Source organism: Bos indicus x Bos taurus, chromosome 8 (assembly GCF_003369695.1).
Source record: "Bos indicus x Bos taurus breed Angus x Brahman F1 hybrid chromosome 8, Bos_hybrid_MaternalHap_v2.0, whole genome shotgun sequence".
In the NCBI taxonomy this organism is placed as follows: Eukaryota; Metazoa; Chordata; class Mammalia; order Artiodactyla; family Bovidae; genus Bos; species Bos indicus x Bos taurus.
In genome coordinates, this window is record NC_040083.1 from 102,276,399 (window position 1) to 102,326,944 (window position 50,546).

The following is a 50,546-nucleotide window of genomic DNA, read 5'->3' on the forward strand; positions in this document are numbered from 1 at the left end:
ATGTCCATGTGTAGTCTTCTCTTGTGTTGCTGGAAGAGGGTGTTGCTATGACCAGTGCGTTCTCTTGGCAGAACTCTATTAGCCTTTGCCCTGCTTCATTCTCTACTCCAAGGCAAAATTTGCATAAAAGCAAAAATAAATAAATGGGACCTAATTAAACTTAAAAGCTCTTGCACAACTAAGGAAACTATAAATAGGGTGAAAAGACATCCTTCAGAATGGGAGAAAACAATAGCAAACAAAGCAACGGACAAAGAATTAATCTCAAATATGTACAAGCAGCTCATGCAGCTCAATGCCAGAAAAATAAACAACCCAATCCAAAAAATGGGCCAAAGAACTAAACAGACATTTTTCCAAAGAAGACACACAGATGGCTAACAAACACATAAAAAGATGCTCCACATCACTGAGACAATACGTTTCTGTTGTTTTAAGCCACCTAGTTTGTGGTCATCTGTTTCATCAGCCCCACGAAGTGAAAATGCATACCTTTGTATTCTGCCCAGTAATGAGCTCTACCCTATGGAATAGGCCCTTGTGTATGATATCACTGCAGAATTCATACAAGCTTTGTCATCAGTTCAGTTCAGTCCAGTCATTCAGTCGTGTCCAACTCTTTGTGACCCCATGGACTGCAGCACGCCAGGCCTCCATGTCTGTCACCAACTCCCGGATCTTACTCAAACTCATGTCCATTGAGTCAGTCATGCCATCCAACCATCTCATCCTCTGTCGTCCTCTTCTCCTCCCGCCTTCAATGTTTCCCAGCATCAGGGTCTTTTCAAATGAGTCAGCTCTTCACATCAGGTGGCCAAAGTATTGGAGTTTCAGCTTCAGCATCAGTCCTTCCAATGTACACCCAGGGCTGATCTCCTTTAGGATGGACTTGTTAGATCTCCTTGCAGTCCAAGGGACTCTCAAGAGTCTTCTCCAACACCACAGTTCAAAAGCATCAATTCTTTGGTGCTCAGCTTTCTTTATAGTTCAACTCTCACATCCATACATGACCACTGGAAAAGCCATAGCCTTGTCTAGACGGACCTTTGTTGGCAAAGTAATGTCTCTGCTTTTCAATATGCTATCTAGGTTGGTCATAACTTTTCTTTCAAGGAGTAAGTGTCTTTTAATTTCATGGCTGCAGTCACCATCTGCAGTGATTTTGGAGCCCTGAAAAATTAAATCTGCCACTGTTTCCCCTGTTTATCTATTTGCCATGAAGTGATGGGACTGGACGCCATAGTGAAAAAGTTGGCTTAAAGCTCAACATTCAGAAAACAAAGATCATGGCATCCGGTCCCAGCACTTGTCATCAGAACCCTACAAACTTATTTTTGTCTCCTTTTTTATTGTGAAACTTTTTAAACTAATTTTAGATGTATTTGTTTTGTAATCCTGGTTCTGCCCCGAAGAGCTGGATAACAATGAATGACTTAGATAACCTTAGCACCTTAAATTTCTATACTATTTAAGTTAGTGACCAACAAATGTTAGTTTTCCTTCCTGTAAACCTAATCTAAAAGGTGTAACTTTTAAAAGGGCTCTTTACTGATAAAATGGTTATATCCACTTTTTTGTTCCAGATGAATTCCTTTTTTTCTCCCCGTAAGGAGAGTTGACTCATTGGTAAAGACTCTGATGCTGGGAGGCATTGGGGGCAGGAGGAGAAGGGGACGACAGAGAATGAGATGGCTGGATGGCATCACCGACTCAATGGACATGAGTTTGAGTGAACTCTGGGAGTTGGTGATGGACAGGGAGGCCTGGCGTGCTGCGATTCACGGGGTCACAAAGAGTCGGACACGACTGAGCAACTGAAGTGAACTGAAAGCAATATCGTTTTTTCTGTTTTTTTTTTTAATATTTGAAGAGAACCATGCCATTATAATTCTATCAGCAGTTATAATAAAGTTTCTTCAGAACTTTTAAATTTGTGTCTATCCAATAGTGGTTATGGAAGGATCTGAAGAAACCCCAGATTTGTGTGCCTAGCTCCTGTCTTCTGGAAAACTACCACAAAAAGGCATTCAATTATTCCCTTCTGGAATTTAATTTTGTGCATGTTATGAAGTAATTATTTTTTTAAATAAACAGCCAGTTATCCCATCATTACTTACTGAATAGTCCATTATTTGTTTTGAGGTACTATTTTTTAATCACATATGGAAGTATTATATATACGTATCTCTCTTTGTTTTCTATTCTACAGATACAGTTGTTTCATCTGTGATATAACAATTATTTTGTTTCCTACAGACTACCATTTGAATTACTTGAACAGCAAGTCCTATTTTGTTGTTGCTAATTTTTAACAGGCACTTAGTTATTCCAATATAATTTAGTGTGCTAAATTTCATTTTTAAATCCCATTGAGTGACAAGGATGCTGACAAGTGTGGGAAAGAATGGTATTTTCAACAAAGATGTGTATATATACATTTTTTGTATATATCTCCACCTTGTAGTTCTACTAGTTGGATTTTCTAGTTATCAAATATATTATCTCAAATTATGTCAGCTTTTTCCCCCTTTCTTTCAATTATTACTGGCTCATACCTTTTTTCTCTTATTGAATTATTTTCTCTTATTTACCTGTGAAAGTGAAAGTCACTCAGTCGTGTCCAACTCTTTGTGACCCCCGTGGACTGTCCATGGAATTCTCTAGGCCAGAATACTGGAGTGGGTAGCCTTTCACTTCTCCAGGGGATCTTCCCAACCCAGGGATCGAACCCAGGTCTCCTGAATTGCAGGCAGATTCTTTACCAACTGAGCTAACAGAAAAGCCCCACTGACCTGTAGAACAATGCTAAGAATGGTGACATCAAACATCATTTGTCTCATTCCTGCTACTGAAAAGAATCTTCTAGATATTTGTAGCATTTGGTAGGTTTCTGATAAATATCCTTTTTCAATTTTAGGAAATTTCCTTCTGTTCTTAACTTTAAAACAACATCAGTAAAAAAAGAAAAATCAGTGCCTACAGAACATTGCCAAATGATTTTATAGCATCTGGTATGATATTATCTTTCTTTATTAATGCATATTTTTTACCTTTGAACTAGTTTGGAAGTCCTATGATAAATGTAAGTATTGATTTTTACTATACTACTAGATTTCACTTGTTAATGACTAAATTAGAAATTTTAAATTCCCTTTTATTTGTATTTATATTCCTTTTCTTACTCCTAGATATTGTGTTTTCTCCTCCCTCCCATTATCCTACTTGCTAGAGCTTATATTTTGGTTTATCAAATGCACTTTTTGTACTTATCTTATTAATGTATTATTTCATCTCTATTAATGCACTCCTTTTCTTTGGGCTTATATTGTTATTTGGTTTCCTATTTTTTTTTTTTTTTGGTTTCCTATCTTTTTAAGTTGAATACTTATGTTCCAGTTTTATCATTTTCTAATAACAGAATTTTTCTGTTTGGATTTATTCTTTTTTACAAAGTTGCTAGGCAAAGGGGGCCACAGGAGGCTAATGCCCTCAAAACTGTGTCTGGAATTATTTTTTAGCACAAAAATTACTTAGAAAATTATTTCTAATTTTTAATTTTGTGGTACTATTTTAAGTTGTTGTTCTTTTCTTTTATCTTATTGTGGTAAAAAAAACATATAAACAAAAAGGGAAGGTTTGTATATTTCTCTTAGGGAGAATTTATTTAAATTTTCTTTGTAGCCATATATATAGTCCATTAAAAATATTCCATGAATACTGGAAAATAATGCATATTATCTCTGAGGGAAAGCATTCTTGTCTATGGCTATTAATTAACCTTGTCAAAATTTAGAATTCAAACCCTCTATAAAGGTGTTACTTCTACATTTAAAAATAAAATGAGAACCACTAAAAAGATCATATATAAACAATTTTTATCATCCCTCTAAGACTCCTGTGTATCTGAAAATACTTTTACTGTAAATAAATATATACATTTGTAATAAATTATCTCTAAAATGAATTTCCTAAATGTCTTCTAAAACTTAGCTTCAAATTTAGAGATGACTACTTCCATTATAAGTTTTTATATCAACAATAACATGTTTTTCAGATAAATTACAAAAACAGTGTTTCAGACTTCCCTGGTGGTCTAGTGGTTAAGAATTCATCCACCAACGCAGGGGACACAGGTTCAATCCCTGGTCCAGGAAGATCCCATGTGCCTTGGGGCAACTAAGACTGTGTATGCACTCTAGAGCCCATGTACCCCAATGACTGAGCCCATTTGCTGCAATTACTGAAGCCCGTCCACCCTAAAGCCCACGCTCTGCAACAGGAGAAGCCACTGCATTGAGAAGTCCATACACTGCAGCTAAAGAGCAGCCGTCACTTGCCACAACTAGGGAAAGCCAGTGTGCAGCAATAAAGACCCAGCGCAGTCAAAAATAAATTTGATGTGTTTCTCCAGTGTTTCTTCTCAGGAAAAACATTATAATACTGAGTATATGAGCATTTTGCCTAAGGTTTTTCCTGCATAACAATTCTTAGAGAGTTTTACTACTGTGAGGGCTCAAGGGTAAGGAATGACCTATGGCTGTAGGCTTTTCCATATTCATTACTTTTATAAAGTTTCTCCGTTGTATATGTTTGCTTATGTTTAGTAAGGGCTGAGCTTAAGCTGAAGGATTTCCTCCATTCATTACACTGGTAGGGCTTCTCTTCTATATGAGTTCTCTGATGTCGAATTAGTGATGTTCTATAGCAAAATAGTTTTTGACATCCATTACACTGATAGGATTTCTCACCAGAATGTAGTTTTAGATGTTCAGTAAGGTACGTACTTCGGCTGAAAGTTCTTCCACATTCCTTACAAACATAAGGTTTCTTTCCAGTGTGAGTTCTCTGGTGTTCAGTAAGATGTGCACTCCGATTAAAGGCCTTTCCACATTCATTACACTCATAGGGTTTTTCTCCTGTGTGAATTCTCTGATGCCAGATTAGTGATGAGCTGTGGTTAAAAAAAAAAAAAAAACCTTCCTACATTCCTTACACTGGTAGGATTTATCCACAGAGTGAATTTCTTGATGTTCAATAAGATGTGTACTCCAGCTGAAGGTTTCTCCACATTTGACACATGCATATGGTTTCTTTTCAGTGTGAATTCTTCGATGTTGAGTAAGGGCAGAAATATGGCTGAAAGTTTTCCCACCTTATTACAAGGATAGGGTTTTCTTCCAATATGTATTCTCTTGTGATTTTTAAGGGATGATCTATGACTAAAGGCTTTTTCACATTCATTACACTCATAAGGTTTCTCCCTAGTATGGACTTTTTGATGTTGAATAAGATTAGTACTCGGACTAAAAGCTTTTCCACGTTCATTACATTCGTAAGGTTTCTCTCCAGCATGAATTTTCTGATGTTGAATGAAGGCTGGGTTGTGGCTGAAGGTTTTTCCACATTCATTACATTTGTACAGTTTTTCTCCTGGGTGAATTCTCTGATGTCAGATTAGTGATGAGCTGTGGCAAAAAACTTTCCTACACTCCTTAAACTGGTAGAATTTCTCCCCAGAATGAGTTCCTTGATGTTCAATAAGATGTGTGCCCTGGCTGAAGGCTTTTCCACATTTGACACATGCATATGGTTTCTTTACAGTGTGAATTCTTTGATGTTGAGTAAGGGTAGAAATATGGCTGAAAGCTTTCCCACACTTGGTACAAGGATAGGGTTTTTCTCCAGTATGTCTCTCATAATTTTTAAGATTTACCACATAAATTACATGTATGTTTCTCTCATACAAATTTTCTCAGATTCCATTAGTACTAAGCTATGGCTTTACATTTAAGTTGTTTCCAGAATAAGTAAGGTTTGAGGTACAAATGCATCTTTTCTTATAGCTAAAATTATTTTTCATTTATAAGTTACCTTTAAAAAATACCAATAGAAGCAGAATTGTGTTTTAAGCTCTAAGCATTTGTGTCATAATTGTGACATCTTTATCTTCTAGAAATGCTGAGTTGTTTAAAAAGATTTGAGCTGAGATTTAATATTTCCCTCAAACCATTATACTCATGATCTTCCTCTTGAATAGCTTTTCCTTATAATTTAATTTTACTTGTGTTTATCCAACTGGTTATTGAATTCCAATTCTTCTAATGTGTAGAACCATCATTTGAAGAATTTTCTAACATCATGCTGTGATACTATTTGTTTTCCTGAAGCTTTGTGCTTTGGAATTAAGGCTCTGACTTTAGAGATAATATGCAGGATTAAGTAGAAGACATTATTTCTTCCCTCTGGAATGTAAAGCGGAAAACAAAGCTCACTCATCAGTTGCAGAAAAATATATATTAAAAGTAAACCAGTGCTGTTAAAACAAAAATAATACAGTATTAGTTAGTTAGTTCAGTCGCTCAGTCGTGTCTGACTCTTTGCGACCCCATGAATCGCAGAACACCAGGCCTCCCTGTCCATCACCAACTCCCGGAGTTCACTCAGACTCACGTCCATCGAGTCAGTGATGCCATCCAGCCATCTCATCCTCTGTCGTCCCCTTCTCCTCCTGGCCCCAATCCTTCCCAGCATCAGAGTCTTTTCCAATGAGTCAACTCTTCGCATGAGGTGGCCAAAGTACTGGGGTTTCAGCTTTAGCATCATTCCTTCCAAAGAAATCCCAGGGCTGATCTCCTTCAGAATGGACTGGTTGGATCTCCTTGCAGTCCAAGGCACTCTCAAGAGTCTTCTCCAACATCACAGTTCAAAAGCATCAATTCTTCGGCACTCAGCCTTCTTCACAGTCCAACTCTCACATCCATACATGACCACAGGAAAAACCATAGCCTTGACTAGATGGACCTTTGTTGGCAAAGTAATGTCTCTGCTTTTCAATATGCTATCTAGGTTGGTCATAACTTTCCTTCCAAGGAGTAAGCGTCTTTTAATTTCATGGCTGCAGTCACCATCTGCAGTGATTTAATACAGTATATGTTCAGATTAATATGGTAGTTTAAAGGAGAGATTAATATAGATAAGTGTGGTAAAAGAAATGACAGCACTGAGACAAAAGTCATAGTATAATCAAAGATAAAGATATAAGGACTTCCCTGGTGGTCCAGTAGTTAAAAACTCACCTTCCAGTGCCAGGGACACAGGTTCAATCCCTGGTCAGGGAACTAAGATCCCACATTCTGCAAGGCAACTAAGCCCATGTGCCACAACTACTGAGCCAGTGAGCCTCAACTAGAGAGCCTGCCTGCTGCAAACTACAGAGCTTCCATGCTCTGGAGCCCATGCACCACTAGAGAGAAGCCCACACACAACAAAGAGCCCATGCACCTTTGATCCTAAATGCCACAAATGAAGATCTTGCATGCCACAAGTAAGACCTGATGCAGCCAAAAATAATATTTTTTTAAAGATAAAGATGTAAAAAGTACATGACATGACAAAGAGTCAATGATACTAATTCAAGTATATGTCTTCAGAAAGCAGAGGTAAAAATAAGAAAGGAAAAATAAAACAGGATCATATAACAACTTCTGACAAACAGAAATACAATGTAGTAGAACATAGAAAAATGAAGTACCCTGTCATAGTAGCAATATGATAAAATGTGTTATGTTTTGGATGAAGTGCTTGTTAATTTCATCTAAAATGGATAACAGAATAAGGCTATCAAATTCAGCAAAGAAAGTATTATATAAATGACATGGGCCTGGATCAGGGTAATACATAAGAATTTAGTATGTGTTATAAAACACAAAAAGAAAAAGAAACAAAAATGTACTGACATTGATTAAGAAGAATTTCTTGAAAATGAGGTTCATAAGTATATTTGATTTCTATCCAAGAAAGCTGGAATTAATGGTGGTGGTACTAATAAAGGAGCTAATAGTGCCAGGTAATAGTGGTACAAATGATAGAAATACTGAAGAAGGAAAAAGGCTACTGAGAGGAAGTTGGTGATTTCACGTTTTACCATAAAGTGGTAAAACTTGACCATAAAGAATTAAAGTGAAGTGGGACATTCAAACAGAGATATACTCTAAGCAGGGAAGCTATGGGGAATTCAAATGAGATACGTGAGTGGAAAAAGATGTATCAGGGAATTAATGACATGGGAGGACTATTTTTGAGGATATCAGAATGCATGAATTCTTTGGGATAAGAAATAAACAACTAAAATATAAACCTTAAAAGGACATGCATTTCTGCTAGGGAGGAAGTGAAACTAACAAAAAAAGCACCTGGAAAGAGATTAAAACAGAAAGTAATCTAGTGATGTCACACAAGCAAAGACAAAATATCAAATGCAGCAGAAAGCCTGAGCATGGAAAGGACGAAGAACAGGTTTCCATCAAGAAAGAATTCAGGGTTCAGGGGTCCCTTAAAAATAATTTCAGTAGAAAAACAGACAAAGTGCAAGTCGCTCAGTCATGTCCGACTCTTTGCAACCCCATGGACTATACAGTCCATGAAATTCTCCAGGCCAGAATACTGAAGTGGGCAGCCTATCCCTTCTCCAGGGAATCTTCCCAACTCAGGAATCGAACTGGAGTCTCCTGCATTGCAGGCAGATTCTTTACCAACTGAGCTAAAAACAGATAATCAGAGTCTAAATTTGAAGATTAAAGCAGAATAGAATTGAGGCTGTTAGGCAGGAGTATGAAAAGTTTGATAATGAAAGGAGAGAATAAGATTAAAAGGTAAATAAAAAAGTATTGTTACATACGATGTTCTTATAAAAGAAAAAAATTTTGAATGTCTAAAATTAGAACAAGGAGAGACTAAATTATGAAATAATCATTAAATCAAGGTCCTAAAACAAATAGAAAAAAACTGAGTCTAGGGAACAAACAGAGAGACTCATTAATGAAAGAGGACTATCCCTTCCTCTGAGATCACTAAGATATGTGAGAAATGAAGTTGAATGCTGCTCCTACTAGGCAAACTGTTTTATACACAGATAAGAGAAGGCTCCGTCCATGGGATTCTCCAGGCAAGACTACTGGGGTGGGCTGTCATTTCCTTCTCCAGTCCGTGGGGTTGCAGAGTCAGATGTGACTGAGGATACTTAGCACGCACGCAAGAGGAGGCTCTGCACAGTGGACACGAACCAGCATTTCCAAGTCTACCACCTCCTACCAACACTAAAATTAGAACCTCGTACCACCATTGCAATGGACAGATGAACTATTATTTACAAAGATTTCTAGCTACTTGATTGTAACTTAGTTACCTGATTCTTTCTTGGCTAAGTATTTTGTTACATTTCTCCATTTTTTCCCTCTGTTATCTATTAATACGGTTCTTTCTACTTAGCTTCCCTCATAGCTCAGTTGGTAAAGAATCCGCCTGTGATGCAGGAGACCCCAGTTCAACTCCTGGGTCAGGAAGATCCATCGGAGAAGGGAAAGGCTACACACTCCAGTATTCTGGCCTGGAGAATTCCATGGACTAAGTCCATGGGGTCGCAAAGAGTCAGATGTGACTAAGCAACTTTTACTTTCACTTTCCTACTTAGAAGATAATATTTGATTTAAAAAGCTGATGCTAATAATCTTGGTGAAGGATATGGGCTTGGGTGTTTATGATGGATCTCAAAATTGTGTCTTAAGTTGTCTTCAGGAACTCTGAAATATAGGAATGTTGTTGCCGTTAAGGCAACATAATTAAGTTATCTGTGTACAGTATTTTGAAGAAAGAAGAAATTGACTGTTTATTAATAAAGGAAATACCTTGTCTCCATGCACAAATAAAATTTAAGATCTCTGGTCCCTAAACTCAAAGACCAGCTCAGATAAGTACCTGTAAATACCATAATCCCATACACTGACATTTGAGGGAAAAGCCGTGGTGTGTGTGTGTGTGTTAAGTTGCTTCTGTCATCACTTTGCAATCCCATGGACTGTAGCTTGCCAGGCTCCTCTCCATGGGATTTTCCAGGCAAGAATATTAGAATGGTTTGCTATTTCCTTCTCCAAAAGTCATGGTAATCTATAGTAACTACAAAGCTATACTTAACCAATGAGACAAAACTCCTAAAACTGTTATCACTTCCTTATATAGTATCTGACAATGGCCTGATTCTTTTCATTACCACAAGATAAAGTTCCACTGGCACACCTTTCAATGCCACTGGTTCCTAGAACACCAAACAAATACCTGCTTACAAAGGGCTCATGCATGCAACTACTTATGAAAGAAAGAGTAAAGTGAACGACTCAAAATGACAAAGTAAAGGGCTAGGGCTAGGAAGTTGTTCAAAAAGAGTTCAGGGTTCTAAAGTTCTAAATTCAAGAGTGACCAAAAATACTTATTTGGTACCTACTATGTATCTGGTGAGAGTATACAGAAGCAATGCAGAAGTTTTCCTATTAAAAACACTGAAAGTAATAAATCTATCTACTATAAATATAGAAACATAAACTATACACAAGAGATAACAGAAAGTGTATAGGTATCATAAGTAATCATGCATAAATGGACATGATTACAACCCTATTGATGGCAGCAGTACATGTAGAGAAATATGGATCAATCAAAAACAAAGTGATGGTAACAGAACACAGAAAAAAACAGATGTTAGAGAGATGCAAAAAATGGTAGTCTGTTCCTATTCATACATAACCTGGAGGAGAAGAGATCAGCATCAAATATTAGCTAGATCTGTTTATCTCAGTAAGCAGGTGGAGTTTATTGTGGGGCTAGAACTAATAAGATAACAATATCTAAGACCTTCACAAATTTGCATCACACAATTAACTCCCTTTAGGATAATTTCACACTTGCCAAGTTGTATTAGTTTTTGCATCCACAGATTTAACAACCATATATCAAGTAGCATTTACTATAGAAAAAAGATCTGCATATAAGTGGACCTGTGCAGTCCAAATCTGCATTGTCCAAGCTGAGATATATATATATATATATATATATATATATATATGTATATATATCTCAGCCTTTTTTTTTTTTTACTACTAAGCTACTCCTATCCCAATATGATACTACACTAATTACTGTTGTTTTTTACATAAGTTTATCATGTAGATAAATTCTCTGTGAGTGTTCTTTACAGAAAATTTTGGGCAATTTTTTGTATTTTAAGTTTCAGATGAAGTTGAAAATAAATGTGATCACTCCATTCTTAAAAATCCTGTTAGGGGAGTGGGGTTGGAGGTTAAGAATTACACAACTATCCATGATGGAATAAAAGAAACTGGATTCACCCTCTTAGCTTAAAGAACTTAGAAACTGGACAAAAACATATAAAACAGTGGTTTTAAGACACTGAATAACAGTACAGAACCATGATACTTGAAAAATAGATCCAGTGAGCTCTACGATTGCCCCAGTCTGCATCCTGGAGGAAGACTTCAGGATAAATTCTCAGGGAAGAATATTTCAAAGAGAGCCCAGGGGTTCACTGACTTGAGGAGAAAGAGATCAGATAATAGGAAGGCCAAAGAGTTTACAATATTCAAACCAGATTACTCAACAGGAATGAGCTACACAACAACATATAAAAATAACATATGAAAAAGCAGAGTTTATGTCAGGAATGTAAGTTGGATTAATGTTTAAAAGTCAGGAAATAAAACTACTAAAAGCATAAAAGGAAAAACCATATGCCATAGATGTAGAAAAAAGCATTTGATAAAATTCAATATGCTTTCACGATAAGAAAGCAAAAAGAAACCTCTTAGACTAGGGATAAAAAGGATTTTTTCAAATTAATAAGGGATATCTTATTAACAGTGGCAGGTGGATTCAGTAGTTGTGGCGCATGGGCTTAGATGCTGTGCAGCATGTGGGATCTTCCCAGATCAGGGGTCAAACTTGTGTCTCCTGCATTAGCAGGCAGACTCTTTACCAGGGAGCCACCAGGGAAGCCCTTAAAAATAATAATAATAATTTTATTTATTATAAACTTTGTTTTAAATAACCCTACGTATTTTAAAGAAAATCCCATGGATGGAGGAGCTTGGTGGGCTGCAGTCCATGGGGTCACTACAAGTCGGACAGGACTGAGTGACTTCACTTTCACTTTTCACTTTCATGCATTGGAGAAAGAAATGGCAACCTACTCCAGTGTTCTTGCCTGGAGAATCCCAGGGACAGCGGAGCCTGGTGGACTGCCGTCTATAGGGTCGCACAGAGTCGGACACGACTGAAGCGACTTAGCAGCAGCACCAGCAGCAGCAGCAACAGGTTAGAATAGTCTTCTATATTTGCCATTTCTGATGTTCTTTAATGCTTCCTTGAAGAACCAAGTTTCCATCTGGTATTATTTCCCTTCAGTCTAAAGAAATTTATGGTATTTGGGGATAAATTCTCTTAATTCATTTATCTAAAATGTCATTATTTCACCTCCATTTTCTAAAGGATATATTTGCTGGCTATTGAATTCGAGGTTGAGGTTGAAGGTTTTTGTTTGTTTTTCTGCAGCATTTTAAGGATACTGATCCACTGTTGTCTTCTGGCCTCCACAGTTTTTGATGATAAGTCACCAATCATTAAAACTGTTTTTATCACATAAAATGTGTCATTTTCTTCTCTGGCTTTCAAGATTTTATTTCTATCTTCAAGTGTGTTTAGGATGTTTCTAATCATGGTTTTCTTCATTTTTATCCTATTAGGAGTTTGCCAAGATTCTCAAATCAGTATATCATTTACCAAGCTTGGGGAAATAACCATTATATCTTCAAATATTTAGTATGTCCCATTCTCTCCTCACTCTCCTTTTGGGAGTTCATCTACATAGATGTAAGACTTTTTTTTTTTGGTCCCACAGGTCGCAGGTTAATGTCTTGTCATCATTTTTCTCTCACTTGTTTGATCATTTCTACGGATCTATTTCAAGGCAGTGACTCTTTTCCCTGTAATTTACATTTGGTACATTTATCTTGTGAATTTTAAATTTCAGACATTGTGTTTTAAGTTCTAGAATTTTATTTTGGTTTTTCTTTCATTTCCATTTCTTCCTTGAGTTAAAAAATCTTTATTCATTTGGAGCATATTTTATTTCATTAAGCATAGTTATAATATCTATAATAATATCCTCATTTGCTATTCCAATTTCTGGGTTGGTTGTTTTCTTGAAATGGGGTCACATTTTCCTAATCTGAATTTTCTTGTATCCTAGATATTGTGAGTGATAAATCATGACAATTCAGGATTTTGTATATTTCTTGGAGGAGTGTTAATGCTTTTATCAAGTAATTAACATTGTTGAACTCAAACTTTAAACTCTTTCTCTGCAGTAGCAGCGCAAAAGAAAGCTCAGTTCAAAAGACAAAAAGATAGTTGTGCCACCATGCATGGTTCATGGTCAGCCGGAGACTAGGGCAGTTTATTCACATAATCTGAGGTCCTCCCTCTTCGTGCCTCTTTTCTGGGATTCTCTCCTCATTTTCCAGTAGCTGAGGTTGCTATAAACTCAGTCTTGTGGTTTTTCATGTTAAAAAAAAAAAAAAAAAAAAAAGCCAACTGTGTGTTTTCTCTCAAGTTATCTTCCTCTGCCACATCAAATTCTATCTAATGAGCGTGTCATACTTTAATCAATTAATTGGCAATTGACTGCTTTATCCAACTTCTCTGTATTCTGTGATCACTATATTACACCTTAACTGTGTATCATAGAAGAGATTCCTGGAAGTATGAGTGCAGTGTACACTGTCAGATTTACATTTAAATAGGTTGTACTAACTTGACTACGAAAAGCAGTGTATGAGAGATCTTTTTTTTTTTTTTGCAAACCATTTGTCTCAGCCAAAAAAAAAAAGATTTTTTTTTCAAATGTCTAACTGGGAAAATGAAATCCTTTAAAAATAAAAATGAAAATTACCTCTTTACTATGCTCCTCCTCATCAGAGAGGATGCCCATACCCTTTTTCTCGGAGTATGTATTTCTGTCTTGCTTCTGACTTAAATAAATAAACTGCTTGTTTGTGTGCTCTCCCATTAGAAAGACAGAGAGAGAGAGAGAGAGAGAGATCTTGCTTTCTACCTCTCTTGCAAACCTGATTATTTAAAATTTTTGATTTAATGGAAAATTTTCTTACTTTTTCCTCTTCTGTATGTTCAGCATCTTTCTCTTTCCACACCTTCAGATTCTAAAACATGTATGTCTGGAAAGCTCTTTCATCATATATATATGACTTGCTTCTGCACTCTTCAAGACTGTGTCACCACTAAGTGAGATTGAGCTTACTCCATCACCACTACCATCAAATTTAAAACTGCATTCTCTTACAATTGCATTCCCCTTCTCTGTTTTGTCCTTTGCCATACCACTCGTCACCCTCTGTCATATTCTATATTTTGCTTACAGTTTGAACTGTATGGGTCCAATTATACATGCATATTTTTCAATAAATATATACAGTACTACACAATCCATGGTTGGTTGAGTTCTTGGATATGGCCCTTGGATATAGGGCCAACTATAGGACTTAAGCATTCTCAGATTTTGGTAACTGGCTGGTCCTGGAACCAATCCCCTGTGGGGCAACTATATTTAGATTTACTGCCTGTCTCCCACTCTAGAATTAAGCTGAGGACAAGATTTCTTTCCTTCTTTTTTTGTTGACTGCTATGTCCCTAAGATTTATAATAGTGCCCAGCAAATAATATACACGTGATCAAAAGTTCATGAAGAAATAAATGTTTTAAAACTGTTAATATAATAACTAACTCCACAGATATATGCCCTTCCTCTTCTTTATATTGAAGAAATATTTCAGGAACATTTAAAAATATTTTAAAATTTTACTTAAACAATTATTCAGATTAGTGATTCTCAAAGTGTGGTCCCCGACCAACATCATCTTCTGTAAACTTATTTAAAATGCAAATTCTCAGGCCAGATCACAAACTTACTGAGTCAGAAATTTTGTGGGTGGGGCCTGTTTCTAAAGTCTTTCTAGTAACAAGCCTTCCAGGCCATTGTGATGCACGCCCAACCAACCGTATCATTGATTTGGACTCACATCTGTATGTCTATTTTCTTTCACTGTTTGCCTCTAGTTGTTTTCAAATATTATTTCCTCATTCATTGATGCTAAATTTTAATTCATTTTTTACTGCACAGGACGAATTTCAGCATTCATTTTTAATGTTCAGGCACACTATACTCTTGGCCATCCCAGGTGTGGCACTATTGTGGGTTCTCCAAGAGATGTAAGAAAGTTAATCTGGTCATACATGCAACTGCTTTATTCTTCTAAAAAGTGAGATTTATTACAGCTCTAGACAGTGATGAATTCATTCTGTGTATAGTGCCAGATTTTCATTTGGTAATAAATTACTGATGGAAATGACTTTCAGATTTCATTGTCTTCACCTGAGAGTACGTAAGTTACTTGGTAATGAGTGCATAATATTCATGAGTTGATCTTTCAATACATGCATGTGTACATGTACACACACAAACACAAGTTCTATTTTAAATATTTATACCTTTCAATTCTCAAAAAAATGAGGTCAGTAGGCAGCTGCTGGGACCGGAAATATTTGCAAAGATAGCATTTAACCACATATTATTAAGGATCTATAATTATGCTAGAACAGTACTTATTTATTTGAAATATTTATTGAGAAGTATTGACCATGACTAGAGTCTTTCTTACCAACTCATGTTTATTCTGAGGAACAAATCAGGTAATGTAGTGAATGTGCTATGAAAAATGTAAAAGATGACATATATATCAAACATTATTCTTATCTTATATTACAAAACCATTTTTTGTCCTTATGTTACTGTTTTTAGTGTAACAACTTACATTTTAGAACAGTTCGGCTGTATTTTTAAATCTATAACTCATGAGGAAAATAGCAAAACAGGTTTCCTGTGCAAACCCAAATGCATTAACAGTACCTTCTAGAATGCATGCTTGAGAATACTCTGAGGCCAAGTCTAGATTCACTCAGAAAGAGTGCACTGATCTATTCACAAGGTCTGCTATTGGGCAAGAACAGGAAGTAGAGCCATTTGTTGCAGTACATTTGAAATCCCAGATTGAGGTATTTGTATAAAAGCACTTTGAATATGAGATAAAGTGGAGTGATTGTTCAGAAAACCCCTTTTATTCAGCTACAATCACAGTTCATCTTCAGTCTTTAAAATTATAGTAAATAAAAGAAACAGCTCCAAGTAATAGTTGTAATTTATTATTTTAATGAAAGAATATGTTTGATAAGAAAAGCCTTTGTGAATTCAATATCAAATTTAATACCATATGCTCATTTATGAATAAGCCTAGAAACTTTTACTTAGTCAAATCACATCACAGAGTGGGTTCAGTGAAAATTTTCATTAGTGTTGATTTATACATATTAAAAGGATTTTAATTGTGAAAATAATATATGTACATGATTTTAAAATTTAAGCAGTATACAATAAAGAGGAGGTCTCTCTCCTATCCCAGACCTCATTCCTGTAGGCCTGTGCCCAAAGGCAACCCCTAAGTTTCTTCTGTATTTTTTCAAACCAATCTATTTACATAAAAAAACATGTATATACACATACACACATACATACATACACACAAATACATGTATACAAACATATTAATATATACATACACAGAGACAGACATGCAAACACACACACACCCTTTTGTACATAGATGGGAACAAACTATATACATAGTTGAGCAACCTGCTTATTTCACACAACAATGTTATCTTTGATAGTATTACCTTTTGGCACCTGCATGTCCTCAACTGATTTCTTTCATTTTCTCTTAATTTTGCATTAACATTTTTATATAAATAATAATCCTCTTATAAAGTTTTCTGATAATACAAAGACCTGTGTGATAGCATCAAAGATGAAGCTTATACCAACAGTCACAGACGTTTATACATGGCACTAAACAGATATGCAAACTTAATTCTCATACATGGTGCTTAAAGACACAACACTCAAGCCACTCAGGAATTGTCAGAATATGTAATCTGGTTCTCTAGTGTACTGGTTATTTATTAACAATTTTAAAAGCTTTATATTTCAGTCTGAATATATAGATCATTTATAACAATATTTTATACAAAAGGTTTAGTATCAAATTTAAACTCTCCATCCATTTCTTCTATGTGAAGATTCATTTTCAAATTCTCTCATCCATAACAAGGTGTGACTTCTTATTAAAGGCTTTCTAATATCCTTTAAGTTCAGAATACTTATAAGTTTAAATAAAACCTTTTGTTCAGATTTCCCACTCTAATTTCACTCATGAGATTTCCCTTCTGAATGAGTTTTCATATGTTTGGTAAGGGATGCATTTTGTTTGAAGGCTTTTCCACATTCATTACATTCATAAGGTTTCTCTCCAGTGTGGGATCTCTGATGTATTACAAGTTGTGACTTTGCATTGAAGGCTTTTCCACATTCATTACATTCATAGGGTTTCTCTCCTGTATGAGTTCTCTGATGTACAATGAGGTGTGACTTTTGGCTAAAAGCTTTCCCACATTCATTACATTCATAGGGTTTCTCCCCAGTATGAACTCTCTGATGTTGAGTAAGACCTTCAATTTGTTTGAAGGCCTTCCCACACTGATTGCATTCAAACGGACTTTCACCTGTATGAGTTCTCATATGGTAAGTAAGAGATGAGCTATGTCCAAAGGCTTTTCCACATTCATTACATTTATAGGGTTTCTCTTTAGTATGAGTTCTTTGATGTATAATGAGGTGTGACTTCTTGCTGAAAGCTTTCCCACATTCATTACATTCAAAGGGTTTCTCACCTGTATGAATTCTCATATGTTTAGTAAGGGATGAACTATACTTAAAGGCTTTTCCACATTCGTTACATTCATATGGTATTTCACCTGTATGTGTTCTCACATGTTCAGTAAGAGATGAGTTATACCTAAAAGACTTTCCACATTCCTTACATTCATAGGGCTTCTCACCTGTATGAGATCTCACATGTTGCATAAGGTTTGAGCTATGTCTGAAGGTTTTCCCACAGTCAGTACATTCATAGGGCTTTTCCCCAGTATGAACTCTCAGATGGTCAGTGAGAGCATGTTTATGACCATGGGCTTTGCCACACTGAACACACTCATATGGTTTTTCTCCAGTATGAGTTCTCTGGTGTACAACAAGGTGTGATTTTTGGCTAAAGGCTATCCCACATTCATTACATTCATATGGTTTTTCCCCTGTATGGATTCTCTGATGGTCAACAAGTCCTTGTTTATGGCTGAGAACCTTCCCACATTCATTACATTCATAGGGTTTCACTTTATTCTGGGTTTTTTCATGCTTAGTAAGAGATGAGCAATGGCTGGATGATTTCTCATGTTCTTCTCCAGTTTGAATTTTGTCCTGTTCAGTATATTTCTTGTCAGTTTGAGTTTTGTCAGGCCCATTAGATGAGCTATAGGTAGATGATTTCTCACATTTTTTTCCAATTTGATTTTTGTCTTTCTTTGTATCAGATAAGCTATGATTGAATGATTTCCTATGCTCTTTAGCTACATCAGATTTCTTTTCTGCACAGTTTCTGAGGTCAGCAGGTAAGTCTAAATTCTTTCCATGTGAATCAAATTTAAGAAGCTTTTTTTTTGAAGGAATATATTTTGTACTCACATTTTTTTTCTGCAATGAACTACGTTCGTGGCTCTTTTTCTTAGTCAGAGTTGTTTTCTTGAATGCAACTCCCCTAAGGATTTTGTTTTGAGATTTCTGGTGGTTCTTTAGCTGGTCATCATCTTGATGGACTTCTTCTAAAGTGAAATTCAATGAGACACTCTTGTGAATCTTTGCACTCTCATATTTTTGAATATAACTTATAGAGAAATGCCCTGTTGTGGGGTTGAATCTTTACTTGAGCCTATACCCTGATCCTGAGAAAGATTGAGGGCAGGAGGAGAAGGGGATGACAGAGAATGAGATGGCTGGATAGCATCACCGAATCAACGGACATGAGTTTGAGCAAACTCCAAGAGATCGTGAAGGACAGAGAAGTCTGGCATGCTGCAATCCACGGGGTCACAAAGAGTCAGACATGACTTAGCAACTGAACAACAACAACAAAGTTTCCCAAAGTGAATGAAATATCGAGTGCAAATATTCCTGTCATTTTGGACTTGAGAGGGAAAGTGCTGTAGTAAAGACAGAAAAAGAAAACTGACAATGGTGATTAGAAAAAACTTTGACTGTTTATAAATACGACCTTGCAACCTGGGATAAAAGATGAAATAAACACAAAAAGCAGCAAATAAAAAAGAGATGAAGCTAAAAGAGCTTGTAATTTTAGCTGACACTTTTTGAAGTCTCTCCTCTGCCCAAACTTCCCAGCATTAATAACTTCAAATTCATGCATAGTGCTTGTCTCCAACAGCCTATACTATATTCATCCAAATCTCCTTAGTCACAGTCAGGGACATCTGGCTCAAGCCAAGATGTCCAATTAGAGTATACCTTGTAAAAATTTGGACTCTAGTCAGTTTCCACTGGGTGATAAATTTTAAAATGATACTAGACAAGTATTATAAAGCCATATCCTTCCCATGTAAACTGAAAGTTCATCAGCACAAAGAATAAAGCATATATCCACAGAAAAGCACAGATGTAAGATCATGTGTTCTCAAAGAGATTGTTTACACAATCCCAATTCCTAATGGCTTTCCAGTACTGGCTCTAGTCCCTGGCTCAAGTACCATCCCTTAGGTTACAAAGGCCTTATAATAAATTCCTCCATTTACTTAGGATAGCACAAGTAAAATTTTGTTATTGCTCCCCAAAGAGCCAAAATAAGAGAAAATAAGTAAGCTCATCAAACAGTACTGAATATAGGTGTCTGAGGGATTAAGTAGAAAAGGATGTTCTACTGCTCCCACCTATGATTAATATAATAATGGCATTCCTGTACTAAAACACATCTGACTCTTATGTTAAAGTGTGTCTGACTCTTTGCAACGCTATGGACTGTAGCCCACCAGGCTCCTCTGTCCATGGGATTCTCCAGACAAGAGTACTGGACTGGGTTGCCATTCCCTCCTCCAGGGGTTCTTCCCGACCCAGGGACTGAACCTGTGTCATCTGCATTTCCTGCATTGCAGGCAGATTCTTTACCACTAAGCCACTGGGGAAGCTCCTTCTCTGAGTTACTTGATGCCTTTACCATATTATAAAATTCACAGTGATGAGACTGGCAAATAAACTTTATGACATTGGATTTGTAGTGTACACAAACACTTGTTTTCCAATAGTTTGCTATGGAGCACACCTTCCTGTCAGGTCACTCTAATTGCCAATTATAAATTTTAAGCTAATTCCCAACTCTAAGCAATTGCTCACGTTCTTTCCTCCATACACTATACAATTATACATTTTGAGCTATCTTCTCAACCCAGGCTTCTGTTCTCTGAGACCAAACTCAAACTGACAGATGTAAGCAGCAGTAATATGTTTTTAGTATATGATCCAACTTCTGGTTGAAAGCAACTGATTGGACAACAGTAAACATCAACCCTAGCTATCCAACAATTTTCCTAAGAACTTAGAGTTGAAGCTTGAAGACTTCTGTTAGCTAGATATGGACACTACATATGTAAAAACCAAACAACTTAGGATCTAGGACCACCATTTTGGGGGTGGCCTTTATCAACTATGGACATGGAAAAAACAGAAAAAGCTTCAGGATAGGAATTAAAGAGACTCAAAGGGAGAAACACATATAAGAGTCCCCATGATTTCAGGGAGAAAAAAGATAAAAAGTAAATAGTCATTTTAGTAGTGAAAGAACATTACATGGATAAAGTAAAAACTGGGTTCAAATAGAAAGGAGTTATGGTGTTTGAATATATGGCTGGGAAATATCATTGCTTTTATGGAGAATTTTTAAGAGATTCATTCCCATAGAGTAGATCAATTTTTATAAGTATACATAAAGTAGTGGTATAGATATAGTAGGAAGAACTGGAGTTGCCAGCTGCTTTTTCATTTAGGAAATTTTAAGTGATGCAAGCATCCTGAGAGAAAGAGTATAACAAGAACTTTTCTGTAGCATGACAAAGGCTGTATCTTCCAATGCCCAAAGATGCTGGGAGAGATGGAGGCAAATCGCCTTCTGGGAAGAAAGGGATCAAAACTCAGACCTTTCCTCTTGAGGTATAACATTATAAGAACCTCTTACAATGATGATTTGGCTGGTCCCAACTGACAGTTGAAAAAGATACACATCACCACAAGAGAAATTTACCACGGGGGAGGAGAGGAGACTCTTAACTAGTTAACTGGCATAATGGTAGGATAATACTAGGGGAGTCTGGTCTGGCAGAGCACATAATTAAGGCTATAAGCCTGTCCTGAATTTGAGACGGTAATTAAGACACAAATTTTAAGCTAAAATTACCGTAACTTCAGAAACCGAAGCATGGAACTCACTAGAACCAACAATCATTGGAGGGAACAGAAAACAGTCCTTCCTTGAAGAACCTCCAAGGATAATAGTAAGAAGTTGAACCAAGAATAGAGTCACTACAGCAATGACAAAAGAGCACATGTTAAATGACTTAGGAATATTTTTTAGTTGTAACACCAAGCATCAGCGAGAAAAGTAAAGATAGTCAAAACTGGAGCCATGAATGGAGGAATCAAAAACTATGAATTCTCTTCATTCGTCATTTGACAGACTGGTCCCTCCAGCCTTGAGAAATTCACAGAGTCTTGAAAATTCAGAGTTAGAAGAAACTTAAAAAGATATTATGGATATTCTGCTAATTTGGGGGCTATTCTGTTCAGTTCAGTTGCTCAGTCGTGTCTGACTCTTTGTGACCCCATGAAATGCGGCACGCCAGGCTTCCCTGTCCATCACCAACTCCCAGAACTTGCTCAAACTCATGTCTATTGAATCAGTGATGCCATCCAACCGTCTCATCCTCTGTCTTCCCCTTCTCCTCCTGCCTTCAATCTTTCCCAGCATCAGGTCTTTTCTAATGAGTCAGTTCTTCCCATCAGGTGGCCAAAGTACTGGAGTTTCAGCTTCAGCATCAGTCCTTCCAATGAATATTCAGGATTGATTTCCTTTAGGATGGACTGGTTGGATCTCCCTGCAGTCCAAGGGACTCTCAAGAATCTTCTCTAACACTACATTCAAAAGCATCAATTCTTCGATGCTCAGCTTTCTTTATGGTCCAACTCTCACATTCATACATGACTACTGGAAAAAGCATACCTTTAACTATACAGACCTTTGTCGGTAAAGTGATGTCTCTGCTTTTTAATATACTGCCTAGGTTTGTCATAGCTTTTCTTCCCAGGAGCAAGCGTTGTTTAATTTCATGGCGGCAGTCACCATCTGCAGTGATTTTGGAGCCCAAGAAAATAAAATCTGTCACTGTTTCCATTGTTTCCCCATCTATTTGCCATGAAGTGATAGGACCAGATGTCATGATATTTACTAACTGAGCTATCAGGGAAGCCTGAAGTACTCTGCATAGAAGTTAAATAAGCAGGGTGACAATATACAGCCTTGACGGACTCCTTTCCCAATTTGGAACCAGGCCACTGTTCCATGTCTGGTTCTAACTGTTGCTTCCTGATCTGCATACAGATTTCTCAGGAGGCAGGTCAGGTGGTCTGGTATTCCCATCTCTTTCAGAATTTTCCAGTTTGTTGTGATCCATGCAGTCAAAGACTTTGGTGTAGTCAATAAAGCAAAAGTAGATGTTTTTCTGGAATTCTCTTGCTTTTTCCATGATCCAACAAATGTTGGCAATTTGATCTCTGTTCCTCTGCCTTTTCTAAATCCAGCTTGAACATCTGGAAGTTCTCATTTCATGTACTGTTGAAGCCTCTCTTGGATAATTTTCAGCATTACTTTGCTAGAGTGTGAGATGAGTGCAATTGTGCAGTAGTTTGAACATTCTTTAGAATTGCCTTTCTTTGGGAATGGAGAAGGCCTTTCTTGCCCTTCCTTTTTTGGGAGACTGTAGTGGTATACAATAACTGTATGTTTTAACGTTTGGTGGCAACATCTAAGATGAATTATTTTTCTAAAGGGGGGAAGTTAGGAAGTCTACCTAAGAATTGGAGCAATTTAGGAATGGGATAATATGAATCTGATTTGAGTGATGTCAGTCAGAATTGAGAAAAAAAAAAAAAAACAGGAACTAAGGAAAGAATAGTAAAAGAGAGCACAGAGAGCAAAGGTTCATGGGAATTCCATGGTAGACAAGCCTAAAATTTGACACTGATAAAAACAGGGAAGGTGAGAGGAAGCTCTAATTTAGAAAGAAAGATAAAGCTTTCCACTTCTGATCATCTGAGAAAGAGCTATCCTGTAAGGAGGTAAAATATAAGACAAGGAATTAGAGCTTTGTCTGGACAAGATTCAGAAAGCTAAGATCATGGCATCTGGTCCCATCACTCCATGGCAAATAGATGGGGAAACAGTGGAAACAGTGAGAGACTTTATTTCTTTGGGTTCCAAAATCACTGCAGATGGTGACTGCAGCAATGAAATTAAGAGACACTTGCTCCTTGGAAGAAAAGTTAGACCAACCTAGACAGCTTATTAAAAAGCAGAGATATTACTTTGCCGACAAAGGTCTGTCTAGTCAAAGCTATGGTTTTTCCAGTAGTCATGTATGGATGTGAGAGTTGAACTATAAAGAAAGCTGTGTGCTGAAGAATTGATGCTTTTGAACTGTGGTGTTGGACAAGACTCTTGAGAGTCCCTTAGACTGCAAGGAGATCCAACCAGTCCATCCTAAAGGAAATCAGTCCTGAATATTCATTGGAAGGACTGATGTTGAAGCTTAAACTCCAAAACTTTGGCCATCTAATGGGAAGAACTGACTCATTTGAAAAGACCCTGATGAGCTTGGAAAGACTGAAGGCAGAATGAGAAGGGGATGACAGAGGATGAGATGGTTGGATGGCATCACTGACTCGACAGACATGAGTTTGAGTAAGATACGGGAGTTGGTGATGGACAGGGAAGCCTGGTATACTGCAGTCCATGGGGTCTCAAAGAGTTGGAAATGACTGAGCAACTGAATTGAACTTAACTGAACTGCAAGGGTTAGGGAGGAAATGGAAATAATGATGGTGGTATAGACCATGGGTCTAGAGCATTTCACAGAGAAAGTGGGGAAATGGAAAGTAATGAGGGGCAGGAGCATCAGGCCAAGAGATTTGGAAAGAAGACAGATCTAAGAATGTCTAAATACCTAAGGAGAGAAAATTGATACTATGGGGTCTCAGAGTGTGGGTGAACAAAGGTGGAAAAGCTGAGGATATTAGGAAAAGGGGGATAATTTTTAAAAGCATTGCTTTAGAGAGGTAAAGTCTCCCCTCACAGCTCAGTCAGTAAAGAATCTGCCTGCAATGCAGAAGACCTGGTTTTGATTTCTGGGTCAGGAAGATCCCCTGGAGAAGGAAATGGCAACCTACTCCAGTATTCTTGTCTGGAGAATCCCATGGACAGAGGAGGCTTGCAGGCTGCAGTCCATGGGATTGCAAGAGTAAGCAGGAATGGGATTAGCTAAAAAAACAGTTAAAAGGGTTCACTGCTCTTTCTCAAAACTGAGCAATGGAAAGTCTAGATTAGGAAAGATGGCTATATATGGATGGGTCAGTTAGGCATCTGATTGTCTGGTGCCCAAGGTTTAGAGCCCTGTTTTTCACCATTTTTCCTAACATAACCCAAGTAGTGTAGCAGACTGCATTATTGTTCCTTGTAGATTACTCCTCCCAGCCCCACTGCATGACCATTTAATCCTCCCATTCCTATCCAGTTGAATTTGGGAGTGGAAAGGTGACCTGCTCTGACTAAAGAACCAATAAAATGTTAAGAAGAAAGAGATATCTACCACATGCAGTGATTTTTTAACTCATCATATGGTTCCATTCCTTCTTCTTTCCCTCTGTAATGAGATCAGAATTTGCCAAATAGGGACTGCGCTTTCAGTGTAGGTCACAAGATAATGTGGGAAAGGACTGCAGCTTGAGCAAGAAACAAAACTTTCTTTTTGTAGGCCACTAAGATTTGGGGAGGTGGGGGGGTGCTCTTTCTTTAATGGGGCATAACTTAGCCTAAGTTGACTGATACAAGTGGTATAAGCAAATTCCCGTAAACCACACTGGCTCACAACTATAGTGAATCTCATATGAGGACTTCCCATGTGGGCAGGGTCACAGAAGGAAGACATATTAGAATCTCCAAGGTTAGAGAATCTTTGAACTCCTATTCCCCCGGGAGATTTTGATATTTTCCTACTGCTACTTCCCGGTTAATAAAGAAGGGTCTTTAAGACCCTTAAAACCTTTAAGAAGAATTTCAGAACAAATTTTCTTTGAAGAATTCCAAACCCAGGCACCTGTGGTTAATTAATATATGACAAAGGAGGCAAGAATGTACAATGGAGAAAAGAGAGTCTTTTCAATAAGTGGTACAGGGGAAACTGGACAGATACATGTAAAAGAATGAATTTAGAACATCTTTAACACCACATACAAAAATAAACTCAAAATGGGAAGAAGACCACATACTATAAAACTCCTAGAGGAAAACACAGGCAGAACACTCTTTGACATACTGCAGTGATCTCTTTATGGACTTTCTCCTAGAGTAAAGATTGAAATAAAACCAAAAATATAAACAACTGGGACCAAATTAAAAGTTTTTGCACAGCAAAGGAAACCATAAATAAAACAAAAAAAACAACCTATGGAATAGGATACAATTTTTGCAAATGATGCGACTGACAAGGGCTTAATCTACAAAATATTCAGACAGCTCATATAGCTTGATATCAAAAAAACCAAACAACTCAATCAAGAAAATGGACAGAAGATCTAAATAGACATTTCTCCAAAGAATACATACAGGTGGCATATGAAAAGATCCTTAACATCACTAATTATTAGAGAAATTCAAATCAAAACCACAATGAGGTACCACCTCACACCAGTGAGAATGGCCATCATCAAAAAAAAATCTACAAATAACAAATACTACAGAGGATGTTGAGAAAAAGGAACCCTCCAACACTGTTAGTGGGAATGTAAATTGGTACAGCCATTATGGAAAACTATATGGAAGTTTCTTAAGAAACTAAAAATAGAGCTACCATGTGATCCCGCAGTCCCACTCCTGGGCATACATCTAGAGAAAGACGTAATGAGCAAAGATACATGCACCTCAATGTTCCCTGCAGCACTGTTTACAACAGCCAAGACAGGGAAGCACCTAAATTTCCATCAACAGATGAATAGACTAAGAAGACGTGGTATATTTATACAACAGAATTTTCACCCAATAAAAAGAATGAAATAATGCCATTTGTGGCAACATGGATGGAACTAGAGACGATCCCACTAAGTGAAGTAAACCAGACAGAGAAAGACAAGCATCACCTGATACTGCTTATATGTGGAATCCAAAAAAAAAAAAAAAAGATACAAATGAACTATACAAAACATAAACAGACCTAACAGACCAAAGAGAGAAAGGGGGGGGGGTGGATAATTTAGGAATTTGGGATTAACATAAATATACTGCTATATATAATACAGAAAACCAACCAGGACCTACTATGTAGCACAGGGAACTTTACTCAGTAATTTGTAATAACCTATAAGGGAAAAGAATCTTTAAAAAAAAAGATAGATAGATAGATAGATGATAACTGAATTGCTTTGCTGTATGCCTGAAACTAACATGGTAAATCAACTATACTTCAGTAGAAAGAAAAGATATATATATTTTTAAAAGTAAATAATAAAAGTGTGGGAGAAAGAAAGAAATCCAAAGTTATCATCAAGAAACTAGGAACTTACTTCCATTGGCTCCTATTTCTTTGGTTCTTGCTATTTCACTCGAGCCACCTTGTCTGCATCTTTTCCCCTTCCCTAGCCATGGCTCTTCTCCTTTTTCCAACTTGGATATCATGTCTGGTTTGAGAGCCTGATACCCTACTCATGAGAAAAGACAGAAATTGAGTGTTAGAACAACAAATATCCCAGAAATCAATCCCTAACATCTGAGTTTCAGAGCTTGTAAAGGATAAAAGAATACGTTGCTTCAGAAATTTCACAGTGCAATACCCACAAACCCCATCTGAGTAGATCCTCCATTTTCAAGGCAGGATCACACGTATTCTGCTTAGTACCCAAAGGGATTACAACTCTTTGATTCATAAAAATCGAGGATAAACTTATCAAGGGCATCAGAGAGAAGGCATCACAGTAAGTATAGTTTGAATTACAAAGGAACTGTCCTTACCCATTGAGGCTAGGTTGCTGTAATTCTCCAGCATCACATCCTTGTACAGGCTTTTCTGAGCAGGATCTAGTTGCTCCCATTCCTTCCTGGTAAAGGCCATAGTCACATCATTGAATGTTACCGATCCCTGTAAAACAGCACATTCCTAGTTCAGTCTAATGTTATCCACATCAGTGAGAGATCTGAACAAGATAATAATTACTTGTTCCTACCTTGTCCATTCACTGTTTGTCATAAAGTTATTTTTTCACTCATTTTTGTTTTTGAGAGGCAAAAACCACATTAAGAAATGTCCCTATAATGGAATGAATGTATCCCTCCAATTCATGATTGAAACCTTGCCCTCCAAATGTGATGATATTAGGAGAGAGGGCCTTTGGGAGAAAATTAGAATTAGATGAGGTTATGAGAGAGGGTTTTCATGAGTGGGAATAGTGCCCTTATAAGAGTTATGAGAGAATGTGCTTCCTCTCTCTGCTCTTTCTGCCAAGTAAGGATCTAATGAGAAGTCTGAAACCGGAAGAGGGCCGTCACCAGATCCCAAAGTGCTCTCAGACATGTAGCCTCCAGCACTGTCAGAAATCAACTTCTGCTGTTTATACGCCATTCAGTCGAAGGTACTTTGAAAAAACACCATGTGATTATGAGACAGAAAGACAATTACAACAAACAAACATGTTAGAATCAGTCTTCATCTTTATAACTAAACACTATGGATATAGAGTTCTGAGGTAGAAGAATTGAGACCCTTGGTTTTTATGAGCAGTCAAAAAATCAATTATGTTTGGAAGCAAAAGTAAGATATTTAGGTATGTAAGGATTTGGAAAGTATATTACCTATGTACTTTATTTTTTTGTGTGTGTGTGTGTAATAAAGTTTTATTAAAGTATAAAGGAGATAGAGAAAGCTTCTGACATAGGCATCAGAAGGGGGCAGAAAGAGTACCCACCTATGTACTTTAAAAATAAAGAGAAGAAGGGAGGGGGAATGTGGTAGGAAAAGGAGAGAGAGAAGAGGAATAATTTTTAAAAGAAGGAAAATTGGATCAGAATAATTTTGAGACTGGGAAAGGCCTAATAATATACAAGAGAGAACTATGAATAATAAAACCAGTAAAGTGTTTAGTTACATCCAAGTCATTTGATAAACTTTTGCCGGGAGCCGGTGAGGCATTCCACTCGTGACAAAGGTCATGAGGAAGGAGGCTCGGCATACGCAAAGGCGGGATCGAGCCTCAGGAGTCCCCCCGGATATTCTCGAGCATCTACCCCCCCAAAAACCAGAGTCTGCCTACTTTATTGCTTTGTGCTCTCACCTCTGACTTTACTGGGGGCTGTCCCCCACCACCATCTCGCTCTCTCTGTCAAAGAGTTAACTTACAGCTCCAATTAATAAAGTTCCTGGGCAATCAGGAGTGTTTAAATCCAAACCCCTCAGATGGCTCTCTAACTCGCCTGACAAGTTTACCCGGACTCCTGCAGCTATGCATACGATTGTTTACAGTCTCCCAGCCTCAAGAGGCACGGGAAGCTTAAGATATTCAAATAGCTTAGAGCCTCTCAGAGAGTTAGAAACTGTCAGAATAAACTAGTAAAGGATTTCATTGATGAGCCAATGCTTGTTGCCGTTTCCACATCCCCTGAATTGTATCCTTGAATGTGTATTAATTAATATAGTTGGTATGTAGAAACAATAAGTAGTGGCCTTGGTGTTAGTAACTTTAGACCCTTAAGGTAATAAATTTTTTCCTTTGTTGTAAACCCATTACACATCCGCCCTACAGGAATGCAATTTTATCTTTGGAAGATGGCGCCAAACCTTAAAATAATTACTCTTAGAGAAAATAAGTCTTTGTTGATAAGTCTTTGTCAAGAGTCATAAAATGTTAATAGGCCTTCTGGCCAGAAGATGATATAAATCACCTAAACCATTTGTATACCATAAATTTGCAGGAAAGAAACTCTGGTTTTTGATAAGGATCAAAAACTGCTGACTTTGCATCCCCTATTATCCTCTATGTGTAACTTAGGGTATAAAAGCCCCTGTTAAAAATAAAGCTACGGGCCTTGCTCACCAACACTTGGTCTCCCCATGTCATTCTTCCCTTTAACTTCCAGCTGAGTCTCCATCTGGAGCGTAGAACCCACCATGCTTACTAATTATGCCTGGGCTTCTAAGATCCGACCGGGGAGGCCTCAGTGTCTCCTCTCCTTCGGGAGAACGGAAGGACGCCTGCGGCCTACGTAAGTGGTGCAAACTTCTTGTCTTGAAGTTTTATTGGTCTCCCGCGTAAACCAAGCTACTCAGCTTCTTTTCTCCACTGAATTTTCCTACTGAGCTATCCTCATTCTATTACTCTTTATATCTTTGATAAATAAATAAATAGTCGCCGACGCCGTCTCCCCTTCGAATACCCTGGATCAGCCAGGGCTGGACCCCCGCAAACTTTCTTGTGCAATTGTTATAAAAATATCCTTGGACTTCCCTGGTGGTCCTGTGGTAAAGAATCTGCCTGCCAATGCAGGGGACAGAGGATTGATCCCTGATCCAGGAAGATTCATGCCACAGGACAACTAAGCCCATGTGCTCCAACTACCAAGCCCACGCTCTGGAGTCAGAGAGCCACAACTACTGAAACTCACATGCCCTAGAGCCCATGTTGCTCAAAAAGAAAAGCCACCTCAGTGAGAAGCCCATGCACCGAAACGAGAGAGTAGCCCCTAATCACTGCAACTAGAGAAAGCCTTCAAGCAGCCATGAAGACCCAGTGCAGCCAAAATAAATATATTAACTTTTAAAAAATTTAATCCCTAAAATCAAGAGGTATGATGTAAGAAAAATAAGCATGCATACGATTGGTTGTGGGTGGGGAGAAGGAATTAAATAAAGCATGTTAAAGTTCTCCTCTTATTAGGTAGCTACTGTAGAATTTTGAAGCTAATAAATATGTATTCAAACATGTCTGTTTAACATTTAAAGATCATCCCCACTGCCATAAACCACCAATCAATTATCTGTGTCACCAATCTCTGAGCTCACAAACTTGCAGTCACTGATTCCTATAACTCCTGTCACTAATTGTTACTGGCTTCCCAATCACTGAGCCAGCATGGTCCTTCCTAATTCCAAAAGGACTGATCCCAGCAAACCTTCCAGTTACTAACAGCAACAGATCTCCACAGTTACTTGCCCTCATAAACACTCTGATCACATATTGCCACAGGTTCCTCAACTATTGATGCCAGTGGGACATATCGATCTCCACCTAAGATATGACCCCCAAATACTATCAATCCCCAATCACTGACACCAACAGAACCCTCACACAGCCTTTACAGAAACCCTAACCACTGCCAATAAACTCCACTACACACACCCTTTCAGCTATTTCCTTCACCTGCTTGCTTTTTTAAATTTAATGTTTATTTATGTGTCTGCATCAGGTCTTGGTTGCAGCATGTGGGATCTAGTTCCCTGACCAGGATTGAACCCGGGGCCTCTGCATTGGAAGCATGGAGTTACAGCCACTGGACCACCAGGGAAGTCCCATCGCCTGCTTGCTTCAACCAAAACCTACTTGTCGCCTGAGGATTCTGCTCCCTTACAGTGTTCCCCAATAGAAGTTGTTTCCCCACCTCCCCCCAATCTTAGAGCCTTAAGATGAAGTAAATTACACTTTCAACTGTTTTTCATTCATCCTTCAAAACCGTATCTTGTTTAGAGTATCACCAGGCTTTAACCCATTAACATTCTGGTTCAATGATTCACTAGAAGGACTCACAGGGCTCAGTATATAGCTGTACTCATAGCTATGATTTAGAACAGCAAAGAATTCAAAGCAAAATAAGCTAAGGAAAAAGGGGCATGATGTAAAGCACAGAGGAATACAGGAATAAATTTCTAAGAGTCCTCTCCCAGGAGAGGGCTTCCCTGGTGACTCAGACAGTAAACAATTTGCCTGCAACGGAGACCTGGGTTTGATCCCTGGGTCAGGAAGACCCCCTGGAGGAGGAAATGGCAAGCCACTCCAGTATTCTTGCCTGGAGAATCCCCATGGACAGAGGAGCCTGGCGGGCTAAAGTCCATAGTGTCACAAAGAGTTGGACAGGACTGAAGTGACTTAGTATGCCTTTCTACTGTGTCATTCTCACTGACACACAAAGTTGTCTCAATATTATTCATCTGAGGAAAATCCTCTCTTAATCTCATGTCCCATCCAATATCCATTTCTTTGCTCCCCTTATCAGCAAAACTCTTAAAGTTGTCTATACTTGCTGTCTCTATTTCATTACCTCCCATTCTTTAACTCTCCCACCAGATTTTACCCGTCATTCCACTCTAAGAGCTCTAATCAATCAAAATAACCATGGAACTACAACTTGCCAAAGTCAAATTCTCTGTAGTCATACTCTGGGGACTGAGTACTGCCATTGCTTTGAAAACCTTGATGCTTTTTTGACAACACATTTACAGTTTTCCTCCTACCTCAGTGGTTACCTCCTACTGCCTACCTCATTCTTCTTCTCCTCCTCCCCTCTCCCTCTCCTCCTCCTTCTTCTCCTCCACCAGAACTCAAAACATCAGACTGACCCAAAACTCTTTGAGTTTTTGCCCTTTTTTCTCCCCTGTCATTTCTTCCTAGATGATTTCATTCAATCTTATGACTTTAAATGCCATCTTTATGCTGATCCCTTTCAAATACGGATTCTTCAGTCTAAGTCTCTCCTAGAGACTATAAGTCTCTATAAGTCTCTAGATTTATATCTAACAATTTCTCAACATCTCTACTTGAACATGTATGTAATGGGCTTCTTGCCACTGCTCAAACAGAACTATGGCTTATCCACCCTGGCTCTTCTTTAAGCCATCAAATCAGGTCTTCTCCAACACAACCCTTTCTCAGGAAATGGAATCTACCAGTTCCAAAAAGCCTAGGTGTAAATTTTGAGTCTTCTTTTCCCTCTTGCTCCATATCATCAGTAAGTCCTATTGGCTCATCTCCAGGCATGTTCTAATTCTGATTTTTTATTTCACCTGTAAACCCCAATCATCATCTCTTACCTTTAACTACTGCAATAACTACTAACTCACCTGCCTGCACCTCTGCACACAGAGGGGAACAATTCCATCTCTAACAACCACAGAGACTGTAATTGCTGACTCCCGTAGACATTCCCATTTGCGACCCCTATAGTCCTCCCCAATCTCTGATACACCCCAAAGCCCTTATTTCTTATCCCCGCGGCCTTCCAAACTCTGACTGCGCAGGCCCCTGTCACCGCAGATCCCTCAAACAATGATTTCCTTAAACTGCACCGACAGCCCTCTAGCACTATCCCTTAGCTCCCTGAGGATGCTAAGATCATCCTCCCGCCCGTGCAAAAGGCCCTTCAGCATCGACTCCAATTCCCAAATCACCTATTTCACAGACTACAGTAACCCTCCAGCCACTGATGCCCGATTAAACGACAGCTGACCACCAGACCACCCCGCCCCATCATCGCGCTCACCGCAGCGCTGCCCCCGGGCCCCGACACAGCCATCTCCGGAAAGCACTCGGCCTCTTCGGCTGTCCCTGCACTCCTCCTCCGGTCCACGGTCGCTGGCTTTGTCGGGAACTGGGCGCAGGTGGTGGCCGACATGGCGACCACCCGGAGCGCGGCCTCGGCGGGTCCGGCAGCTGCAATGGCGGTGCCCTTGAGTATGGGCTATGGGCGCGGCCATGTTGACTGAGGCTCTGCCGTACAGCGGAGAAGACGCGGTCGGGGAGGGGTCGGAGGTCGGAGGTCCGCTCCCGGGCTTGTTTAGCTCATCTGGCGGTGGTGAGATGCGAGCCGGCAGAAACCGGGCTCGCAGAGTGCTACTTGCAGAGTGCTTCAGTGTGCGTGACACCCTACTCCCGGTACTCAGAGGTTTCAATTCTTGAGGACAGAATTTGGAGTTGCTTTTCCCAGTCAATGCAGCCAGCTTCGGGGAAACAAGGAATTGCAGACTATCACAGACTCCAGAGAGCCGGAATAATGAGAGAAACTGGAGGGAGAAAAAGGAAATGCCCAATCAGGCAGATGCCATAGATGTTTTATAGAGACAGAACGCTAATCTTGGAAATATATTTCATTTATGGTATGAGAGCAATGAGAAAAACTGACGCACCAAATTAAGTGAACACATCGCTCCTCAGTGAGAGCCAGAGTTCGATGGTGATGTTTCAGTCCAATATTGTAATCAAGCAATTGGAGTAGAAATAATTTCTCATTGTGCCGTTTCATGTACAAACGTCACTAACAATTATGCCTTGAGCTTTTATAATGTATGCAGATTGGATTGCTTGGGTTTGCTAGGTAATGAGTAAACAATGGAGATTCAGACACAGCCTTTATTCACCCTCTTATGGAATTTACTATGGGGCAGGGGGTTGGTAAAATTATCCCAAATATTTTATTCTTTTTTCCAGAGTCAAACATAGCCTGTTTTGCACCTTCCACTTGCATGTGCTTTAAAAAAAAGAAAATCCAACCGAGTAAATTAGAATATCTAATTGACTTTATTAAGAGATTCATGAATGGGACAACATTTCATTTAGCAGACAGAAACGCCATCTGAGGAGCTGTGCAGAATGGAGTATTTTTAAAGGTATAAAAGTGCTGGGACAGGGGAGTTAGGATTATTTCAAACGAGGTCACTTTCCTTTGAGGTAAAGAAGGGGATGTCCCCAGTCCCAGCAATGCCTTCCTAGTCTTCTGACATCAACTTAAGAGCAAATTATGTTGTAAATATTATGATGCCTAGAATTCTAGCATGGGTCCCATATCTCTGCTCCCTAGTGTTATCCCTTTGTGAGAACCCCTAACTTTCAGTGCAGGAGGAACCTATGGTTGCATAGAATATTACTCCCATGATTAGATCCCAAATCAGTTGACTTTAAGTTGATAAAAATGGAGATAATTGGAGGGAATAATACTCCCATGATTAGATCCCAAATCAGTTGACTTTTCAATTCAGTTGTTCAGTTGTGTCCAACTCTTTGTGACTCCATGGACTGCAGCACACCAGGCTTCCCTGTCCATTATCAACTTCCAGAGCTTGCTCAAACTCATGTTCATTGAGTTAGTGATGCCATCCAACATTTTAGCCTCTGTCTTCTACTCCTGCCTTCAATCTTTCCCAGCATCAGGGTCTTTTCCAGTGAGTCAGTTCTTCACATCAGGTAGCCAAAGTATTGGAGTTTCACCTTCAGCATCAGTCCTTCCAATGAATATTGGAAGAGAACCCCATGAACAGTTGACAAAAAATGGAGATAATCGTGGTAGGCCTAATTTAATCGACTGAACCCTTAAAAGTGGATGGACCCTTCTAATAGTCAGAAATTCCAAATATGATAAGGTCTGTGGATGGAGCTACATAATAAAGACCTAAAAGCCACATCTGAGAACTGATGTGGCTACTACTAGCACGACAGTAGGAAAAGGCAACCCACTCCAGTATTCTTACCTGGAAAACTCCATGGACAGAGGAGCCTGGTGGGCTACAGTCCATAAGCTCACAAAGAGTCAGACATGACTGAGCACAACAATAACTAGCAAGGAGTTATTCCTTGCTACGACTCCTACGACTGCAGAGTAAATGATTTCTGCCAAAAACCTGAGGGAGCCTGGAAGCATGTATTTCTCTAGTGGAGCCTGAGATTAGGACACAATCACCCAATACCTGAATCTCAACTTTGTGTGCCCTTGATGGGAACCCAGCCATACCATGCTCAGACTTCTGACTTGCTGAAACTCAGATAATAAATTTGTGTTGTTTTAATCCAATAAAGTTAGTGATCATTTGGTCTGCAGCAGTAGAAAACTAAAGATTCAGCAAAAATTGAAGGGTAAATAGTAACTGAGATTCCTCTTCATCTACTGGAAACACAGCCCCTCCCTTTGTGTCCCAGATAGAGCATCTTTGAGCCTCACCATCTGAGTATGGCAATTCCTGCCCCTCAGCTGGTAAAGAATCCGCCTGCAATGCAGGAGACCTGGGTTCGATCCCTCGGTTGGAAAGATCCCCTGGAGAAGGAAAAGGCTACCCACTCTGGTATTCTGGCCTGGAGAATTCCATATACTGTATAGTCCGTGGGGTTGCAAAGAGTCAGACATGACTGAGCAACTTTCACTCCTCAGATAAAGTCCTGACTTTGTCCCTAGAGCACAATCCTAAGGGGTCCACTAATTATGTTTTTAAAAAAAAGGCTCTCTGCTTTCTGTCTCCTCCCAGCTAGTTATAAAAGGAGACAGGCAGGTCAGTTTCTCCAGGCTTTGCTTGAACATTAGTGTTTCCTCACAAATACAAACAAATTCCAACATATCTCTAAACAAAAGGCTGTTCTCAACTGTAACAACTCTGAAAGCCCTTGATTCTGAGTAATTGTCTAATTATCCTCATAGAGCCCTTGCAGGGAGGCAATATTCAGAGACAGAACTGGGTGGAAAAGTATAGGCAAGGCAGGGTATGGATATTCTCTGCACTGAAGAGGAGGAAGGGAAGCAAAGAAGAGAGGAGAGAAATGAAGAATGAAGGAGTTTGGTAAGAATAGATCGTGGAGTGGGGACCAGGAACATTTCAATTTACCCAAGAAGTTCCATCCTTTCTCTACATGGAAGAGTCAGTCAGTTTCCTAGTTCAGGATAAACAGTAAAAGAGTGGATGTTTGGGGAGGGGCGGGGGCTATGTTAGTGGCATGCTGGATTTTAGTTCCCCAACCAGGGATTGAGTGCATGCGCCCCACAGTAGAAGCACAGAGTTGCCGGGAGCCGGTGAGGCATTCCACTCGTGACAAAGGTCATGAGGAAGGAGGCTCGGCATACGCAAAGGCGGGATCGAGCCTCAGGAGTCCCCCCGGATATTCTCGAGCATCTACCCCCCCAAAAACCAGAGTCTGCCTACTTTATTGCTTTGTGCTCTCACCTCTGACTTTACTGGGGGCTGTCCCCCACCACCATCTCGCTCTCTCTGTCAAAGAGTTAACTTACAGCTCCAATTAATAAAGTTCCTGGGCAATCAGGAGTGTTTAAATCCAAACCCCTCAGATGGCTCTCTAACTCGCCTGACAAGTTTACCCGGACTCCTGCAGCTATGCATACGATTGTTTACAGTCTCCCAGCCTCAAGAGGCACGGGAAGCTTAAGATATTCAAATAGCTTAGAGCCTCTCAGAGAGTTAGAAACTGTCAGAATAAACTAGTAAAGGATTTCATTGATGAGCCAATGCTTGTTGCCAAGTTTTCACATCCCCTGAATTGTATCCTTGAATATGTATTAATTAATAGTTGGTATGTAGAAACAATAAGTAGTGGCCTTGGTGTTAGTAACTTTAGACCCTTAAGGTAATAAATTCTTTCCTTTGTTGTAAACCCATTACACATCCGCCCTATAGGAATGCAATTTTATCTTCGGAAGATGGCGCCAAACCTTAAAATAATTACTCTTAGAGAAAATAAGTCTTTGTTGATAAGTCCTTGTCAAGAGTCATAAAATGTTAGTAGGCCTTCTGGCCAGAAGATGATATAAATCACCTAAACCATTTGTATATGATAAATTTGCAGGAAAGAAACCCTGGTTTTTGATAAGGATCAAAAACTGCTGACTTTGCATCCCCTATTATCCTCTATGTGTAACTTAGGGTATAAAAACCCCTGTTGAAAATAAAGCTACGGGCCTTGCTCACCAACGCTTGGTCTCCCCATGTCATTCTTCCCTTTAACTTCCAGCTGAGTCTCCATCTGGAGCGCGGAACCCACCACGCTTACTAATTATGCCTGGGCTTCTAAGACCCACTCAAGAAGGTGTCTAGGGTGGGGCACCTTCCGCTATTTGAGAGGGCGCCTGCGGCCTACGTAAGTGGTGCAAACTTCTTGTCTTGAAGTTTTATTGGTCTCCTGCGTAAACCAAGCTACTCAGCCTCTTTTCTCCACTGAATTTTCCTACTGAGCTATCCTCATTCTATTACTCTTTATATCTCTAATTAGCATATAAATAGTCGCCTAGACCGTCTCTCCTTCGAATACCCTGGATCAGCCGGGGCTGGACCTTGGCACAGAGTCTTATCCATGGGACCACCAGGAGAGTCCAAAAGAGTCAATGTTAAATGTGAATCAACTATGTAAATATTATTAGTGTGTGAATTAAATACTTACATGTGAGTTTTGGTAAATGTTTAGACACTTTCAACTAAGTATGCTGCTGCTGCTGCTAAGTCACTTCAGTCGTGTCCGACTCTGTGCGACCCCATAGATGGAAGCCCACCAGGCTTCCCCGTCCCCCCTGGATTCTCCAGGCAAGAACACTGGAGTGGGTTGCCAAATTTTCAAATCAAAGAAACCCCAGAAAATTGTCTCTGCTTCAGATAATCTCTATTACCTCCTCTCGTATCATCAGACTCTATCATCTATACAATCTTAGGTACTTGAGTTAGAAACTCTGTTCCCTCCATTAGCCTGTAGTTTGGCTCTTGACTGTATAGACTTTCTTACAATTGTCTCTAGGAAATGTCCCACAATGGGCCTTCTCCAAGACTTATTCACAAAAATAAAGAGAACGGTGTGATCCCACATATCAGTGTTCTCTCGTTCGTGCATTCGGTAATTCATTTCCTACTTAGAAATATCTATTGCACATCTGTTATGTGCCAGGAACAATGCCAGGTAGTGTGAATACAAAACGGGAAAAGTCCTTAACCATGGGTCCCATTTAGAGAGCTTAGGATTCACGGGAGGAGATGAGTATTATTCAAATGAACACACAGAATTAAAATTAGGACTATGATAAGTGCTTCAAAAATGATACATGGTACCATGAAAGCATGGAATCTAGTCTTAGAATTATTATAAATTACCCAGAAGAAAGTATATGTCAGTTGATATTTGAAGAATAAACAACAGTTTACCTAGCTTTTCAGATTGATGAATAGCATATGCAAAGCTTACTGCCGCCTCCCAACCGTGATCTTCACAAAGAAGAATCTTTGTGGAACCTTCCTCATCTCCTCAAGAGTCCTCCCAGGTCTCAAAAACCTCTTTGGCTCCATCCTTGATTGGGTCTTTATCCTTCTTCATTCTCTTGAAGGGACAGGTTTCCTTGGAGAAGATGCCTTCGTATTTTAAGTTTAAGGACACTGACTCTCATGGTTCTCATTGCCAGGGCCTTGCCATGCAGCCCATCCCTCATCATCCATGTTTATCATCCTGTATTATGAAGAGTACGTGATGAAGTGAGACTCAGGAAGTGTGGTGCAGTGCAAAGGGAAAACTTTATGGATAGGCACAATACATCCGGGGCTTCCCAGGGGCTCAGCAGCAAAGAAACCGCCTGCAGTTTAGGAGCCGCGGGTTCGATCCCTGGGTCAGGAAGATACGCTGAAGGAGGACATAGCAACCCACTCCAGCATTCTTGCTTGGAGAATCCCATGGACAGAGGAATCTGGTGGGCTACAGTTCATAGCGTGGCAAAGACTCGGACACAACTGAAGTAACTTAGCGCGCGTGCACGCGCGCGCGCACACACACACACACACACGGTGCATCCAATCAGTGAGACACAAAGTTCAATACAGTGTCAAAAGGAACTGCTTTTTAAAAAGACATGACTTCAAGTTTTCATATTGGTCGGTATAAAGATTGCAAAGGCATGACAGAAATACTGCATGTCTTAACTGAAGTGTTGATAACAAAGGTTCATATACATTTGTGAACACTTTCTTGATGTGTGCACTTACATTGCTGTGGAATCTAGCATTCTAAGTAAAATCTCTTTAAAGTTGATACAGTGAATAAAGGGAATATGAAAAGGAAGGCTAATGAAAGGTTCCACACCCTACAAGAACACCTGCAAGGACACTCATAAATACACAGACAAAGGATTGTAATAGTAAATTATTTATTGCAGTACGTGTAGAACATTGTAGTCCATAAGTAAAAATGGAATTTTAATATCAACACCAAAAATCTACAAAGTTCATCGTATAACCCAGATAGTTCATTTGATACAGAGTTGTTCAAGGTAGATTTCTAAGCATAACCTTGAAGAAACCCAATCTCTGGTAAAACCCCCCCCCAAAAAAACAATTGTTCTTTGCAGTGGAACCCACCCCTAGGAATCTACCTATTTCTACCTCTATCTCTACATCAATCTCGACATCTACCTCTACATCAATCTCAACATCTACCTCTACATCAATCTCTACATCTATCTCTACACCAATCTTCACATCTATCTCTACATCAATCTCTACCTCAATCTGACATCTAGCTGCCTGTAAGTCTTCTTCCTCCTCTACGTCCTCCTTTCCCTCTCTGTGTTCCTCTCTCTCTCTCATTTCATTTTTTCAATAGAACAGGATAATATGGAGGGATGAAAAGGCACAAATCACATCACTAGGGGATGCAGTCTGAACAGCGGGATTAAAGAGTGTTGTCTTCTAAATGCACATCCTGCAGACTGACTTCTGGACACGGTGACACATCTCCCTGAGCTGGGGATGCAGCAGGAGCTGAAATCCGTTCGCTGAGCACCTTTCCCGAGACAGGAGGATTTCTGTCTTCTGCAGGGAAAACTCGTCGCCTCGGGGTACAAAATGCCTCCCAGGAGCCTTGCACTGCTTGAGGAATGGCGGGGAGCGCCCCTAAGACCCAGGCGCCCAGGGCGGGTAGACCTGCGGGCCCGGAGGTCGGTGGTGCGCGGCGAGCAGGGAATCCAGCGCCGTCAGCGCCCAGTGCAGGGCGGCGCCCGCGTGCGTCAGCTGCCAGGTGAGCCAGGCGCGCTGCGAGGCCGTGGGCTCCGTGCGGTCGGTGGGCACCGGTAGGAAGGCGCCCCCCGGGGCCCGCAACTCATCCAGGACCACTTCAAGGGCTCCCATCTGGTTGCAGAGCTTGGACGTGAGCTCCTCCAGGGGCGCGGCGGCTTCAGGTGACTGGCTTCTGCGAGGGCGCTTGGGCGAGGGGGGCCTGGACTCCGGGTTGTACTGGCAGTGTCTCTGGCCCCGGGTCCACATTGGCGATCGGAACCGGGCCCCCCTGTCGTGGAGACGCCCGGAAGTATGGGCAGAACCTAGGAGGGAGACAGAACAGGAGAGGTTCCTGTGATGTGCGCTGCCCCTGAAATTTCTCATCAAATGCACAACCGCTCCTTGCCTGTCCCAACACCTCCACCCCAGGCCTCACACCGCACCATACCTGACTCTGTTGGCCTCTTCCAACATCTGCTGGCAACCCAGGCCAAGTCCTGGGCACCTTCCTCTCAGCCTGTTCCCACTTCATGGGCATCTCACCAGGGTTAGAGGCTTTCTCTGCCCTCTGGGGTTCAGTTTGCCCCTCAGCGCCTTTGCCCACATCCCCACCTCTACCAAGCCCAGCCCAGAAACCTACCTGCTCTGTAGTAAAGTCCTGCTCTGCAGGAGTTTGGATGCTCCTTAGATCTCCACTGGGCTGGGGGTGGTCTTCCCCTCACCTTCTCTTCTCCATGGCTGTTTCTCTTGTGACTCTCAGGGGAGCCATCCCGGCTTCTGCATCGCTTGTGCCTGGTGACCTCTGTGGGTGGAGAGGAGGACAGGAGTGAGTGTTCCTTGACCTACCTCTGGAATCTGGGGAGAGTGGATTAGAGAAGGTTCCAAGTCCCACTGCTCCTCCACTTCTGTGCCATCCCCTCCCCCAAACTCTGGTTTCCTTCAGCCCCCCTCTCCCTCCATAAGCATCTCACGTGGACAGAGTAGTTTCTGAGCTGCCTGGCAGGCATGCCCCAGGAAACCCTCTCTCAAGTTCAGACCTCAAGGATGGCATAGCTGGTAGAGCCCATGATCACAGGGGATCAGGACTTTATCCTGGGTTTCCACCCCCGCCCCCCGCCCTTTCAGAGGTGTCAAGGTCACATCTGGGACCTGTTCCTCTGTCCCACAGCCCAGTCCCTACTGTCTCCCAAATTCTCTCCAGGATCACTCAAAACAGATGTCTGCAAAAAAGAATCTGGCATCTTACCTGCTTTGCCCTGAGAGCCCTCTTGTGTCTCCATGCTTCGTTTTTCTCTCTGTCTTTCTGAGGGATGTCGATCTCCTCCCTTCTCTTTTACAGACAGGTTTTCCTTGGAGGAAATCCTCCCATTTTCCCTGTGGGAGACACCTTGTTTCTGCTGGCCAGGCCTTCTGCCCCTTGCAGCCCCTTTCATTGTGTCCTTGTCTCCCATCAGCAGCACACGTCTGGATGCCTCAGAAGTGGACCAGCGAATGACCAGGTGAGCAGAGGGTGTGGCCTTGTCTAGCTTCCGGACAGCCCCCTGGGGAGTCACAGATTGGTCCTCAGGAGGATCACACCCCCAAGGGCATTTGCATGATGAGGTTAACACTCTTTGGTATATCTCACTGACTTTCTCGGTCTGAGGACATTGTAACTGTTAATTTCAGAGCATTTCAAGTCTCTGCTATATATTAACCTCTGAGAAGGACAATTTTTTAAAAATTTAAGTTTTTTTGATGAGGAAAAGTTTTAGTCTGTATTGAATTTGTTAAAATATTGCTTCGTTGTTTTTTTTGTTTTTGTTTTTGTTTTCTTTTTCTTTTTGGCTGCAAGGCAAATGGGAACTTAGCTCCCCATCAGGGATCCAATGTGCACTTCCTTCATTGGAAGGTGAAGTCTTAACTACTGGACTGTAGGGAGACCCGTGAAAGGGCAATTTTGTCTTATTTGTTTCATGCTGTTTTTTATCTATTTGTTTTCAACAATTTTGTATATCTGTATGTCTGTCAGCATGGGTCACTCTATGCCAGGGGTCAGCAAGGTGTTGATATAAAGGACAGCTGCTGCTAAGTCGCTTCAGTCGTTTCCGACTCTGTGCGACCCCATGGACTGCAGCCCACCAGGCTCCCTTGTCCCTGGGATTCTCTAGGCAAGAACACTGGAGTGGGTTGCCATTTCGTTCTCCAATGCATGAACGTGAAAAGTGAAAGTGAAGTCGCTCAGTCGTGTCCGACTCTTAGCGACCCCATGGACTGCAGCCTACCAGGCTCCTCCGTCCATGCGGTTTGCCAGGCAAGAGTACTGGAGTGGGGTGCCATTGCCTTCTCCAACATAAAGGACTAGAAAACCTTTATGGTTTGTTTTACTTGCATTCTCTTTGGCCCCTACTCAGGTATGCTGTCCTGACATGAACGCCACCAGAGACTACAGCTGAAAAGGCACATTTAAGCTCCAAATTGTTAAAAACAACAACAACAACATAGGTCAGACCTCTGCTCTCAGCATCATATCAAGTTTTGAATTTAATTTTTCTTATTTTTCTCACTCTTGTTTCTTCGTCTGGATATGGACATATTTTTCAACTGGGATCAGAAGGTACAAAAAGACATAATAGGTGAGTGACAAAAATAACCTAGGACACAGCTTTGAGAGCACTGGTTCATGAATAATTTGAAGCAAGTGATGGATATATTCACTGTCTCTAATTGCAAACAGTGTACTTGTAGGTGGAATAATTTCTGTGAATGAGCAGGAGGCAGCATATGGAGGAGACCGCATTGTCTTTTGCATATAGCTACTCCTCTATAAAAACAGCCTCCACCAGGTCTATGGGACCTCTAGGTCAGATTGTTGCTGCTGATGGCTGATAAAACTAGAAGCCAATCAGAATCTATTTTTAATAGACTCAAGGTACCCAGGCCTCAGAGTAAAGAGCTGAGTCACATTAATGAGAATGTTCACTCTGCTATACAGCTGAAACTAACAACATTATTCATCAACTATACTCCAATGTAAGCCAAAAAGTTTTTAAAAAGAAAAGAATGTTTTGTGGCTGTTGGGGCTGACAGAGTCCTTACCTCTTCTCAGGCTTGAGATGTAGCTCACTATTTTCACACTAGTTTTTTGGGCACATATTGATATAGATTGCCACATATTCCTGGAAAGTGTACATGTTGTGAGGGTGAGAATTAATTCCAAGTGCTCAAGCGCATGGAAGGCCCTGATCTCCAATCATTCTGGGGTCACTGTGAGGTTGTTTAGATCTCATCTTTGAAAATCCTTCAACTGTAATCATGCTGATTGGCCTGGTACATGTAGACTTCCTGAAGTTTTCAAATCCAGTGTAGCTCCCCAAATAGGTTCACACGGGGGAGTCTGTATTCCTTATAATTTTGCTCAAAATATACAAATTTCCTGTACACCAAAGCCTTGCCTTCAGTGGGCAGGGAATTTCGATCTCTAGAGACCTTAGATAAAACCAGTATAATGATTAAGGGCTGATCTGCACTCAGGAAAGGTGCTATCCTGTGACCTGAATGTTGTGATTTATAGTAAGAAAGATGTATTTGGTATTTCTCCTGGTTGCTGGCACAGCTACTAAAGCCACTGGAATTTCTTAAGTGTGAAAGGAATAAATGGGCTTTGTTATGTTAATGAGGTGACCTTTATAAGCATCCCAGTGACCAAAGAATAGGGGCTGCCTGATCTTTTCAGAACCCCAGGTTAGAGGGAGGAGAGAGGAGCTGGAGGTTGAACCCATCACCAGTGTCTAATGAGTTAATCAGGACTCTGTAATGAAGCCTCTGTAAAAACCCAAAAGGACTGGTTTGGAAAGCGTCCAGGTTGGTGAACAGGTGGGGATTCGGGGAGGACAGGGAAGCTCATGTCCTTTCCCCTCACCTTGCTTGAGGCACATCTTCCATCTGGCTGTCCCTGAGTTACTGCCTTTTATTATAAAATGATAATCTAATCAATAAAACATTTCTCTGAGTTCTGTAAGCAAATTCATTGAACCTAAGAAGGGTCCTCGGAACCTCTGCACTCTAGAGGGTGCACCAGGAGCACAGCTGAGAACCTGGAGCTGTGATTGCATCTGAAGTGGGGGAGGGGCTGTCTTGTAACACGGAGCCCTGAACCTGTGCAATCTGAAGTTTTCTCTGAGGACAAAGTGTCAGGATTGTGAGACACCAAACTGGTGTCAGAAATAGGTTGGTGGTATGGGGATGACACGCTGTCACATTGGAACTTGTACTACAATCTTACCACCCTTACCTGGCTACTGTCTCTGCCAACTGCTAATGGGGCGCTTGCGTTCATAGGACCCCTCTGGGCTCAGAACTCGAAAGAGGTCAGGTAGTGTAGCTTCAGGGAATCCAGAACAATAGCAAGTATAGCTAGTATGGATGACTTCTCTTTATTTACCATGAATTTATACTTCTTAAAGGAAGATAATTGGATTATTTTCCCATCACTCATTCTGGAATCTCCTGTCCTCCAACGTTTGATTTACTTGGTATCCACAACATTGGGCCTCTTTGCCGTTACTGGTAGCTCCTTTGCTTCAGCTCAACCACCTGTCATGAACACCAGAGACTCTTTCCGAAGAAAATAGTCCTGATCACTTTCTCTAAGGCAGTCATGTTGGAACATCAGGCATTTTTTTTTTAATTGTCCCTACTCAGAGCATTTCTAGGTAGAAAAAAGACCATCTAGTCTGTGCTAATGTGAAGATAGCAAAGTTTTATCCTGGCCACTACATTTCCTGTTGGGAGGCTCCCTGACTAGGTATCTTGGACCATGTGAGATGAGTGACCTCAAGGAGAGTACAACTTTGCCTTTCTTAAGTTTTTTTGGGGGGGCCATGCTGCTTGGCATATGAGATCTCATTTCCTAGATCAGGGATGGAACCCTGGCCCCATGCAGTGTAAGCCTAGAGTCCTAACTACTGGAATGCCAGGGAATTCCCACATTTCTCTTTCAAATTCTACCAAGTATTGGGTTGACCAAAAAGTTCCTTCGGCTTTGGAAAAAAAAAAAAAAAAGACACTTTTTTCATTTTTATCCAGAACTTTATTGAACATGGTATTTGCTGTTTTGTTCCACTACCTTCTGTCATTTTTCAGGTAACTTCGTAATTTCATTTTCCCAAAACGTTTTATCTTTCTGAACAAAGAACTATTCTGGGTGCCCTTTACAGTTTTCCAGGGAATTGAAGTTTTTTCCAATAGGAGAATTTTGTAATGACCAAAATAAATGTGCAATGTCGGTGAATATGGCCAGTGAATCAGAACTTCCAAGCCAAGCTATAACAGTTTTTGCCTGGTCATCAAAGCAACATGCAATCTTGCATTATCCTAATGGATGATTGGCCTTCCTGGGTGGCTCAGTAGTAAACAATCCACCTGCCAATACAGGAGATGGGCGTTAGATCACTGGATTGGGAAGATCCCATTGGAGAAGGAAATGACAACCCACTACAGTATTCTTACTTGGGAAATCCCATGGACAGAGGAGCCTGGCAGCTTCAGTCCCTGGGGTCTCAAAGAGTTGGGCATGATTGAGCGACTAAAACAACAACAATGGAAGATTATGCATTTTCTGTTGACTAATTCCAGCCAGTTTTCATTGAGGTGCTGTTTTCAGATGGACTAATTGGAAGCAGTGTTTGTTGAAATTAATGGTTTGGTTTTCTGAAAGGAACATATAATAGAGGACTTCTTCCAATGCCACCATATACATAATATCTCCTCCTTTGGACGAGACCAACTTTTGTGTTGTTGTCAGTGTCTCATTTCACTGGCCCCACAGTCTCTTCCATTCCACATTATTGTACAATAACCACTTTTCTTTGTCCATCACAATTTTATTTAAAATCAGAACATTTTCATTACATCTCAGTAGAGAATCACATGTGGGAATGATTAAGAAGGCTTTTTTCACCTAACTTATGTGGAACCCAAAAATCAAAGCAATTAATATAACCCAGCTGGTGCAAATTATTTTCAACACTTGATTTGGATATTTTGAGAAGATATTAAGAAGAGGTGGAAAGAATACACAGAAGAACTGTACAAAAAAGATCTTCATGACCCAGTTAATCACGATGGTGTGATCACTCACCTAGAGCCAGACATCCTGGAATGTGAAATCAAGTGGACCCTTAGAAAGCATCACTACGAACAAAGCTAGTGGAGGTGATGGAATTCCAGTTGAGCTATTTCAAATCCTAAAAGATGATGCTGTGAAAGTGCTGCACTCAATATGTCAGTGGCCACAGGACTGGAAAAGGTCAGTTTTCATTCCAGTCCCAAAGAAAGACAATGCCAAAGAATGCTCAAACTACCGCACAATTGCACTCATCTCACATGCTAGTAAAGTAATGCTCAAAATTCTCCAAGCCAGGCTTCAGCAATACGTGAACCGTGAACTTCTAGATGTTCAAGCTGCTTTTAGAAAAGGCAGAGGAACCAGAGATCAAAGTGCCAACATCCACTGGATCATCGAAAAAGCAAGAGAGTTCCAGAAAAACATCTATTTCTGCTTTACTGATTATGCCAAGGCCTTTGACTGTGTGGATCACAGCAAACTGTGGAAAATTCTTCAAGAGATGGGAATACCAGACCACCTGACCTGCCTCTTGAGAAATCTGTATGCAGGTCAGGAAGCAACAGTTAGAACTGGACATGGAACAACAGACTGGTTCCAAATAGGAAAAGGGGTACCTCAAGGCTGTATATCGTCACCCTGCTTATTTAACTTATATGTACAGTACATCATGAAATGCTGGGCTGGAGGAAGCACAAGCTGGATTCAAGATTGCCAGGAGAAATATCAGTAACCTCAGACATGCAGTTGACACCACCCTTATGGCAGAAAGTGAAGAACCAAAGAGCATCTTGATGAAAGTGAAAGAGGAGAGTGAAAAAGTTGGCTTAAAGCTCAACATTCAGAAAACTAAAATCATGGCATCCGGTCCCATCACTTCATGGCAAATAGATGGAGAAGCAGTGGAAAGAGGGACAGACTTTATTTTGTGGGGCTCCAAAATCACTGCAGATGGTGACTGCAGCCATGAAATGAAAAGATGCTTACTCCTTGGAAGGAAAGTTATGACCAACCTAGATAGCATATTCAAAAGCAGAGACATTACTTTGCCAACAAAGGTCCGTCTAGTCAAGGCTATGCTTTTTCCAGTGGTCACATATGTATGTAAGAGTTGGACTATAAAGAAAGCTGAGTGCCGAAGAATTGATGCTTTTGAACTGTGGTGTTGGAGAAGACTCTTGAGAGTCCCTTGGACTGCAAGGAGATCCAACTAGTCCATCCTAAAGGAGATCAGTCCTAGGTGTTCATTGGAAGGACTGATGTTGAAGCTGAAACTCCAATACTTTGGCTACCTGATGCGAAGAGCTGACTCATTGGAAAAGCCTCTCATGCTGGGAAAAACTGAGGGCAGGAGGAGAAGGGGACAACAGAGGATGAGATGGTTGGATGGCATCACCGACTCAATGGACATGAGTTTGGGTGGGCTACAGGAGTTGGTATTGGACAGGGAGGCCTGGCGTGCTGTAGCTCATGGGGTCGAAAGAGTCGGACACAACTGAGCGGCTGAACTGAACTGAACTGAGTGAGTCTGCTCTCTCCCGAATGGCATAACTTGATTGTCCTCAGTTAATGTCTTCATTTGATTGCTATCAACTTCAACAGGTCTACCAGATCATGGACCATCGTCCCGTGAGAAAACGCCAGCAGAAAAGTTTTAAAACTACTATTGACACATTTGATCAGTCACAGCACCTTCTCCATATACTGCACAAACCTTTTTTATGCATTTCAGTTGCTTTTTTATCTTTCTTGAAATAATAAAGCATACTATACCAAAAATTCTCTTTTCTTGCATCTTTGATATTATAATGCCTACACAAATATTCACCAATTTTGATATTTTGTTTAATGCACAGTGATATGAGAGCTGTAACATACAACAAAATTGTTTTGAATAAAGTTAAAAACAGCTAGGCCCTGCAAGAGCCATTTTACAGGGAAAAAAAAAAATGAAAGAAGCTTTTGGCGAACTCAATATGTGAGCGGTTCACAAATTGTGGTCCCAGGACAAGGGCTATCACTCACTTCAGAACTTGTTAAAAATGCAAGTATTAGGCTTCAGTCCAAACTTGCAGGGTCAGAACACTGAAGGTAGGGCAGTGCAATCTGTGCTCCACGTGCCCCAACCCCACCCCACCATGTGATTCTGATTCAGGTTCCAATGTGAGAATCACTGAAAGAGAATATTCAGATCAAGAGGGGAGAAAGATTTCATTCATTTAAAACTGGTAATCAGCATCGTAAGGGAGCAGTCTGGATCAGGTACTTTTACTGTATCTCCCTTTCAGTTCAATTCAGTCACTCAGCCGTGTCTGACTCTTTGCGACCCCATGGACTGCAGCATGCCAGGCTTCTCTGTTAATTTCAGCATAAAAGAATTTGGGGATGTTTATGCAAATAATGGTTTTAGGGGAAAAATCATTTTCTTGTTTGTATACATTTTATCCTGTTATCTTATTTAAGGTGTGAATTCAGAAATTAAACACAAAGGAGGGGAACTGCAGAATGCTCCATCATCAATGTCCTTGAAATATTTTGACAGTCAGTATTTTCTAATTCTTTCAGATTTTTAAGTAATAGTAATTTGATATTTTTTAAATTAAGACTTTCCTTAGTGCAGCTTAAGGTTCAGAGAAAAAATCAGGGAAAGCACAGAGACCTCCCAGATGCCTCCTCTCCCCCTCACATGGGCACAGCTCCCTCTCTAGTCTCTATAGTCCACACCAAAGCTGTGCCTGTGTTACAGCTGAGCAGACTGCACCGACACATCACGATCATGAGTTCATTCTTGGTGTTGGACATTTTGTGGGTTTGGAAATTTTAATTTTTTGAAAACATAAATATTAGTCAAATATCTTTTTTTCAGTTGAAGTGTCGATTTAAAATCTGTTAATTACTGCTGTACAGCAAAGTGATTGTTATACATGTATTTATATTTTTTCACTTTCTTTTCCATTATGGTTTATCAAAGGATATTGAATATAGTCCCCTTGCTTATGATAGGACCTTGTTTATCCATTCTCTACATAATCGTCTGTATCTGCAGATCCCAAACTCACAGCCCACTGCTCCCCCACCCACAGTCCCCTTTGGCAACTGCCAGTCTTCCCGATGTCCACGCGTCTGTTTTTGTTTCATACGCTCATTTGTGTCATATTTTACATTGCATGTACACATGATGTTGTATGGCATTTGTCTTCTTACTTACTCCACTTACTGTGATGATCTGTAGTTACATCCGTATTGCTGCCAATGGCATTATTTTGTCTATTTTAGGGCTGAGTAATAATATTCCATTCTGTGCATTTGCCACGTCTTCCTTACCCATTCATCTGTTGATGGACGTTTGTTTCCATGTCTTGTCCACTGTGAACACTGCTGCTGTGAACATAACGGTGCATGTATGTTTTTGAATTATAGTTTTGTCTGGATACATCCCCAGAAACAGGAATGCTGGATCATATGGTAATTCCATTTTTAGTTTTCTGAGAAAACCCATACAATTTGCTACAGTGGCTGTGCCTATGTAAACACTCGCTAACCGTGTAGATGCGTGCTCTTTTCTCCACACCTGCACCAGCGTTTCTTGCTTGTGGACTTTTTACTGATGGCCACACTGAGCAGCATGAGTTGGAATGTCATTGTACTTTGGATTTGCATCTCTTTCACAGAGATGTTGAGCATCTTTTCATGTACCTATTAGCCATCTGCATTTTTTCTTTGGAGAAATGTCTCTTCAGGTCATCTGCCCATTTTTCCATTGTTTGTGGTTGTGTCTAGACCTTAATATTATATAATATTTTGTGACTGTAAATGACATATCCTTTATAATAATTTAGGACAAATATAGTTTTTAAAATGTTTTATTCCAAATTACCTTTTAAACATTTTAATTAGCATATAACTTTTACTGTGTATAGTATTTAACAACCATAGTACATGTGCGTATGATAACTGAATATCAGAGGTAGCTTTTCCAATTTTTCCAAAGGGGCACAGCAAAGGAGGATTCCAGGTTCACGTAGCATCTAATCTGTGATACAGACACAACCCTCTAGGACTTCATTCAAGTTCAACCCCAACCATATGCAGGTGTAAGGCTTCTGGAAAGAGAACATGTAACCCCAGCTGGCCACATTTCCTGCTCTCTTTCATCAAATGGAGAAAAAAATAATGGTCCCTAACTGGCCCAAGCTCAAATCTGACACTGCCACTCAGTGGCAGTGGCCTTAGGACAGTCCCTTCCCTGCTCAGAGCCTCATACCTGCCAAGGATCCAAACCATCCAGAGAGGAGAGAGCTCAAAAGTGTGCGTGAACCACCCCCAGTACTGCTGAGGGCACTGCCGGGTTTCAGCACCTCTCCTGCACTGAACAGGCCTGGTGTCCAGGCTGCCAGGCTGTGTCCCCAGCAGTCAGTAGGTGAGGAAGGTAACACTGCTTCGGGGCCCCTACTGGACCCGCCTTGTCCCAGGTCAT

At 40.2% G+C, this 50,546-nt stretch overlaps 2 protein-coding genes across 3 annotated transcripts; both read right to left on the reverse strand.

Annotated features, from left to right (window-relative positions):
• Positions 1-4,159: 4,159 nt before the first annotated feature.
• On the reverse strand, positions 4,160-16,666 carry ZNF883 (zinc finger protein 883). Its single transcript, XM_027550243.1, is given in 3 exon segments — positions 4,160-4,956; positions 4,959-5,152; positions 16,651-16,666. Coding segments are annotated over 3 exon segments (666 nt in total). The 3' UTR covers positions 4,160-4,500.
• Positions 16,104-32,920, reverse strand: ZFP37 (ZFP37 zinc finger protein). Of its 2 annotated transcripts, none has more exons than XM_027550524.1 (4): positions 32,712-32,909; positions 27,201-27,327; positions 26,756-26,890; positions 16,104-18,690 (listed from the first exon to the last, which is right to left on the reverse strand). In XM_027550524.1, exons 1-4 carry the CDS (start codon positions 32,841-32,843, stop codon positions 17,180-17,182), a joined length of 1,905 nt encoding a protein of 634 aa, XP_027406325.1. In that variant the 5' UTR covers positions 32,844-32,909; the 3' UTR covers positions 16,104-17,179. The 2 variants fall into 2 exon arrangements, with proteins under 2 accessions (XP_027406325.1, XP_027406326.1); XM_027550525.1 differs by lacking the exon at positions 16,104-18,690 and adding an exon at positions 18,929-19,068 and having other exon boundaries at positions 32,712-32,920.
• Between the last annotated feature and the right edge of the window lie 17,626 nt (positions 32,921-50,546).

What these genes read in the sequence shown, in the direction of transcription:
- ZFP37 (XM_027550524.1), bottom strand. Translation starts at nt 32,843, where the DNA reads ATGTCGGCCACCACCTGCGCCCAGTTCCCGACAAAGCCAGCGACCGTG. An exon ending in GGCCCGGGGGCAGCGCTGCG is followed by an intron (nt 27,328 to 32,711) that starts GTGAGCGCGATG and finishes GCTGTTTTACAG; the next exon opens with GGATCGGTAACATTCAATGA. An exon ending in CAGCAACCTAGCCTCAATGG is followed by an intron (nt 26,891 to 27,200) that starts GTAAGGACAGTT and finishes TCTCATGAGTAG; the next exon opens with GGTATCAGGCTCTCAAACCA.